This window comes from Lepisma saccharinum, chromosome 8 (assembly GCF_977018435.1).
Source record: "Lepisma saccharinum chromosome 8, izLepSacc3.1, whole genome shotgun sequence".
NCBI lineage: Eukaryota > Metazoa > Arthropoda > Insecta > Zygentoma > Lepismatidae > Lepisma > Lepisma saccharinum.
Window position 1 is genome coordinate 83525116 of NC_139236.1, and position 72089 is coordinate 83597204.

The following is a 72089-nucleotide window of genomic DNA, read 5'->3' on the forward strand; positions in this document are numbered from 1 at the left end:
AATAATCAAAGAAGAAGAAGCCTTGTTGACAGTCAGAGAAGAAGAAGCCTTTTCGATAATCAAAGAAGAAGAAGCCTTTTTGATAACCAAAGGAGAAGAAGCCTTTTCAATTATACATATATATATATATATATATATATATATATTTTCTCTGTATTTTGTATAGTTCTCAGAATATAGATCCGCATTTAACTATATCCTCTTGGCTATAAAACGCTTTCTTATTTGGAATTCTCGAACAAAGAACCTATCCCCCTGAGATTAAGATATCTGTAGCCGTGGTAAATAACATCTAAGTACGTATCCACAAAGGGCGTAGCAAGGTACACATTCAGTTCTAGCTCCCTACATAATACGCACGTTTAATGAAAATGGGAGTCGTAAAAATGTCCTGTTTTAACTCTTGCTATACTACAAGTTACGGAAATCTGAAAACTGGCTCTACGTAACGAACAAAAAGTATACGCGAAAAGAAGATTTAAAACGTGTACTTACGGATTTCAGCAAAACTCGTGTCGAAGACCATCTGCTTTATCATCGTGTTTTCACCAAACAAAAAGAAAAAACTATCACGTGTTCATCAAGCAATCAGCGCCACCTGTCCTTGTGCTCCAGTAAAGTTCTTGACCTAGAGGGAAATTTATCTGTTGTGTGCAAGAAAATATCCTTTTTGACGTTAAAATTTCCTGCTTTTTACAAGGAAGGAATACAGTAAATAAAGGAAAAATAAATGGTTCCTAATTGCAGGGTTTATTCACAACATTTGATCTAGGAGGGTGTAAGTACGATTTAAGAGAGTTTAGTACCAAGTTGGGTTTTTGTGAAGAATGTTATGGGGCGTGTCGTGAAAAATTTGATGGACGCGTTAGGTGAAGGTTGATAAATCACTTACTATGCATCTAATTTATTTCCTTTAAGTTAGAAATTTACAAAATGTGCTTTATCGTTAGACACTATTATTGAAGCTTTTAACCTGAAAGTTCTTACTGTTTTTAGTTCATTGGGCATGTCCACTATGATATGAAATGAGATGTGTCAAATATCTTGGCGATATTTGCTTTGGTCCTTCACGTTTAAAGATTGTTGGCATTCAAATCCCACGTCATGGTGGCCCAGTGTTGACCTCCGTGGTGGAGTGGTTAGAACAGCAGCTACGATGCCAAGGGTCCGGGTTCGAATCCCGGGCAAGGTATGATGTTTATGCTTGTCCTGAATGTGAACGTAGAGAGTTGAGTAAAAGTGAAATGGAAGAGAATGGCAGGGAAAATCACTGCTTAGGAGTTTTTCCTTTTTCTTGAAAAATAAAGTTGGTATGGCGCCTGAATGTTACGTGGAGACCCGGGTTCGATTATCGGCATGAGTGTTCTTAGGTGGGAATTCTCCGACCTTGTTCCTGCATAAATCGGCTTTAGGATTCTCTGAGTCTCTAAGTAAAGGATCCTGTGGCAAGAGTATCATATGGTGTTTATATAAGCTGGTTCACAATAATTCTGTTAAAAGTAAAAATCTTATTGCATTATTTGTTGCCGAGGTTTATATTATTTTCTTGTTTTGCATTCTAAAGCCCTTCAGGCATATTGTTAAATTAAACCTGACGTTAAAAATCAGTCCTTACGTGTTTCTGTTTGATTGATTAGGTTTGTATTTAATTACAGTTTAAGCGCGGAAGGACTAATCGGGACTGGAGCTACAGTTTAAAGTGGGATCCAATCATCCAAACCACTGTGTGTGTCCATCGGGTATCGAACCCGGAACCCAATGATTGAATGGGCGTTTTGTGAGTGTCCCTCCGCCAATTACATCGTGTTATCACTTATCCTCATGTTCGCAATTAGCCAAAAGTGGCAGAAAAATGACTCCTAATAACAAAAATCAATCAATATGTTTCTACATTTTCATTAGCTTCAAATAGGTTTAATTTATTCTTTGAAATACATAAACATTCTCATATTTTGTACATAATTTGTACAAAAATTTAACAAATTACAAGAATGATTATCATTTCAATATTATTAATGATTTTAGAAAGTTTAATAACGGAATATCTGAAAGTTAAGGGGAAAATTTTAGAACACCAAGCTTATGGTGCGTGACCATTCCAATAATCTCATTTTCTCCCGCCCCTTCAACTAACTCAAAGACTATCCCCCTTTTTCTACAATAAACTAAATTATGTCAATTTTCGGACGAGGGGCGCTTGACGTCCCCCCTCCCCTTTGCAACGCCCATACTTAGGTTGTTGTTAGAAGAGCCACACACAGCGGCGGCGATTGGGTTCCAAAACCGGGGGGGGGGGGGCAAGGTGCCCAAACAGAGGGCAAAGACAGTATATTTTCTTTTGTAGATAAGGTTTAGCATAGTGCAGGGGCAAAAATGGAGAAAAGTGGGGGGAAACTGGCCCCCCTCTTCCCCCTAATCGCCGCCACTGCCCACACACTGAACCTCGTCCAGTAATACATCAACCATTATAACAATTAAATAAAAATAAAATAAGAACTAACTATATTGAAATAAATAAATAGGCTTTTCTTATTTGTGAATTTATATTCAGTTTAACTCAATAATACAAGTTTATTCGACATACAATGGTAACTTTTCGTACTTTAAAAAAGTAATCATATTTTTTTATAATTTTTGTTTGTTATTTAATTGAGTATTATCTCAGGTCTGCGTAGTTTCATAATATTTGTAGCTTGTGTAACTACACAACATTCAACATATATTTTTATTAAGCGGTTTGACCTGGAAATGAACGTTAATAAACATATATAGGTATACAAGTTGCGATGTGTATACTACTACACAATTACTTACTTCGTCTCCCCCTTGCATGAATACTATCACAGGTAAAAATGTCAATTATTGGTACACTGGTACTCTGGAAAGGTACAACTAAAATTTGAATATATTTATGTCATAATATTAATTATTAACTGCTTTTCTGGAGCTAAGGAGTTGTTTTCTTATGGATAGGCCTACTTTCTACAAATTTTAGATTGAAAATTTTGCAAAATGATCAGGAAACGTTTTGATGAACAACTTCAAGGGTCTTGCATCGTATAGGAAACTACCTTTCCATCATCAGAGAAGCCAGTGGTTGCCTTTTTGTCAGTGACAACTTTACCGCCAACATTCTTGCTAGACATCTGAGACGATGAGAACACACCTTTCCAGCCAGGGCCACCAATTGGTGGAAAACCCATGCCACCAAAGAACCCTGGAAAGAACCCTCCACCAAACCCTGGTGCACCACCGGCACCAAACAAACCACCTGAACGCTGAGGACCAGAGGCTTCGGGATTTCCGGCTGAAGTACCTTGCATCGCTGGGGCCGACGCTTCTGGAGGATTGAGTGGTTCCGGCCCCGGAGCTACGATGATCCCTCCTCCTGCCGCCCCTTTGGGGTACGCCCCTGGAAAGGCTGGGCCGAAGAATCCTCCGTAACCTCCAAAGGGTGTAAAACTGTAAACGATACAGGTAAAGAACCATATTAGACACTGTCCGAAATGGAGGCCAATTTGTGAGAGGACGGAAGGAAACAATTTCTACAGGTGGACCCCTAAATGATTTCATGACTTCATCACTTGGATGATCCTAATAGTGGTACTATAATTTTAACAGTAACATGTAGTTAATTTTCCAATTATGAATGAACTTATCTCTGGAACAGCTATTTGTTCTTGTTAATAAATTAACGTATTTTTCTATTAAATTTTCTTAATTTGTCGTGAATGAACTTTTGAATTTGGTCAAAAATTGATATTGCACTTAGAAAAATGCCTACATTTAGTGTCCTTAGTTTTTAAACATAATAAATTTAATTTTACCTTACGTAAAATAAGCAGAACATTTTAGAGATTCTGAATTCTTAAAAATAATTTAGTAGTTTCCTGTGCGAATATATAACAAAAAAAAATTGCATGGAGATAGTCATTAGCTGATTTCATGTTTATAATTAAGCAGTGGGAGGTCCTGTGTTCGAATCTTCTGTAAACAATGTGTAATATTTTGTAATTGGGTTATTTTATGTTGCTGGCAAGGCTTCGAGTTGTAGAAATCGAAAACAGGAATAGAACACTCAACATGTTTGGTCACAAGACTGGTGGATGTTTCTCTGCTCTATCTCTCCATCCAATATAAATTTTATTTTGATCATCCTAATTAACATTTAACTTCATAAGCTAGTTAACCGACGTCAATACGAAATACGAATCAGCAATTCTCATTAGTTACGCCGTACAAAGTTGACTAGAAATGACGATTTTAACACCGTCAATTTCCGATGTCGTCCAAATACTGTCAAAAAATGACCATGGTCATTTTTAAAGCATTAGCAACCAATAAATAGTTACTCTAATTAATGTAATTCTAATGATTCAGTTTTTAAAAATATATTTATGGTGCACCCAATTGTAATTTTTAATCATTATCTATCTTTAATCATGATAAATATTAATATTTAAATTTTAAAGAGACTGTTGCGTTCCATTTTTGTAAATTAACAGGCAGACTGCTTCACGATAGAATATTGTAAATTTTAGTGTTCTGGAATATTATCAATTCTTTTAGCCTAAATTATTCGTCATCAATGTATTCACAGATGGGTAAATTGAAAATAAACAGAACCACTCATACGAAACGAACACAGGATAGGTTCATTACAACACAACCCGGAGTTGGGGATAGTACAACTTTTGAACCGGAAGTGGTACACATATAATCCTTATACCAAATTGAAGCCTTGTTCATGCACATATTTTTAAACCGGGGAACAATGATTGGATTTCATTAGTTTCAACGCAGTGTTGCAAGATGTAACGGGAAGTGTAATTGAAACTTTTTACAAAGCATGAACAATGGCACGTAACACACATGTACGGAAATGCCGTCGGTAATTTTCAGTTTGGTTAGGTGGATTAACTCGGCATCTATGGCAGTGAAAAAAGAAATGTTCATTTCTACCTATAGCCAATCGGATGAGGCGTCTTTAAGGGGAAACTAGGAAAATCGTTGTTTTTAGAAATTAAGACTGTGCATTGGCAACACTGCTGGTGTTTCAGTGCCACAAAAGATGTGTTTGTATACATCATGCAATTACTGAACAAATAAAAAAGAAACTTGAAATTTTCATGAAAATAGTGTTACTTACAGCACCTGGCAACCACGCGATGCATCAGGAATGGAACACGATGGGCTTTTCCTGTTTCTTTCCAAGCGGGGGAAAATGTAATCTCATCGCATGGTTGCCAGATGCATGTAAGTAACACTATTTTCATTAAAATTTCCAAGGCTTCAATTTGGTATAAGGATTATATGTGTACCACTTCCGGTTCAAAAGTTGTACTATACCCAACTCCGGGTTGCGTTGTAAATGGAACAGCCGGTATCATGGTATCGTCAGATTTTCATTACATTACCAGAGACCTCTGTGCGATTAACCTTTAGAAGTAGGTAACCGAAGTACACTTCGCAACATCTTATTTGACCGCCCTGAAAAATTTCAAAGTCCGGAATTCGTAAATTTGGCAGCATAGCGCTTCAGAGCCAACTAAGAGTAGCCAACTTTGCAACATTTCTTCTTCCTGAATGAAAACGCTCGTGATTTTTTTTTTCATTCTTTCACATTCCATAAAGTAAAGATACCCTAAAGCAGTAATAAAATATATGAGTAGACTAAAAAATGTTAAGTAGAAATACGAATGTTGAAAATATTTCAAGATTCTTCGTTCTGAATTTGAAAATAGGAAAATGTATGTGCATTGTGAAACACTGAACAGGTTCTCATCCACCTGGAAAGAATTGCGGTCACATTTGAATGCAAGAAGGCAAATTTATGATGATTTTATGCGAAATGTTTAGTAAAGATACCTTGCACAACACCAAACGATTCTGCAAAGTGTGTCTTTTCCTTGGTTCTTGGCGAAAAATGGTTCGAAACTCCGGCACAATGTTGCTTCAACTGAGATTAACGTGTTTTACTGAGCTTTCTATTAGTAATCTCCTGGAGTAGTTGGTTAGATGACAACACTCTCGTTTTTTTTCTGTTTTCGTCAAGATCGAAACATCGTAGGTTCAAATCCCACCCTTTCCTTACTATTTTTTCCTTTTTATTTACCCAGTACGAAGTGTTCTAATAACGTAATATAATATTATATGATATTACTGTAAAATATTTATGCGATGCATGCTCAGTGGCGTTTGTTTTTCAAAACTGATGGGGCAAGGTGGGGGGAGGGAGGAGGGCAAGGACAGTTTCTTTCCATTTGTAGATAATGTTTAGCATAGTGCTGGGTCATCTGCCCCTCACACTCCATAATCGCCGCCACTGTGCATGCCTGAACTAATGCTTCTACTAATGTTTTTAATCTTTCAGTGATTGGCAGGATTTTAGGAAATACTTTTCTTTTCATTCAGCTGTTATAAGTTAACACATATTAAGAACTTACATGTCAACTTTCTGCATCCGGAAATGCTGGACATAAATCGCATAAATATCAACGGAAATATCCAAGAAACGTAGATAAGCATTCTCGTCCAAAGCCGTTTACTTCAGAAAAAGATTTTGCAAAGAAGTAGGTTTGAACCCATGACCTTCCATTCCATAAGCAAATCTACACCAGACGGTTCACGTTATTTTATGCACTCGGTTCGGATCCCACTTTAAACTGTAGTTCCAGTCCCGATTAGCCTTACTATGCATAAAGTTGACTTAAAACACCAAATGAACCAATTAATCTCCTTTAAAAGTGGGCCTTCTATGATACTGTAGTCGGCCAGCATCCGAAAATACAGTTCTGCTTCGCGTATACCAGAGTGTAATTGCATTTAATATTGTGACTAATTTTACTTTAAAACTACAGATTAAAGCGATAATAGTGTCCAGAAAAAGAACCTCAAAGTAGATCTTCACACAAAGTATTTTAATCCATTGCCAAACATTTCAGATAAGAATAATATTAAGCTTTTCCATTGACCGTATTTTCGATTCATGGTGAATTTGCTAAAAGGACCATGTCAAGAAATCTAAATATGTAAGTTTTACTAGTAAATGCATTTAAAATGCACGAAACAACAGGGGAGGAGAAAAATAAACCTCAAAAATAAGTAAAAATGCAACAAAAACTTAAAAATACTGACAAATAAACTAAAAGCCAAAAAGACAGAAAAATGCAAAAAAAATGTAAAATAGAAAGTGCTTTCCGGCTCTAACTGAAGGGACATGATATCAGGTTTAGCATTGTTTTTAAGGGTCAGAAAAAAGTTGATTTTTCATCAACTTCCGGACCCTAATTAGTAATTATGACCATTGAAAAAGTTGGAGGTAGGTTACTTAAAATTTTCTTGCTGAGGGATCGTATCGTCCCATATATCCACTTCATAATAAAGAAAAACATCAAGTTCATATTTCGAAAATGACTTGGAGTTTTCCACCACGAAAATATGTTTTTCATAGTTTGAAGTTCGTTAGTATTATCTTTCAAGGTTTCCATTTTTTTTTAAATTTCACACATATTTTATATTTCATACGTTCCTCTCTCTTTCCATACAGTCTTTGGAAAAAAGCTGAAGTTTCTTGTCAAACGGGGTCTGGTTCAAATGACTCTTTTCGCTCTCCTGTTCCTACTTTAAACAAACAACAAAATACTTCGTAACTAAACGATTGCTTGTTCAAAACACGGAATTTTTACACAATTTACAAAATATGACAAAATGTCAATAGACATGTTCATCATCTTTCCCTTTCAGCGTTTCTCGATTTTATCTGAATTCGTTTCCTCATGAAAATTGCCATGAGGAAATTATAGATATGACATTATGTGTGAATTGGTTTCTTCAAACTGGTAGCAAATTTTAACATGAGCTACCTGGAGAAGAGGTAGCGTGCTTGATTCTTACGAGGGAGGTCGTAGGTTCGATTCTCCACTTAGGCAGGATTTTTTTTCAGGAGTATATCGTTGGGTGTAAAGTTTATCCACCGTGCTAAGAAGTTAACATTGGTCTCTGTATTTCACGAGAGGAAAGGAAATAGTAAGAAAAAGTTATTTCGATGATAGAAGGAAGTCACATGCCACGTGGAATGCGCAGAATCAAGTTACATAGAGCTAAGTCTGTAATGGTGGTTTCGAATATTGCAAAGTTAGTGCGGAAAGTTTGTTATATCTGATACTCGTACTTTCTGTTCAAAGAAGACAAACATTTTAGATACAAAGCAGTGATGAATTAACGATCAGTATGAGGTTTTGAATTTTTTGGTTGTCACCTTACTATATAAATACTTATTAGTAGTTTCTTATCGAATCGGCCTTCGTCGCAATAACCATTTACTTATGTTAATTGGTGATTTACTATTATTTTTAGACGCATGGTAAGATGGTGGTGAGGGGATTGACAACAGTCATTACGAAGAAACTGGCATAAAATTACCAATCTTAGCAATTTGAACTCATTAAATGCTCTCCTTCGTTACAGTACTGCACTACATCACTACTTAACATAACTGTGTATCTTTTTTTAGTATATCAAATCAAATAATCAATATTTTAGGTGTCAGTAAAGAACAAACAATACATAACTTAAATAACATTACATTTTGCATCCTGAATACATATATGTGATTTGTGAATTAGTCATGATGTGTGTGTTAACACAATATATGAACAATAACTAAAAAGAAAAGTTTTAACTTTAAATACTGGAAATCTCCAACTTCTAAGTGGAAATATGCGCAGAAGGGACGTCCCTCAAGTGTGCATCGGATTCATTTTTTAAATATTCTAATATCAACAGTATCTGTTCAGCAAACAAAAAAAGAGAGGAGAGGGTGGGATTTGAACCCGCGATCTTTCACGCTTGATGAAAAATAAGGATAGCAGCGCCTAACCAACTGCTCTACGTTAATTTCATGACGTTGTACCCTTAAAAATATGTTGACGTTTATGAAGACTCCCACCTTCCTGTGTTTCTAGCACATTTTCTCGACAAGTCGTGTAAAATATATGTTTTTGAGAACTGTTCCATATTATGCAAGGTATTGTAAATAAAATATCGCATAAATTCCTCGCAAATTTGCTTCTTTGTGCACAAACTTGATGGCAATTTCCTCCAGGTGGAGAAAAACTCTGTTCAGTGTTTCAAACCCTCCAAATTTCAAGTCGAGCAAACAGAATCGTAAATATCCTTCAAGGTTTTTTTCCAATTTATTATTTCTGTTTGATTGTGTATTATAATAGCGGTTTATAGTTTCTAAGTTCATGGAAAGTGTTAAATTGAAAGCCTATCACCGCAGCGTTTTTCGTCTAGTGGAAGGACCTACTCAAAGTTGGCTACTCTCACCTGGAGCTGAAGTGCAATGTTGCTAAGTTTACGATTTCGGGACTTAGAATTCTTTCGGGGCGATCAAATAAGATGTTGCGAAGTGTACAAATGCAATCAAGTTTTTCATTCTTTATATTCCTAAGGTGTTGCTATACACACACACTGCCAACAATACTAAAATTGTTACAAGGGGTTGATGTAATACAATATTTATTGTAATTGTTTTATACACATTTGATACATCCAGAAAGTTCTTTTTAATCCTAAGAATAACATCAAGTCATGTAAAATTAAATCATCATTTACATAAAATTATATTAGTAAATTCACCTATATGCAAATGTAGTTCATTGCGTAATATTTCAATGTACACTTTATACAAACCAAAAGGAAACCAGTCTTGAAGCTTTTCTGGCTACGAATGAATTTACTCTCTCGGGTTATTGACAAGGTGAGTTCTGCAGACGTTTCCAAACTTTCGAGAGCTAACGTCACTAATCTTCACTGCTACCCTGAAGATGAGAGTGCCATCAGCTCTCGAAAGTTCGGAAACCTTTCCACAACTCACCTGGTTGATAGCACGAGAAATTCTGTTCATCAAAGGGTAACCTTTTACAAAAGTCTAATACCTCTACCAACTTCTTTATTCTCTTTAATATCTACACTGGATACAGGAATTCCGTTTATAATTTTAATTTTTTTCCATGGTAGTAATGTAGACATATGAAATTATATTTATTCAATAAAGTGTAATTTGATATAACATTATGGTTATCATGTAAAAGAGGTACCGGTACGTATAATTCTACATAATGAAGAACAAAAAAATTATGGAACAATTGGTATAGAGCGGGTTTAACACCTATAAAACCAATAAGGAAAGAAAAAAATGTTTATGTTGAAAAACTTTAGAAAATTGAATTATTAATGATATCGAATGGAAATTCGATATGTAGGTACTTAAATATTTTAGGGTGTAAAATAATCGTTTGTAAAAATAAATGATTCTAAAGAATGCTCTTAATGTTCTAATTAGAAATTTCTCAAAGCTTTGTTTCTTCTGATTTTATGTTTATATAGTGATTTGCATTGATACGTACATTTATAGTTTCAATCCCATTTTGTTGTTTTTTTAATCAACTGGAAAGATAATTTTTATTAGACAATTACAAATTTGTTTTGTTTTGGTTTTATAGCAGTGCAATCGGCTCAACACATCAAGAAAATGTTTTCTTTGCACGAAATTATGCAGTTCGTTTATTGTTCAGCTGATAAAAAATTAATGTTCTTCACTTAGCAATCGAGAGGTTTGTTATCAGTATATTTTATTTTTATAACCATATCATTCCATAACTTTGAACAGACGAATGCCTATTTATTGTTACGCTCTCGCAAACAGCACTATTTTAAAAACAAACTCGTGTGCTACTTTGAACATTTTTTCACATGTTTGTTAATACTTGCATACAGTCGAATTTATTCGATTTAATCTCCAAATAGTGTGTTTTTAACCCCTTGCTTCTGACAAATTCGTTTTCTTAGATTTGTGAATAAATATTTTCGGATTGGAAATGAGAATAGTCTGAAAACAGGATCTTTTTGAATCAATCAGGTTTCTCCTTCCTGTCAACAGGACATGTAGTGGTATCTCGAAGAACTCAAAGATGAGAAAGGCAACAACAGTTTACTTCCTTTTGGTAGACAAGATTAGCATTGGGAAACCATAGTACGGGGAAACATTTTTTTGGGGGGGGGTTAACTGCCCCTGCTTTCAATTTATTTTGATGTGGCACCATAACTGACTAATCGAAATGAGAACGAACGAGGATGCTGAAAATGTGAAGAGAGAAAAAGTAGCAAAAAAAAAAGGACTAAGAACAAAACTTTGCTCACTGCTTGTAGCAATAAAGTGAACAATGCAATATTCAAACAATGGAATAGCTCTGACATGGTATTGTTGGAAACAAAAGTAGTTTTACTTTGGCGAAGACAAATGCCTTTCTTATATAAAGTATTTCCATGGAATTCAAAATTGGTTTTGAAACATCAGTTCAGAAACTTCAGACTTCAACGAGATTACGTAAACTTTCCATAACATAATATGTTTGTGTGTGTGTATATGCAAGTGTACTAAAATATTTAAGAATATTTTTCGTACACTTCGGTAGTTTCCTTTATTCCTGTATTATTTTTTAGCGTCAACTTGATTGCTGAAAAAGAATCCGTTTGGGTTCCTCATCTAAACTGCTAACCGGCAGTCACCAATCTAAGAATTAGGAGGACCTATTTACGAAATATATTGTAGTGTACAGTTTATGCAGATATTCTCGTTATTTAATTTCTTCCAGTGTTCTTTTGCAACGAAAGAACCCTCCCACACATTTAAATCTATGTTACTCGTTTAAAACATTTCTCTATTTATACTCTCTCCCCGGAATCTGTAGAGCAAGGCCACGCATAGCGGCAGAGAAGGGGAGGAAATCGAGTGGGCAGAGCGAAGCAGTACGCGCTGCTGAGAAGGCTGGTAACTGCAGTCGCGCAAGGTGAGATGACAAAGTGTTCGTGAGAGAGAGAGAGAGAGAGAGGGAAAAAAAAAACTAACATGGCTCTCCTTCCACCTAGGCCCAAATATAGGGCAAGTGGGAGTGATATACTTTTTTTAACCTGTCGATACGTAACGGTACGCCGTACTGGAAGCTTTTTATAAGAGAATAAAGGTGAGCGGCTCTGGAGTAAAACTTGACCCACACTCCGTTCAAAATTTAGCTAACATCTGATTCAGTAGCTGCAGTCTCCAATTGCTGTACGATAGTGACTGAAGTTCCTTCAGTTATCAAGTTTTACTCCCGAACCGCTTAACTAATAACATTTTATTTTAACAATAGAAACTGTGTGCAAGAAAATGGATGCACTATCATTTATGAACACACCACAATATTTTGAGTAGTTTTTATGATGAACATCATCATGGACGTCCGCAGGATTTTTTCCAGGGAGGGGCAAGAAATGTATTTTTTTTTCAGGGGGTGGCAAACAAGACACATTTTCCAAAATAATAGTGTTGTTCCCTCAGAAAACATTGCTTAAATTTGAATTTATCATATTCATGCAATAATTAACACATATTATTGTGGCTGAAATGGAATTATAGGTCAAAATTATATAATTTTTGGTTGACTTTCATTTTCCAGGGGGGGCCACAGCCCCCCTTGCCCCCCCCCTTCCGGACGACCATGAACATCATAACAAACCAACTTGAACAGTACCGGAACCTTTCTTCGAAGAAAATGAAAGCACTGGATATATCTATACAGGGCCGAATAAACACGAAATTGGGCCTCATGCTGTCACGTCAAAACCTAACAATGCAATACCGTCGATTTTTTGTGTACAACTAACTTCCAAGGTGAAAAATTTACTACGTCGCACTTACCGAACAATAATAAAGTGGCAACAATCGCCAAGATATTGTAAAAATCGCAGCTAAATTACTAAGTAAACTGTTTAACGTAAACTTGATGGCATTAACTTGAAATCTTCGGTGAACAATAAACACAACGACGTTATAGTTACGTCACAGCGCAAAGAAAAATAGTAACTGTATAATAACTAACGCTGTGTCTAGGCGTCCGAAATTAGGGCTCCAAATTTCATTCTAAGATTTATTTTCAGGTTAATATAGCAAGAGAAAACTGTTCAGCTTTCGGTAAATTCTCGTCTGTTTTCATCTGGGCCTATTTCAGGAATGGGCCTAATGCTGCAGCATCAACAGCACCCACCTTAATCCGGCACTGTCCAATACCTCCAATGCTACCCTAACACTCTTCCCCTCCAAATTTCTTAACACATGCCTGAAATTTTCACAAAAAATAATTTATGGTCATATTGAATCCAAATTTACCATTATATCGTATATATTAAATATGAATTCACACCACCAGATGAAAAATTATGGGAAAACGCCTTGCAGGGGAAGCTTGGGTCGACTACAGCTCCGGGCCCCCATCTACAAAGGGGCCTATACTAGGGAACAAATTTCCTTCAAAAGGGCCGCAAATAGAAAAAAATATTTCAAACGTGATAAATATATATATATATATATATATATATATATATATATATATATATATATATATATATATATATATATAACAATCTGACATAACTGGGATACACATTTCATTCCAAGGGACAATATAAGATCCATAAATACTATCAATATATTACGGGTATTGCAGCCAATGGTATAATTTCACCTACCTGACTCTCTCAACTTCCCCAATTGTGAGCCAGCTGGAAATAGCGATTTGTCTACTTGAAGAAGTCTAAACTTACCTTCCAGGTTTCTTGGGAATTCTCTTGTTCAAAATATTACCATTTCCTGGCCGAGGGCCCCGTCTCGACTGCCTATTAACCAAATACAGTGTTAAAAGAATTCGATATGGTTACAGAATAGAATAGAAAAAAATCTTATTATCTAGTATAGAGCGAGCTTCAGCCTTAGGCTGCTCTATAACCTAACTCTGGAAAATAAAAAGAACAATACATGCATTTGTAATACTAAAATAAATTACTTAATGTGAACAAATTGAACATAAAAAATAAAATAAAATAGAGAATAGAATGAGCGACACAAATCCATACCCATCCCAAATCGACTAAAATAACTTATAATTTGAAATATACGTGGTGTCAGGTTAAGTGTTAGCAAAATACAGTGTGACTAGCTATTTTTTTTTGTTGCTTAGACGAATGAGGTAACGCTCAGTTGTAGCTTTTGCAATGAAAAAATAATGGAACAAGTTCTTTAAAGTTCTTGGCTGATGTAGCAGATGAAACGTCATCGGACAGACCATTTCAAACCCTAGTAATAAACATCCTCAATCATTCATCTAGTGCTAACAGTTTGTGTGACTCATGATAATTATTAGGTAATATTTTATTCTGAATTCTCGAACAAATTACCATAGGATAATGAAATGTGTTTCAGAATCTACCACAGAAACAATAAAATGGATCCTACTTTTACAATAACAATATAACATTATTATGGTTTTTGATAAGTTAAACATGTGCTATTTAATTATAAATTGTAAATAACTACACCCGAGTTTATTTTCTTCTCTTCCAGTAACATCTAAAGAAAATTACTACATTTTAAAAACCTGGATATTACTAACACAAAACAGAAGTTTCGAGTTCGAATTCCGGTTTGGTCATGGTTGTTCTCCATTATCGTTACTTCATCAGTTTCGTCTGATCATCACACATCCTCATCGTTGCAATTAGCCAAAAGGGGCAGAAAAGCGACACTAAATATAAAAAAAATATAAAATACGAAAAAATACTAATGCAATACAGCTGGCAAAATTTTGATTTTTAAATCTTCCGTAAAACAGACAATCTTGAGATTATAGGTAAATTGATAAATTATTTACTTGATATCAGAAAACACGAAATTGTTGCGATAGCTGGATACGAAATGCACATGTTAATTGAAAGAGAAAGCAATTAGACTATCTTGATTACTCTCACAGATTAAATTATTTTTTCGATTATTCAATTAAACTTGTATAAAGGCTTACATGTTTACATATTACAGTAAAAGTTAATAACATCATCTTATAGTTGTTACAATAAAGCAAAATTTTCAAAAAACGATATCTGAAACAGATTTAGAGGCAAAACTATGATTTTTCGATAAAATCTAGAACTCAATATATAGTCTGTTGCTGTAGCTTGAGTTTGAAAAACCGTGATTATTCGAAAAGAAGTATTTCGAAGAATTAAGTAAATTTACTAATTTACTCATCTAGTAAGCGTTCAGTTTTCCTGCAAAGTGACATTATCGAATTAGGTACATATTTAATACAAATACTCATATTTTGTAATAAAAAAACATTTTATTTACAAATTCTTAAATATGAAGTATAAAAATTTTATTAGTAATTATTATGAACTTAAAAAATTATGGTAGAATTTAATTTTGCAATTTACAAAGCTGAATGTGTGGAATAATTATTCTGACATAAAAATGAAAGTGCATGCGTTACATACCTGTGCAACCCATATTGGTTCTGGAAGTGCAAAACCCTTCAAGCTCTGTAAATGTGTGATTTGTGCGTAACAGCGGTGCTGAATTTAATAAAATAATTATTGACAATTTATTTTTCCCAACATACAATTGGTAGGCATTCTTAACAAATGATGGAGGAATTCAGTCAGATAAGTATTTTGTTGAATATCAATCACACTTTGCTTGAAAATGTTAATCGAGGCAAAAAAAAGAAAAGTATATTTTCACATAGGAAAAACTCAGCATACTTTGTCCTAAAGTTATACATGAAAATGTGAAGGTGACCTAACAATGTTGTAACCCCGCACAATCCGGACATTGGAGGTTAAAGGCAGACGGAGTGTGGTGCTGGTAACACCACTTCCAGGCCTGATATATGTGCACCTTACTTCTACAACCCCTGTGGGCCTTCATGACAAAGGACAGCTTTGTTTCTAGTGAACATGGATTATTTGAACACAAACTTGATGGAACATGACCATAGTTAAAAATTCATAAAAAAATACACTTCTACCAATTAATTGTTTTTATTTAAAGTACGTTATACAAAGATATTTTAGAAAATATTATTTCAAATGACACTTTCCTAAAATATAAAATAATTTAAATATTAAATATGAACAATTAATTTTCTTGCGAATATGTGAAGATTTTTTGATTGCAAATATGAAAATAAAACAATCCTTTTTGAAACACGTATCAGAGATATGACGTAATTACCAAAAGTAAGGTATGTAGTATTGTTTATATATTTTCTAAGAAATGGAAGTGCATTTAAATTATTGGATCATTGTGATTTTATTTGTACATTTTGAGTTATTTTGCTCTAATGAACGAAAGTAGTTTAACGAAAACTTTATCAGATAATGAAAAAGTACAAAGACAAATTTATCTCGAACGATCAACGAGTGCTAATACGTTGCTACAGAAACGACAAATTTTAACGTATCAATTTAAATATGCACAGATTCCAGTTTCGATATGTATTGAAGCACATTGTTACGTACAGATATACCTTCCTAGCCGAAGAAAGATGTCCAAATATGTCGAGCTACTCTGTTTAAAGAGTAATCTGTACATTTTTATGTATTTTTAAGACATTTAACAACCATTTAATGCTCTGTATTCTAATCCATTAAAAATTTTAAAAAAGGAATTATTATTTTTTATAAAACTTTTGAATGTGTTACTTCACATTCAGTCATTCGATTCCAAAAGTAATTTACATTATTTACTCAAAATCTTTGATTACTGCCTAGAAAATTTGATTCCGATTTTAATGCAATGAATTCTGCAGTATCCCTTATCCATCCTTCTATGCTGTTGGTAAAGCTATTGACTGGGCTGTTCTGCAAGCAAGGTCTGAAAATTGTATTGTTATGCGTTCTGTGGGGCCTCTAGAAACTGATGATACAGAAACCCCGCCCTTCTGTGTCCCACGTGACCCAAGAACACCAAACCTGGCCTGCCTAACCTCGTCAGGTAAGCATACACTAGCTTGTGAGTAGGTTAGCTCGGTGCGAGGGCCCAGACTAAGCATAAAATCAATTTTATGACACTTCTTAGAGAATTGCCCAGTCGATAGCCTTACCGTCTCAACTGTGGTGTTTAGGGATCGTGGTAGGTGTAGAACTTGACTTTTCCATTGTCGTTAACGCCCACAGTTGCAGACTTATGGCTGGTGGTCTTTCCGTTTACGTTGGAGCTTGAAGAAGAGGACGACGCAAAGACTCCATGGAATCCATTTCCTCCACCGCCTCCAGAGCCTCCAAATCGAGTAGCAATTCCAGAGCCTCCAAATCCCGTTCCAGTCGAAGCTCCTGCTGATGCGAAATTCTGGTTAGGAAAATTAAATCTCCCATATCCATTTCCATAGCTGAAATAATTAGAAAATATAATTAGGATTACAATATGACTGCTTAATTAGCAAGAATGTGAATGTAAGTATGTACAGGAGTGTCAGTTTGTGTTTATATCTTGGTTATTTGACGCCACTTTCTATCACTTTACGTTAAGAGTGAATGGATGAAAATAGGCAAAAGAACAAACACACAACGAAATGTCATTACCTTACCCAGGATTCGAACCTAAAACTCTTGGGTTTTGTAGCATACTGCGCTAACCACAATACCACAAAGTGGACACCTTAAAATATACTATGCCAGGATTCTTCTTGGACTAGAAATAAACATGGCAAAACATTGTCGATTTTAAAAAGATTATTACACAAATAATAACCGTCTGTATTTTTTATCGTTACGATGAATACCAATTCTATTCTTACAACTTGAACATTACATTGTATGTTTTGTTAATTTATTATTCTAAAGTAAAATAACATGAAGTACGTTCATTCTGCGTGTTCGTACTATGTTAATTACAATAAACATAAAAGTTAACAGATATTGTTATTGAATTCTATGAATCTAATTATTTTTAATGTTGTGCAATAGGCATATTTACAGCAATTTAAACAATGCACGTTACATCATGCGTGCAAGGAATTAAAAATGTCAGTTCTGATCCTTGGTGATCGGTCAGGGGTATTATTATAAGTAAAAGGGAGTAATTTTTAATTGCTGAAAAACAATATACATGGGTTTCCATTTTCTTCTCTTTCTTTAAAACTAAAACTATTTCCAATTCTCATATTAAAAGTATATCCTGGACAAACATGATTACATTCACAAATAGAAAAATGAATTAAGGTTTCATAAGAAAAGAGATACAAACAGAGGTATGAAGATTGGTATGCCATAAATGTACACATACAATGCAAATTCTGTACATATTTAACATTTGGAACATTAAGCAAACGAGAATACAAAACAACAAAACAATTAATACATTCTTACCTTTGTTGAAACTATGTTAATACGACATAAGTCATTCTTCCATTATACTTTTAAATTTATTTTATAACTAGGTTCAAACATGTAGTATTTGAATAGTTACTTTCTATTGAACTCGACCCTAAATATGATATGGATATATTTATATTCATTAAAATTATAATTAAATAAATGCTCCAGAATCAGAATGAACTTAGAAACGAAGTTAGATACTTTAGTATGTAGCTGTGCATTTAAAGAGTGAAATCATGTGGCACTGAAGGAATCTATCACCTATTGTAAATGTACTTTATTTGATTTCAGGTGTTCTGTGATTAACTTTAAGATCAATAATTATGTAGACACGAATGACATATTTCCTACATAATTTCTTGAATCTCGTTTTACCCTCGAGTATATAACTAAAGGAAAAATTCAAATTTCTTATGGAGGAGTTTAAACTTCATTTGCAAAGACCTTGAAAAAAGTTGTGAAAATATACTTAAAGTGCCATATTCTAGCTGTAGCCAGGAAAAAAAACACTTTGAAATGTCTTGTTTTCCATTGTACTTGTACTATTTAACTTCGACAGATTAATACCGACGATATGGGCGTGATATTAGGAGAAATTGATAAAAGAACGCACGCAAGGGAGTCTTTTGCCGGTCAGGACTCGAACCCAAAACCATGAATAGCAAGGTCGAGTGAAACGAGGCATTTGACGATGGTCCCCATGGAAGGTTATCTTAAAATTATTAAATTGAAGCAAATAAATGATTGTTGAAAATAAAAATAAAAATGTAATATTAATTTGAGAGATTTTTTTCATTATTTTTCTGCAAAACCACTTTTCAACTGACGATAAAAGTCCTTATCTGATGTTTTGAAAAGTGTCCATAATTTTCACAAGTGCAATGAACAATTTTAGACAACTTTTCTCTTCGTGGACAAGTGCATTTATTGAAAGTTGAAGTCCATATTCAAAAAACATTTTCAATTTTTAACAAATATTTGAAATTCCACAAGTACAGTTATAAGTTCCTTGCATTGAACTAAAAGTTCAAATAGTGCAAATGACTCATGTAATAAAAAGTAACTATGTTTCTCAGCTGTAAAAGAATATTGAAGAATCAGAAGAGTGCATATCGAAAGAACATCACAATATTTTGCCAGTAATAGTTATTAATTTTTGTGGGCAGTTAAACAAGGAAAACATAGTTTACAGAAGCACGATGAAAATTCTATATTACAAACATTAAGAAAATAGTTAAATATTGAAATAAATAAGGTGCATTGTAGCAGACTGTAGCAGCTCGTGAACAAATTGGTTACATCGAAGCAAACAAACTGCGGAAACACGAACTCCAAGCAAAATTATATAAATATGTACCTGTAAGAACACGAAAATCCGTTACAGTTTCTCTCCATTCTTCAAAGTCGCTTGTAGACCTCAGGCTAGACAACTGAACTTGTGGAATCCACGCAGAGCAAGGCTAGCCTTTATAGACAATAGCGAAACGAGATTAAAGTGTTGTACGTTGTAAATCTCGGTGTAACAATAGCCGTGATATCACCGACCGATGAAGGTTCTGGAACTCAAAGAAGCGTGGTAGGACGTGTCAGGTACAGACATCATTTCGCACGATTGCGACATTCTAAATGGCGTGGCGTTGTAGAAGTCATTTACGCGGCTTTGTGAAATATCATTCGAATAACAAAGGCATATTTGCAGATAGAAATAACGAAAATGTCACGACAGAGGCGTTGCGAGGAATAAATTACACGGGACAAGCTATGATTTTGACGCTCCTTTCCCTACGTTCGAGAAATTTTAATTTGCAATCATGGGCGCCCACAGATAATTTTCCAGTGGGGGCGGGTCATAACCGAAAATTACGCTTACGTAGGCTTTTGAGTGTCATGAGGAGGAATACAAGTTTTGCGGGAGAAAAGATGAGCTATGAAAGAAGCGGTAGAGAAGGAGAGAATGGAAGAGAATTAAAGCAGCCGGAAACAGTGAACAATGGAAAAGGAGAAAAGTAGAGAAGTGAAAAACAGAGAAAGAAAAATAAACAAGCGGCACAGACAGAAAGAGAGATAGAGAGATGGACAATATAATATTTTTGCAGAGACAGAAAGAGGTCGGAGAAAAATGAACAGAAATAGAGAATTGACAGAGAGAAAGAAATAAAGAAGCGACACATAGAGAGAGGGGGAAGAGCCAAGAGAAGAATGCAGCACAGGGAGAAAGAAGTAAGGAAGTGACACACAGAAGGAAGAGAAAGATACGGAAAAGAGTGGAGAAGAAAGAAACTAAATACAGAAGTGACAGACAGAGAGAGAGAGAGATAGATTGGAGGGAATAAAGACAGGAGGAAAGAAGAAAAGAAGCGACTGACAGAGAGAGAGAGAGGGGAAAGGAATGAAGGAGGAGTTAGAAGAAGACATACACTGAAGCGACAGAGATAATGAAATAATGAGAGAATTAAAGAAGCCGGTGAGAGAGAGAAAGAAAGAGAGAGGGGGAAAGAAAGAAAAAGGAGAATTTAGATAAAGAGAGAATAAAGAAAAGTGAAACCGAAAACAGGAGAGAAAACAGAGAAAGAAATAATCAAGACAAGAGGAAGTAGGCATGAACAAAGAGATACTAACTCGGAGAAAAGATTGAAAGCTAGAAAAAACACACAGGAAAAGAGAAATGGAATAGAGAATCAAATACGTAAAACGGAAAAGTAATGCATTTCTCCTCATTCCAGGCAAGAGGCAAGTGATCCATCGTCGACCTTCTGTATTGCACCCATGCTTGCAATACACCTTCCACCCTCACCCCCGATTAAGCCGCCGCCAAGTTTCATACTTATTACCAGTTGACTTGCTATTGGTAACAGTTGACCTTCCTAATAGCGTGACGGAGGAAACGCTAACGGCTCGTAATCAAGAGAGTCCGGATTCGATCCCAGGTGGAGGCACATTCTTGAAGTGACGTACTCCCACTTTAAATCACCTTCTAGCTCTCATGTGCTGTAGCTCAGGAGTTACATCTGGATTTCGACTCGACAAATAAAAGAATCTCCTCTTTCTTCAAACTTTACGATTAGTAACGCCGGCCACCGTGGCGTAGTTGTCAACGTCTGGCGCTACGAAGCCAGAGGTCTAGGATTCGAACTCTGGTCCAGGTATAGGTTGATTCCTTCATTCATCAGCTCATCATTCATCATAAATGCCACGATTAACCTAGGTGGTAAAATGACCGACATAGATTAGAATGATTGTTAAAATACATACAAGAGTTCCAAATACATGTACTTTTCTACACATAGTGGTTCGGATCCCACTTTAAACTGTAGGTCCAGTCCCGATTAACCTTACTGTGAATGAAGTGGACTTAAAACACCAAATCCATCAATCATGTATTTTTCTAGAACCCAAATTAGTATTTTGATATACCGTATTTGCCGTCGTATAAGACGCACTTTTCCCCTTTAAAAATAGGTTTGAAAAACAGGTTGCGTCTTATACGCCGCTACTCAGTTTTTTATTACCTTCATTTCTGAAAATTTTACTCTGTTCCGAGTTAGACGATTTCATTCTTGCTTCCTTGCTGTGTGTGACGAAGAAAATAAAAACGTATTCTTTCCTACTTAGATTAGGTATGTTATTGGTTGAAAATATACATAGGTACATACATATTACTTTAGGTTTCAAGTGCTGTAAATTAATTATAAATTCAATGATAAAGCTTTTTCCTGAAAAATGTGTTCCAAAAAGGGAAATGCGTCTTATACACCGGCAAATACGGTAATTCTTAGTCTCTGAATCTACTTACTTACAAATATCTACTTGTTATAACATAAATTTACGAAAATTTATTAAGTACATAGGCACCTGCTTCGGGGTGGAGGTACGAAGCACTTTTTGACTGCCTACAAATTTGTTAAGGAGGACATTTTGCCACTCCGGCCGGCCCTCAATGATAGCTTAGGAGCTAGGGCTGGCGCCTTGTTCCGGTTCGATTCTCGACGAAGGCACATTGTAAAACAACTCTGATCCCGCTTATAACATCAAGCGATACTTACACAGCTTCTGCTACTTTGAAACTTCAGTTAATCGGTTTACATTAGAGAAAAGCGAGTTTCAGTCTTAACCGGTTAACCTACAGAGTATTCTATTTATCAGAAGTAGAAGAGAAGGAACGCAAAGTTTTTTTAATTTTTTTAATTTGTATATATAGGGTGAGGCAGTCAAACGGGAAGATTTAAAAAAAATCACAAAAATAGATAGAGCAAATATTAGTTATTTTTTGAACATGAATGTACTGTATACGAGTTAAAATTACTAGTGTACCTGAAAAATGTTCATTTTTTGAATATGGTGTCAGTAAGATGGCGTCCTTGGTGTTGCACACATTGCTGTAAAGGCGTATTACAAAAACTCGGATAGTTTTGTTGGAGATCAACACGCTTTCCGTCGAGAGTTTCAGTTACCCCCGCGTGCTCCTTGCTTCCAGCAAGATGGTGCAACTAGCCATACTGCCAGAGTGTGCTTAGACTCGCATTTCATGGTCGTCTCATCAGCAGATTCGGCAATATTCCGTGGCCTGTCCGTTCACCCGACTTGCTGGCTCCTGATTTTTTCCTTTGGGGTTACCTCAAATCCCAAGTATTCAAGGAAAACCCTCCAAGAACCAGGGATGATTTGAAGGAGCGAATTCGGCAAGAGATCCACAACATTCCGTTGAATATGCTACGCAACGTCATGGGCGGATTTACTCTGAGACTCCGACAATCTGTGCAAAACCAAGGACGCCATCTTACCGACACCATATTCAAAAAAATGAACATTTTTCAGGTACACTAGTAATTTCAACTCATGTAGAGTACATTCATGTTCAAAAAATAACTAATAATTGCTCTCTCTATTTTTTGTGGATTTTTTTAAATCTTCCCGTTTGACTGCCTCACCCTATATATAAAATGGGTAAGTGGTGAAAAATACTGTTGTAACTATAGAGCCCGGTACTTGTACGAGTTGTAAGTGGATTATCATTAGAGGACAGGATTTTTCTGTAGTTTGTTCCCTTAGTCTCTCTTGACGTGGAGAGGTGATTCTCCGCATGCAAACACTTCCTGACCGATAAACGATTAAGCTTTGAGTTCACCAACATAGAAAGGTACAACATAGATCAGTTCAACTCATTCCTTTTACGAGTTTCAGAAACCCATGTCAGAATCAGTGAACAGAAAAGACTCAAGGATTCTCTACTGGTGAATGTATATGTAGGCAAATTATATCTTCATTTCTCACAATACTTTCTGTGTAATGTTAAAATGAAAGATTACATGTTACACATGAATCTAATTTAAGGTTTTCTTAATTATTTTGCACCTAAACGGTCAAAAGTTAGCACCTAAAGATCCGGGATCTAGTTTTAACGAACATTTGTTTTTCAGATTGAAGAAATAACTTGTTTAATTGTTAGTAATCGTCCTGTAGTAGCGTTCAGCAAGTAGCGTCTCAAAAAACATTACATTTTATATCTCACTGTGCGTGTCTCTCTCTCGCTTCAGTTTGATTCGGACTGGTTTCAACTTATTTCTTCTAATCATAAGGTGCAAAGTTATTGGGCAAAGTAGTGCATATTTATATAAGTTAAAAAAGCAAATAATGTTATTGAATAATAATTAGATTAATTTGTATGTCCACCCGTCACTTTGGCCCTACTTGCCAGGTTTACAAAGATATTGTGGCGTAACTACTGCTCTCTGTCTCTTTCGACCATTCTGCCTGTTTCTCTATCTATCTGCTTCTGTCTCTGCGTCCCAATCTCCTCTGTCTCTCTATCTCCGTCCCTACTATTCCTCTTTGTTTCTCTTTTTGACAGACACTTTCTCTATCCGTGCCCTAGTCACTCTCTGTCCCCATCTTTCTGTCATTACTAGTTTCTATGTGTGTCTTTCTTTTTGACTGTTTCTTTCCGTGTTCCTCTCTCTCATCTAACTAACTAACTAACTAACTCTCTAGCCTTCCTAAACCCGAAGGTTAATGGCTGCAGCAACACAGCCCTTCCATCTGTCCCTATCCTGAGCAAGATCTATATACTCTTTTCCATCTCTACCGATTTTCTTTAGGTCCATCTCAACGTTGTCCCTCCATCTTCGTCTTGGGCCTCCTACAGGTCTCTTACCATCAGGTTTCCCAACAAGAATCCTGTGAACTCCTCTTTCCTCTCCCATTCGTGCCACATGGCCTGCCCACCTAAGTCTTCTTGATTTAATTATTCTAATAACATCTGGACATGAACACAAATTATGTAGTTCTAAAGTATGTAACCTTCTCCACTCACCTGTCTCCTCATCCCTTTTAGGTCCAAAGATTTTCCTAAGGATCTTATTTTCAAATACTCTGAATTTATGTTCCTCTTTCAATGTAAGGGACCAAGTTTCACACCCATATAATACTACAGGCAAAATTACTGTTTTGTATATTTTAACTTTTAGTTTCTTACGTATTATACGAGAAGACAAAAGTTTATGAAGAGAAAAGTAGCATGCATTTCCTGAATTAAACCTACTTTTTATTTCCTCTTTAATATACTTTTCATTTGTTAGTATTACTCCTAAGTATTTGAATTTGGAAACTGGTTCAAACGAGTTGATATCAATAATTAGATTTTGATTATTACCTAACACTTGGTTTCGGCCTGTAAGCATATATTTAGTTTTCTCTTTGTTAACTTCCAAACCTATCTCTTTAGCTGCTTTAGCATTATTCTTAATTGTATTTATATCATCCCCTAATAAGTCTACATCATCTCTCTCATCATTATTCTAATTTGCAATCGCGCTCTCTCTCTTCTATTGATTCTCTCGATACCTCCTAAGAAGTGTACTGGCGCTTGACACAACATTTAAATAATTCTTGTTCTGAATTCCTTATAGCAGCGCTTCCCAAACTTCGTGAGCCCGTGACCCGGTAAATTCGTTTATAAAAGTTGATGCCCCGATCCCAAAAAGTTTACTCGTAAGTAGCTTTCTATTTTATTTTTAACTTTATACGTTAATTAACATGTGCCCTTGAAATTTAATATTAATAAATAAATTATGGCATAATCATAGAGAGTCTACGCTTGTTGACAAATATAAAATTTGTTTTGAATTAGTTGACAACTACTGTAGTCCAGTAAAAGTAGGCAAAATGTCATCAAAGAATGGAAAAAATTCCAACAGAGAGAAAAATTGGTAGATATCACCAGTATGGTATTTCAAACAACATACTAAAAGTCCCCGACAATCCGAGTTGTGCTCTGTCCGCCATATTGGAAAATGGCGGGTGAACGGTGACGTTTGATCATAATTGCTTTAACTAAAAATGGTGAAGGTTGAGCCGAAAATGTGTTCAGACATAAATTAAAGAAAATAAAATTTCCAATAACTGTAAGAAGATAAATTTTTGTGATTTAACCAACCTATCTAATAATGTTAAAAATAAATTTAACCAATATAATCCAATAATGTAAAAAATAAATTTAACTCTGTGGAAACTTTTCCCATTATTTTGTAATCAAATTTTCCTGGTGTTGATTGAAGTTTTACACTTTTATTTCGCGACTTGTAACGAATAATATATATATTACTGACCAAGCTTCTTCCAATCCGCTTCCCCTCATCATGTATCCTATCGCTCCCATGTACGACATAAGCATGTGGAATCCACCTAGACGAAGGACAACTGACGACATATCTCCGTTGTCTAGAGAAGCCGCAACAATTTCAGAGGCTTTCAGATATAGAGGTTGGTCGAAAGCAACAAGACATGTCTTTTGACTATGTTTCATGCATTCTTCAACTGCGAACATAAGGGATGAGTATATGGCATCTGGACTTGTCGGCAGCAGTTTTATAAATGGTAATATACTTATTTCAGAAATGTGATATTCCTTGCTACCTTCAGTGGCAAGCTCCATATAAATACTCCAACTTGGACTTGGTGACAAGGTAAGGTGATTTCCACACATCCATACAAAATAATGAAGTGATGCGACATGCACTGATGGTCCTACCTGTTTGTTGTATTCAATTTCTTTAATCTTGATTTTCGGCAGGCCACGGACAGCAGGCACAACGTACGTGCGTAATGGAACATTACCAAATTTGGCAAGGTAACATTCTGGTGGTTGCTTCTTCAATCGAGCAATTTATTTTCTGGGATGAACAGATGTTGCAGGAGTAGTGCACATAATGCTCCCCGTATTGTGGAAAGTTCCTAGTCTGTCCAAGGTCCGAACGTTGACGTCTGCATTATCAAAAACAAACTGATTCAATAATTCCTTGTCAACAACAATTTCCTCATCACTTAACATTGCAGAACTAAGATACAATATGGCTTCATTGTAGGATGCACATAAACTCATGCTTGATAACATATCAATAATATTTCTTGAACCAAAATATCTATGTGGATGAACTGCAAGTCCAATCTGAATCATTGAATTGAATGACCGTGGTCTTACTGCTGATATAATAGCATGCTCAATACACACACATTTTCTTTTGATGGAGTCTTCATTTCCTTTTATTCGTTTCATAATCACACCCTCTGTAAAGACCCTTAATGTCTCTGGAACCATATCATCAGCTGTTTTCAAGCATTAATGTGGATTTGGATACATATCTTTAGCATATGTTTCAGATCGTATATCTTCCCGAATTATTGCGGCAGCAGTTCTAACAATTCTAAGTCTTTCGTTCTTTGGATCTTCTTCTTTCTCTGTGTACCAACTTTTGGATAATATTTTATATCCTGTATCACGGAAACATACTGTAGTGGTTTGCCCTTTACGTGTTTTATTATCATGTCTTCTCCATAGTGATCACATAGGCGTTTCTTAAGAGTTGTTTCTGAGACACCAGTATCTTGTGGAAGATATTCCTTCATCTTCGTCATAAGTTGATTCATCGAGTACTGACACTCGTCGTTATCATTATCAAGGTAGCAGCATAACTGCAGAAATTCTATAGAAATACACTCATCTTCAGGCCAACCACGTTTTCCCGATGTAGGTGAGGATGTGTAAAATTTAGTAAAACAAGGATGGTGATACCTAGCCTCAACTGCAACTAGATCAATAACGGTACGAATTCGATCAAGCACTGTCCTTCCTCAATCATCATTTCTCTTGATGGCAGCAGCTTCAATGATTTGATCCTTGAATGTTAAGGATCGAACTTCAAATATTTTAACTCGTCTGTTCACATTTTTTTTCGTTTCTGCTTGAAAATCACAAACTTCACTGCAAAACAAGCAATCACATTTGAAGTCAAATATATGTACTGCTGATCAAAGGAGTATTGAATTTTGTGGTGAACGATTATTTGCAGCAGTAATACTACTCTCACGAGTATAGTCTTTACGGCACTTAATATGTAACCTCACATTCGTCTCATTTTCCAATTTCTCAAATATTCCATCTTTTCGACGTAAACTGCTGCTCTTTATAGCATTTAAGCCTTTTATCACAACCACAGTGTCACCTTCACTCAACGTTTGTTCACAAATAATACAATATTGGGTTATATCCATTGTTGCCTTGCCAAAAAGGTTATTCAGTTTGTTTTCTGATGATCAGATCAATTACATCGAAGTTCCACAACGGGCAGCACCCTTAAAGAAATTACATATATTATTAACAGTGAAATGGTAGGTTAAATCACAAAAAAAATATCTTCTTACAGTTATTGGAAATTTTATTTTCTTTAATTTATGTCTGAACACATTTTCGGCTCAGCCTTCACCATTTTTAGTTAATAAAGAAATTATGATCAAACGTCACCGTCCATCCGCCATTTTCCAATATGGCGGACAGAGCACAACTCGGATTGTCGGGGACTTTTAGTATGTTGTTTGAAATACCATACTCGTGATATCTACCAATTTTTATCTCTGTTTGAATTTTTTCCATTCTTTTTTCTAATTTGCCTGGACTACTGGATGTAATGGAATCTCTTAGTTCCCTCTGGACAATATCATAAAATTAGTTTGATAGGTGCTGATTTCCAGTGGCATGTTCAATTTCGGACACCGGACAATTTAAATTAATCAGAATATTTCCACTTCAATATATTTGTTAGTGAAAATTGCTGCGGAACTAAATTGACCGTGGTACGCGTCCGTCAACTTTCAAATTTGGAGGCTGTAAGCAAGGCGCATCTCCGTTAGATCCTTTCATCCATCACCATCACTGTCGCCAAAGCATTCTCAGTTATCGCAGTGCAACCGAAACCAAAGGCCATATTTCCGGGTGGCTGCCAGTTCGGGCTGCAAGTCGCAAACTTCAGGAGAACCTGTCGTGGCCCGATATAAAGTAAAACCTCGTTAATCCGGACTAATGGGGGGGATACGTTGACCGGATTAACTGAAATAACCTAAAAGAACAGTAGAAAGTGCATTAAAACTCCGTTTATAGCAACAAAACACGTGTATTATGGTGTATTTAAAGGGCATAGGCCTAAATACACTATACAGTACAGTACAAAGTCTGCGGGAAACAGAATTCCATCAGTGGTTGACTGCCTTTTCTTTGGGAAGTTCTCTTGTTGACTTCTAGCCACATTTAAAACCTTGCATTCAACTCTTTTTTTCTCTCTTTTGCCTGCCCGGATTAAGCGAAGTCAGGCTTATCGGGGTCCGGATTAACGGCATTTTACTGTAATTGGAGCCAGGGCCCGCTAGCAGGCAGGGACCCGGCGGTTGAGAAGCACTGCCTTACAGGGTGGAGAGTTGTTTTCATGTTATCAAGATAAATAATATGAAGGGTACAGGGGAAAAAAGATGAATGTCACAAAATCACAAAAATTGATATTTTGCTTCCTTGATATTAAAGGCAGTCCACACTAACGGTTAAAATGTCAAAACAGGCTAAAAGTGCTGAGAGAGACATATTTAATGAAGGTTTAAAAAAACGTGTGCAGGGGGAAAACGATAGATGTCCTAGGCTTACAGGGCAAAAATGATGATTGTCCATCCATTGTGTAGGAATAGATCGTCGCGTACGATACGGACTCATTGCGCAATATAACAACAACAGCCTTTACTTCACAGACGCATTGTCGTCTCAGTTCTGACATTGTCAGTTTGAATACAGGTTTTGTTGGTTTCACAGTGTTCGCCATGAGTGACCCAGAAGTGGATGATAACTTTGGGAGAACAAAGGGTGAGTGATGTTAGAAAGAAAATGCTGTGCAGTACTCATGAAACAGGGACAGACTGCAAGTGCTCTCATTTGAAAAGCTTTGCGGTGATACCTCCTACAGAAAGAAATAACATAATTGTGCAATTTAATAGAATGGACAATTATAATTCACAAAACTGTTATTTAGGGGGTTTAATTACTGTTAACGATGTTTCACGAAGAAGGCCAAGACAAAATCAGGATGACGCCAATTTACATACACATTCATACAGTTACAAAGTCCGTGTACTTAGAGATGGAGTAATGGCTGAGTTACCTGTTTGTTACAAGGCATCCGTGAGCTTCAGATTGTACTCACTCAACCAACTCAACTTGTACTACACAGGAACACACATAACGGCGCTTGGTCTTCAAGTGTGACAACACTTGCAAAATGCAAGAGAAACATCCAGCCTTATTTAGAAGAAGCTGAATTTGTGTATCCATCAAGAAAATATGATATGGCACTTCCAATTTCTCTTGAAAAATATAAAGACTTGCAAGACTTGAAGAAATTCTGTGGACAATATGCGAGAAGGTTCTATGAAGAACTTCCTCATAGTGACAAATGAGTGACTTTATGAATTTGCATTTTGTTCGTGTATTTCACAAAGCATTCATATTCTTTATTGAGGTATTTACAATTCAAATGGACATTCATCTTTTTTTGCTTTTTTTTCTGTGCGAATAATGGACATTCATCATTTTTCACCTGCAAAATGTGCATTAAGTAAGAATTTTGCCAAAAATGTCTTCTTCGTCTTTACATTATTAGACACACTGTTATATCATTAGTTAAAAAATATAATGCTTCAGATTATGTAAAAATTTCATACAGTGCTAAGCCATATTGTAGATGTAAGAGCGTTTCAAACATTAAAATTCATTTAACTCCATTCAAGTTTCTTGTGACATTCATCTTTTTTCCCCTGTACCCTTCATATCATTTGTGCACATCAAGCAAGGAGGAGCAGGATTCTATTCTCCCATAGGACGTTGAAGTCTCTGCACGTTTGCAATTCAAAACTAGGGAAGTGTTAGGTTCTTGTCCATTTTCACCGATCTGCATTCAAGTGTATCTGAACTGTTGGAGTGTGCTAATTGTGTAAACCATGTGTAACAATTGAATCACTTCGCGCGACCATATAACAGCACGTGTCAACCACAACAAATCTGTTGTTTGCGTTCCAACTGTACAAGCAATGAATCCCAACGATTTCTTTTGAGAACATCTTGATACCGCTCTTAGCAATGGAGATATAGCATATTAATGTTTAGTGTAAAAACATACATTGTACTAATTGTTTACACAACAAAATTGCTACTTATGGCATAGATAAGATTTTAGAAGCAGATCTGCTTTATAAACATATTATTATTTTCATTGACACATGTATAACATTCAATTTATAATGCTGCAAAAGAAGTAACATTAGCTGAAACAGAATTTTACACATATCGTCTACTTGTTACAAGATGCAGTAATTAATGTTCATTGTAACAACATTGCCACAATAAGGGTGATAAGATAAAAGCTTAGAAAGCTAATAGCAACAATGTACCAAATCGTCATTACCATAACCAGTGCACTACATTACATAAATACTTCTCTTTCTGCATTCTATGCAATATGCTACAGTGATATCAACAGAACCAATAACATTTTAAAAATGTTGAAATCTCATTTTTAGTTTCCGTTCATTTATTTTCGTTGTAAACCAGTAGCGTGACAGGAATTTGTTTAAGGATTTGACTAAGAGGGACTACAGCTTCTCTTGTTATACAGTGTTATATTTTATTATCTTTTCACGTATCTGGCTTTCATTTGTATAGGAAATCCTGGCTAAACTTCTCACCTGGGTACGTCACTGGTCAAATTACATTAATGAAGAGAACTGCATAAGAAAAATGAAGCGAAGGAAGGGCTGACTAGTTGTTTCTATGGACCAAGTACGGGGTGTCTCACTCGCTCTCGGCCCCAGATTTTTGCTTATATAAATCAAACTAATTGTTGTAATTTAATAACATTTGCTAAGGACATACCTTGGTGTGTGAGAGGCGTGGTGAAATCATGAAAACGAGCGCCGCAGTCGTTCTAGGCGAGAAATTGATGCTGTGCCTCCCGATATGTTGGCGGCAGTCTTCCGTAACATGGAGAGACGTGTGCAGGCATGCCTTGATGCTCATGGCGATCACTTCCAATATTTTCTTTGATGTCACCACGCTTCACACACGCCAAGGTATGTCCATAGTAAATTGTATTGCATTACAACCATTACTTTGATTCCTATATGCGAAAATCTGGGACCGAGAGCGATTGAAACACCCTGTATTTAAGCCCTGGTAGAGCTTACATTTTCGGCTTTTTATCATTTTCTTTTACTCCACTTCACTTGGTATTAGCTCATTTCTTGGGAAAGAGTTATCACATTTACCTGAGTTCTATGACGTAATGACTGGTTTGGTTCTTGCTTCTCTTCTCCTCTCTTGTCTCCTCTCTCTCTCTCTCACACACACACCCATTCACTCATACACTATCTCTCTCTCTCTCTCTCTCTCTCTCTCTCTCTCTCTCTCTCTCTCTCTCTCTCTTACTCTCTTTTTCTCCATTTTCCTGTTCTTTATCTCTCTTTCTCTTTATCAATTGTTCATTCTATCCTTTCTTCATTCTTTCCCTTTTTCCATGTCCATGTCTCTCTGTTTACATTCGCTCACTCTCTTTCGTCTCACTCTTCCCTTTCTCCCCCTCTCTCTTTTTCTAGATCCCACCTTCTCTCACTCTCTCTCCTCCATCTCTTTCTTTCCATTTCTTTGCCCATTTGTCTCCCCTGTCTCTCTCTCTTTCTCTCTCTCTCTCTCTCTCTCTCTCTCCCCGAGTTCCTCTCCAGCATAAACAATTGTCTTAAAATGCTTATTGGAGCCATTTTAAGATTTATCATGCATGCTGCTTGAGTAGGCCCGTTGCTGAGACAATTTCACATCATCACCCATCCGGTGGCAACTCATCACTGAGTTTAATTCTATGTGCAGATTGCTACCCTTAGCCCTGGCACCACTTTATGTGTATGTTCGGAAACCTGCAGAACAGGCACTCTTTTAAATCGCAGTTGTGAGAGAAAGTGAGGAAAGATTAACATAAAATAAAGAACACTGGATAATGTCCATCGATAATTGTAAGCTATGCATTAACATCAGTATGTAGACAACAATTCTAATTGAAACATTTATGCATGTATTACGTACGCATAATCCTCGTAATATGACGTACAATCTAGACGCTAGAACTTGAACATGAGATTTGCTTTCAACGTTGAAAAAAAACTGCCATTCACTGTGTAAAGCAGCTGGTTTCATTACCACCATGTGTTAAAGTCAATATATTGCGGCCTTACCGTGAAAAATAATCACGTGACTGGTTTAGAAATGAAACAGTTATACTAATAAAACGTTAATGCTGCTCCGCATGTAGCTGGAATAAGTGTAAAGCCCAACACCAGCTTCAGAAGTGCGCCCAAAGACAATCTGTGAGTCTATGTGCACAGTTAAACGAAAATAGATAGGAAGGGGTGTTCAGTGTAACGTCAAAGCAAGGATGCGCAAAGAATGCGCGCAACATCACCCTGCGCATGCGCAGAGCTAAAAACTTCGAGTCGGTGGAGCCTTATCGGAACATACTTTGTGGGTATGCGCAGTGGCATGCGCAGGTGGACGAAAGGTTGTGTATGGGCGAATTCTTTACTACAACATTAAGATATTCGACTCGCGTTAAATGTACCCATAAAAAAAAAGAGACCACAAATGATGTGCAAATAATCCAGCTGTACCTTGCACTATACAATATGATTACCCTTCACTCAGCGTTGCCAACCTTTGAGACCCAAACTTTGGACCGTACGATAAATGCAATTCTGGAGATATTTTGAGATACATCGAAAATAATTAGGAATGATGTGACACTATTGTCATAAGAAATTCCGACTATTTTTAAATAAATGCCAATAATAAAGTGTTTGGAACACAAGAAAGCATGAAACAGAACTGAGTGGTAACACTCTTAAGAAAGAAACAATTGTCGGCCTGCATACAAACATAAACTAAAATAATCAGCTTAAGAAGAGAAAGCCTTCAAAATATATTGAAACGTGCTTCTCAATTTAAAGTTATTTGTTTTCCGACCGTAATTTGATAATGTAGTTCGCCAGGCTATTTATATATACCATTAGGGTTTGAACTCTATTGCTATACCTTTCAATTATCCAACATACGTATGTAGATATAGATATGTGTTTGTATGTACTGAAGGTACACATATATAAAAATCACTAAAAGAGTCCTTATAACTGTACGGTCCAGGAGGCAAAAAAAACCAGTCAATTTGACATGTGTGTACCGTTTTGACACGTTGAGAGGTTGGCAACACTGCCTGCACCGTAAAAGCAGTCGTGTGTAACTTAAGCAAAAGCATTACTGGGTTTAAAAATATTCAGTACTTACTGCGGTATCGGATAATTAGCAGCCTGTGAAGCAAAGTTCATAATATTACTGAGGAATCCAGACAGTCCTGGTCCGTAAGGTGCATATGGCGTCATGCGGGCATCGTAGGGCCACGATCCGCCACCCATTCCAAAGAACGGGGTGCCTATGAATCCTCCGGTTCCGACGAATCCTCCCGGTGTGGAGCTGGTGTAGACAAAGCCATTGTCGTCCCCAATGAGTCCTCCTCCTGCGAAACTCCCTCCGAAAGGTGGCATCACGTTCCTTCTGCCTCTGGTAGCACCATATCTTTGCGACTCTGCTTCAGGGGATGGTTGATCCCCAGCATCGCGTAGTGTTTCGCCTGAAAGTTATTAATAATAATTAACTTGGAGCACAGCGTAAGCAGTGATGTGCGTCTACGCGTAAACAACGATAGTCTACATTCTACACGTAGACTATTTTATACACGTAGATTACGTAATCTATGTAAACAACATGACGAAAGGTGATAACTTAGCAAAGGGCGGCGTGGAATTAAAAGAAAATTATACTACGTATCAGTTGCTGATATGTAAGGATAACTTTTCATACTATTTCTTCCTAATTCGAACAATTTCTCACCTAGGAAGAAACATAATATAGGAAATATTCTAGTGTTTTATGGGGAAAAGACCACTCTTGGCTCACGACTGCCATCTGTTGCTTTTTGCATACTATTTATCTTCTTCCATAATTGATGATGGAAGAGAAGATAAATTTTTGTTGTAAATAGGATTCTTTTCAGTTCGTTAGGAACCAATATAGTTGAAAATGTCACTTTCCTTTCATGAAACCCTTGAAAATTAATTTTAATGCACTTTAGATTGTCTACGTAGTCTATGTAAACTACAACCCAATGTAATCTACGCGTAGATTACGTGTAGACAACGCATGTAGACGTAAACTTATAGTCTACGGCACATCACTGAGCGTAAGAGTCCAAATTGCTATATGAACCCAGAGTAAAACGAGAAAAGAATTGGACCACACACATGGCGGCTAACTTGAAAGTCCACCATCTTGGATTATTCTTTTTAAAATCTAAAGATGGTCATGTGATATATCAAAATGAGCTACAAGTTTACCAGAAACACAATGGTTAGCTTAGTTTCAGCCTCACTTTAACTTTTATTCTGCTGAACACCAATTTGTTCATTACTGATGGTTTAACTGCGAGTTGCGACAAGAAATGAAGTACAAGATAAAACGCACATATATCCTATGCACACTGGAACATGTAGTGAAGGCGTATTTGGGAATGTCGAGGTAGGAATTTACATAGTCAAAATGTCGTCAATTTGTTGAGATGATGTGATCAGTACCATGCTCCAAGCGTATTTAATCCCTCAGGATAGATCACAGGCATCCATTTATTAGAGGCTGGGTGAAAATCATTCTTTTTTTCATGTAGGGACATTGCAGAGGAAAATCCTACCTAAACAGAGGACAATATTTCCCCAAGAAATAATGCAAGTTCTTCCTTTAGAAACAGACATGTGAAACAGAACAGTGCATGAAAATAGCTTTGGACAATTTGCCTTCAATTACCTATGTATATATCCAGTCATCAACACTGAAATAAAAATGTTGTTTGATGTAAGTACTTAAAATCATAATCAACCTAAGAATTTCTATATATTTTCTGTATGTCGTAATGAAATGAAACATGATCCAAACGATCGAAAATCATCAAGCATTTGCTTTTACAATGGAACATGGAAACAAATACAATTGGCATCAGTCGTTGTTGAGGCATGTAGTGTCTCCAGATAATCACTGTTATTTTGTGTCACCGTTCCAAGTACATACAACCATGCGTTTGCTATCACGATTAGTAACAGAAACGAGCAGATATCAACTTTATTGTTTGTGAGATATTATCAAATGCATTGTGATTATTAAGAGAACAATGAAATATGACGTTGAATTGCTACTCGTTCTACAGGAAATGACGTGGTACTAATGGCTAACGTTCACAGCAGATAAAAGGAAAAATGTAGGTTCTGGGACAAGACAAGTCTACGAATGAGAGTACTGCCTCTTCTGTGGAGGAAGCATTTTCCCAGCAATTGTTTGATTGATTGATTGATTTAGTTTATTTTACTTCGGGCTTTGTGCCTCTTGGCAAATTTGCGAAGATGGGGATGAGTGACCAAATGATGAAATTGTTGCCACTCTCGGCGTACGCAGGGTGGGGGAGAAAAATAAAAATTTTCAAAAGAAAGCAATGAAGAACTCGGGGAAAAACCAGTTGTAAATGCAACCCCCCCCCCTCTTTAAAATGACCCCCGATTACAATTTTCGTCTTTGAATAACAAATCAACTTTTAAAAAGAAGACTAAAAATGGTAATTACAGAATACTTTATTGTGTATCTCGCCCCCCCCCCCCCCCACCGCCCCCGCTTAGAACACAGCTTGTAATATCCGCATTCACAATTCCAGCCCCTTTCGAAAAGAAATCCGGCATACGTCACTGATTGCTACACAACTAAACCAACATTAAGACATGTGAAGTAGAACGATAATTGCCACAACAAATTCCCCACGAACTATGCAGCTAGTAAATTTTTCAGTACGTGAAATACTGCATGTCTCTACCAGTCCTCTGAATAATTTATAAAAAAGTAATTTTCATTTGTCACATTTACTTTTCTCGAACAATTATGTTAGGAGAAATGGCTTTGAAAATAACCACACACAATGAAAAGGGGTGTGACATTTGAATATGATCAAAATACGTATTATAAATAACTAACTATCTAATATAACCTGGAATAACAGTTATAACCAGTGATTATTTTCAGGGGTAGGCAACGGTACGCTGTTCTATTATTTTTTTATAGGTGAGAATAATACTAGTAACATTTTATTTTGATGCACGATCATTTATGAACGTACCTCAATGTTTTGAGTAGTTCTTGTGATGAAAAATATGAAAAACCTACACGATAACAAACGAAAAGTACCGGAAACTTTCTTACCAGAAAAAAGAAGCACTGGCTGTAACTAAATTATTAAAACAGCTATAACATGTTACACCTCTTCATAATTGAGTAGTTTGACATTTAAAATGTTAGGGTTTTGGGTGTGGAAATTCAAAAAAATCTAGGAAAATTTTGTTTTAAATGCACAATTATATAAAAACAGATTAATGGCTACCGTAATTTGGGTGGGCGGGGGTAACTAAGGTCGAAACTATTTATTTTCGATGTTTCAACACTGCATATTGCTTGACTGAATTGAATTGTAAGTGAAATTGTAGATTGCAGCACCAGTTATAGAGATATGTCTTTCTGCGTGGTACTCGATACTTCAAGTTTGACAGATTTTATGGATTGTAAGTTTTAAGTCATTATTTATGATCCAAAATTAGCTCATGGACGTAATACATTCACATCCGGAGAGTAATGAAATAGGACCGAAATAACTACTTGTCGTGGTAACATTGCTCCAAATTTTGAATAATTCATTTGAGAATTTTAAAACTGCACGAACCTTAAATAAGGTTCTGTAAATAAATTTCTCTAATACTGAATACGAGAAAGAACAATGATCCAATAATAATCTCGTAGTTTCTTTAGTTTGTGCTAAAAAAAATTGATGCAAGTGGGACAAGTTACGGTAATATATTTGTTACAAGATCAGATAACTTTTCTCGAAAACTGAAAAATCCTTACAACAAGCAAGCAGTGGAATGAATGTTTTATCTGCACACCCCTGATTCCCAAATTCTCTCTATGCCCAATAAAATTTTTCACAAAGGCCTAATTTATAGTCACTGTGGCTTTCAATTTACCCTTCTCCAGATAGAAAAAGTGCCTCCCCCATGGCGCAGTGGTAGCGTTGTCACCTTGTAATCAAGAGGTCCCGGGTTCGATACCCGCTTGAGCCACATAGTGGTTCGGATCCCACTTTAAACTGTAGGTCCAGTACCGATTAGCCTTACTGTGCATAAAGTGGACTTAAAACACCAAATCAATCAATCCAGATAGAAAATTCGGGATAAATCCGTAGATGGAACAATGAACTCGGGAAAGAGAGGAGTGTTGATTGATGTGGTTTACTTTACTTCGCTTTTCTGCTACCGTTAGCTAATCGCGAAGATGAGGATGAATGATGATATTGATGAAAGGACACTCACAAAGAACACCTATTCCCAGGAGTGCTATCCACTCTGCCACGGAGGTAGGTATTTGGAGGAGGAAATGGACCAGTAGTTTATTATTTTAACCCTTATAATTATTGTTATTAATAGTAATAATTAGGACTAGGATTTTGATGACCTTAAAATTGCCAAAAAATGACCTTTAAAGAATGCATTTATGACCTAACACATGCAAGAAAAATGACCTAAAAATTTTGAAGAATTTGTAGAACAAATTTATAAACTACCAAGAGAAATTCAAATTACAAATCAACGTTACAGTATCTATCACATGTTCATTGCGTATGTCTACAAGTAAGAAAGTTCACTTTTTATCATCTTTTACACTTTAAGTACTGAGTTGCAGTACACAACGAAAATCATATGCAAATTTTTAAAAGTGAATGATTGTCGGTTGTAGGACAAGAGATCCTTATACATGGAAAAACTTCCACGGAGTGGTCAGCAAAGTGCGCTACGACGCCTTGGGTCGCGTGTTTGAATTCCGACCTGGACATGGGGTGTTGTTTTTGAGTGTCCCTTCATCAATTTCATCACATCATGTTCATCGGCGCAATTAGACCAAAGTGGAAGAAATGCAACGTTTAACAAATACTATTACGAACGTCTGTGTCCAATAATGGATAGCATATCCTGCCCCAACCTCCAAAAAGTTACATTCGCATGATACTGAGCAGTGGCGGCGATTGGGTTCCAAAACCGGGGGGGGGGGGGGGCAAGGTGCCAGAACTGGGTGGGGGAGACAGTATATTTCCCTATGTAAATAAGGTTTAGCATAGTGCAGGGGCAAAAGTGGCGAGAAGTGTGTGTGTGTGGGGGGGGGGGGGCAACCGTCTCCCTAATCGCCGTCACTAGTACTGAGATATGAGGCTCTTAAATATCGGGATACATTAATATCGGAACGTGGAGGAGGAATGTGAGTTGCAAAACGTCACCATCACAGTTTTACTGGAATACTTTTATACATTATTTACATATTACATACTTCAGCAGATTCGCAGGCAAGTTATTTACGAGCATACTTTTGACTGAATTGTCGTGCACAAACGAATGTGTTGCGTTTCATTTTGAAGAGTGCAAGGTCTGTGTGTGTAAATTAGATTCGGAATTATTTGCATCGCGGTTGTTTTTTTTTAGGCTACACACACAAAATACAAAGGAATAAATATCACCTGTCTCGTGACAGAGTGGTTAAGAGTGGTTACCCAAAATGATGAAAAGAAGACGTCTTCATAGTGATTCATTATTTGTGTGATTTCAAATAAAGTAAAATAATATATATATATTTTTCCACTGCATTAATGGACCTGGTGGCATTTTAACTGTTCACACCCAATAAGCCCGTCCATACTGGTACTGGAACTGCAACGATATGTGATTGATACACGACTGACACTAAAGTCCGCGCGTTTATTATGTCCCCATCGGCAACCCTTTTATAAAACTTAACACTGACAACAATAGCAAACAATAGCCAAGCCGCTCCCGATAAGCACGTGCACTCAGACGTTGTTGCCACATTTTCTTTACATTTCTTGTAGTTGCAAGGCGCCTCTCATTATTTTTGCTCCATAACCACGTGCGGGGTTGATTCTTTTTAACTAGTTGTGTTGTGTTATGGTGCTGTTTTGTTGCTTTGTTATAGTGTTGTGCTTTTAGTTTTTCCTTAGACTTTGCATAATGCAAGTTATCACTCACGGCTGCTAGTGAAAATCCTAAGTATGAAGACAAAACTGCAGGATATTATTTCCTTCATGGAGAGCAGAGGTGCCCACCCCCCTCAAAGCCAATGGCGCATTCGCCCCAAAAATCATGTCATGCGTCCCCCCAGATTATATCATGTGCCCCCCCCCCCACCAAAACATCATTCGCGCCCTAAAACCATATCGTAATCCCCACAAAGTTTTTAATTACGACAGTGTGTCTACCGAAAGTAACTTGTTTCTTAGCTTTACAGAACACTATACTTGATATGTCCTTATTCCCTAAACAGGGGTGCCCATCACTTACGACCACCCCTAAAATCGTTCATAAACCCCCGAAAATAGTTTGGATGAATGTGTAATAGTTGATGTCTATTTGAATGAAATACCATGTTACATTGTCCATAATTTTTGATTGTTCGAAAAAACTTAAAGCTAGCACATTGATTGGTTAAATGTAGTAAATTAAAATATGTAAATATGCATATAAATAGTATTTTTGAGTTTGTTAATAAAACTCAATTTGAGTATTTAACACAAATTGTTACACAACTTAAGATAAAGATAGAATAATTCAACCTTGGCAAACCAAATAATATGCTCCAGCCGTATGGGAGATTCAATTTGTTTCACGAGACATTACAGAACCCTAGCTAGAAATTCTTAACCTCAGGGCGATAATATAACAGGGTTCCTCTTTCAAAGAACTCACCCCCAGTTTTCCTCGGGTAAATATAATTATTTTAGTAACAAACCATAATGCATAACAATAATTACTTGGATTTTATCTTCAGTGGAAATTTAAAATTTCCCTGTGACAAGTTAGAAATACGGATTCGATTTATTTTTGTCCCAAATGATGCACCTGCTTTACATTAAGCAGTATACCAACACTAAGCATTATATTTTAAGAAGTGATGTTATTAATGAATATCGAGAATATCGCTTGTGTCTTGTAATGCAGCTATAGTATGAAACTTCACATTCACCTCAGTAAAGCGCCAAACACGCATTCTCGCAACACATGTTTGCGTGTGAAGCAAGCAAGAAAATGTTTACACCCATTTCTTTGCAGGCTTTCAAGAATATTAATTTAATGGGGTGTCAATACTTCCTTAAGATCCCGAGATATTTTGTCTTTTCCAGCTTCTCCTTTGGCACGTTTGGGGTCGAAAACGTGTACTACATACAATATCGCAAAATACAGTCTCCAAAATTTAATGTTCGAACTCTCTCCCCACTACAGAAATCTCTCGACAATCTAAGGTTTAACACTTTATCAAGAGCTTCCTATTTCCTCCTTTAAATTTAATACAATACACCAAAATTTCCATGCTAGTTTTAGACAGCATTGCTTCCTCCAAAAAAATTAATTCTCAGTCTCCACACCAGAATTTCCGCAACAGTCTAAGACAATAGTAATACACAAGAATTGGAAACCCCCTCAATTTAATGTTCAATCCCCCTCTAACTAAAATACCAGCCATAATGTAAGACCTAGAGTTGGATACTGCCCCCCCCCCCCCACGTTTAATTCAGAATCCCCCCAGAACCCCGGTGCCAATTAAGGCCTAATATGTAAGAGTTGGATATTTCTCCCCCCCCCCCCTTTCGATAATACCCTTAAACACTTCCTTTTTAATCTTTATCTGTATTTATTTTCTCTTTCCATATTCTTTAATTTTGTTTCTCTTTCTTTTTTTTTCCTTACAATTTCCTTCTTTTCCTCTTTATCTTTTCAATTTGGCAACATCGCTTTCCTACTCCAGTTTGTTGCTTCTACTTCAAAAGAAAACCGCCAACTTGGGTGTTTCTTTTAACAAAGAGTACCGCTCCCTTTGTTAACCGCTGGGGATATAATGAACGCGCGGACTTTTTTTACCACTGATTTGGGAACTAATAACCTGCAAATGTGTTAAACCGCGACAATTGGACCACAAACACTCCTTAAGCAGTATTATTGCCTCTCTGTGATGGGCGACAGTCGGCTGCCTTTGTTGTACATTTAAAAACGATGCCGGCTTTCGCAACAATAACAAGAATAAGAAGTTCATATATTGTCACGAGACAATAAGCCCCGCGGCTTTTTCCTTTGTTATAAACTTGTCACACACCAAAGCATGCTAATTTTAACAAAAGAAAGCAATATACATCGCATTAGCAGCAAAAATAACAGCTTCCGTCATACAATTTCTACAAGAACACGTGCCGGAGCCGAGAGTTGAAATTCTCATGCATCCACATAAGTTATTTCGTTTGAGCAATTCTAAAGTGATGAAATATGAACAATAGTACTGGAGGCATATGGAATTTAACGTTTACTAACCAAACACATACCCTTTCACATACACACACACATATACGCACACACGCACCAGTAAAAAACTTAAAATAAAAATATGGTGCTTCCAATCCAACGAAACTCACAGCCACTTTGCCTTTCTTCTGCCGTGATATAATTAGTGCTTCATTAATACAGTTAGCAACACTAGTTACTAGCTAGCCAATGAACATGCACTGCATAAAAGAAACAACCACTACGTCATGCTATATTGCCACATTACCGTCCCTGTCGAACGATGTGAACCGCGACCTGGAGCGCTATTCAATTGTTTTCAATGATGTTTGCGCGAGTGTGTCCAGTAATGGAATGACAATTAGCAACAATGGCGAAGGTTGGCGAGCAGGGTAGAACACGTGATGCTGAGAGAGAGAGGGAGACGAAACGAAAATAGGGGTCTGCGCAACGGCAAAGATAATGTGTGTTGCACTCTATCAGAGAAGAGTGTGTGTGAGGCGGGGAAGGGGCAGCCCATCAGCATTTTATGCGTGTCATTCGATATTTTCTTCATGATTTGTGATATTTACATCCTACAAGTTTTGAAATCAGGAAACAAAGAAAATTTATTAAGAAGTAACACAGCAAGTTATATTTAAAGATTCATAGTTTGCAGTTCTGTTAAAAAAAAATTGTATATTTAAGAATATTGCAGTTATGATTACAATTAATAAAGTGTGCAGTATGTTCTCAGTAGAAAAAAAATGATTTTAAATTATTCAAGTCTGCTTGAAGAGATAACATCGTTATAAACTATGTACTTATTACACATTATTCTAAGTAACATTTACAATTTTTTTTAAAAAAAACCGACTGATATATAAGAAAGAAAATATGTTTTTTTGAAGAAAGTTTTGAATGGCACCTTCTGTGACTGGACCTACAGTTTAAAGTGGAATCCAAACCGCTCTGTGCCTTCACCGGATATGAACCTGGAACCCTCTGATTACAAGGCGATAGCGTAACCACCACTCCATCGAGGAGACATAGCAGTCTACGGAACATCACCGTCTAGAGTTAAGTCACGCTAGGAACCGGTGCCCATTCACAGCTCAGAATGGTTATTTTGACAAAATCATCAGATTTTGGCAGGGTCACTGCCAAAGAGGAGGTCTTCACGCCGGATCCTAGACCGTCCCAGCTATAATAGGTTCCCGTCAGTTGCTCAAGACAGCCCTGCGATGCGATCTCGTTTCTCGCTGTCGTCATGATCCGTTGAACTGCGTGGGAACTGGGAAATCCCGAAGATTGTTTAACATCGCATCTGCCACGAAGAACCAACCAAGGCTATTTCCTGGTTCTCCGATATGAGGATGTCACGTCTGGCGCATTGCATCGCATCGTCCGGGAAGAGAAATCGCTGACTAATTAATATCAACTCGCTTCTCCAATTAGAAGCCGCTTACATGTTTCCTCCGAGTCATGTTTGTCCTTCTGCAAATAACCTATATGCATACAAGGAGCAACTGAGTTGCGTTCAAATAGCTGGAAGACATGCGGAGAAACTACTGGAATCTACTCTCAGCCAAAAATAACGCGTTACTTTGTCATACAATATGGATTTCTTCAGTTCCCTCTGGCAACCATAAACCCGAAGGTTTACTTTGAGCAGGTAAAACAGCGGAAGCGAAAAAACTCACTGACGGAGACAATTCCAACGAGGTAAAACAGCGACAGCGAAAACCAAGGGTGGCTCGTTATCTTCAGTTCATAGAGCAATGGCATGGTAAGCCAGAGACCAGGCTTCGAATCCTGGACAAGCCTGGATTTTCCGCTTGGATTTCAGTACAAACACACACAGTACATCTCCCGTGTGCGACAAATCGTCGAGTCATGTAATGATTTTACAGTAACATTTGCATTGCATTGTGCTTTTGGTATTATAACGTCGCTTTTCTGCCACTTTTGGCTAATTACAATGATGAGAATGAGAAGGGACACACAGAACACCCATACCTACACCAGGACTCGAACCTCCGTGTTGGAGTGGTTAGCATAGCACGCTACAACGCCAGGGGTTGCTGGTGTGAGATCCCAGGCTGGGTCATGTATGTCCTTTGTGTCTCGTCAATTTCATCACATCATCACTCATCCTCATCTTCGCCATTAGCCAAAAGTGGCAGAAAAGCGAGGTAAAATAACCTAATTGAATCAAACAATCGAACCTGGGAACAGTAACTATACTTTTAATATTATTAGCACATACATTAAATGGCGTTCTTAGAAACAGTTCTGAAGTCTAGAAGAATAGTGGAAATTTTTGAAGACAAAGAAAATTTCGTAGAAATTGAATTTTACCTTATCTACGGGAATTTTTGTAGGTGCCATTGTTACACAGAGGTGCGTGCCTCAAAGCCAAGACCTGTGCTTATTAAATACAGGTTTATATCTCAGTAAATGCGGCATGTATGTCAACACAGAGAAGTGCAAATTGTTCAACGGCTTGCGGTTTATGGCTCTGTGGAGAGATTACATTGTTCCTTGTCGCCTGTATGGACATTTCAAAATCGACATGACTAAATCCCAACCTTCAACATGGCGATTGGGTGAAAAGCATGGCGCATAATGCCATTTATGAGCTCTTAACCCCGCACCTGGCTGAACGCCATTGTGAACATTTTTAGAGGCATTTGCACTTTCTCAAATGTTTCGGGTTTGCTGTCATCGCTGAGACAAGAGACCACCACGCTCGTTTGGCAGATATGAGAACTATAATCAATTGTACCATTGCGACAAGTATGATTGAATTCTGCATGCTTTATGCAGTTTGTTCTGACGACTGAAACCAATGTTTGGTCATTTGGTTCCTCGTCTCTCGTTGCTTGAACAGGAGAAGAGGGAATGGACATAGCGTCGTTGCGCACACACATTTATTTGTTCCTTTTTCCCGCTCGTCTCATTTACTTATTTCATCCCCCCAAAAACACATACTTTTACTCACTCTAACGTCTCTACTTCAATAACTTTCTCTTTCCTTTCTTCTATCTCTATTCTTTCTTTCTCTCTTTAAATTTCTTTCTCTTATTTTTATCTCGTTTCCACTTTTCCCATTTTTACCTCACCTTCTTGCCCCTTAATCGATTGAATTTCGTTTCTTTCTCTTCAAATTTCTCTCTAGTTTCTTCTTTCTTCATATTTTTCCTTTCTCTTTCATCTCTTCCTTTATCGAGCTTTGTTTCTTTCTCTATTAAATCTCTCTGTCCCTCTTTAAATTTATCTATTTTATCCCCTTTCCTCTTTTCATCTCGCTCTCGTCTCTTCCTCTATCGAGTTTTTGTTTCTTTCTCTTTAAATCTCTCTCCCTCCCTCTCTCTCTCTCACACACACAGCCATTTTTATCTGTCCCCTTCTCTTACTATGATGTATTCTACTTCTCTCTCTGTCTCCATTTCGCTCCACTTAAACAATTTATAATTTACAATGACCCCGAAACATAGCTCCACACGTATATCCAGGGGTAGAAAATAATAAACATGCCCTTGTAAATGTTTGCACTGTTGCTAGCCGAATTTTGAAATCTTCAGCAATGCACAGCAGGGGTGCCCATCCCCACCCCCGCAAGGCCGAGGACGCATCCCCCCAAAATCGTTCCTCAAACACCAGACAGTTTACCACTTGTCGAGATGCCAACAATTGAAAGGAGCATGAAATTCCAAACCTTTCATTGCAGTTCAAATTAAGAAACTAAAAAAGAAAAACCACGGCTCACTTGGATGTTTGCTAACATAAAACGTGCAAAACTGCTTAGGCTCACTGCCATTGTTAGTGAACTGATCCCTGAACCTTATTCTTCACACTTTGTCTGCTTGACTAACCTTGTATTAATGCGAACAGCACGCCTCCCCTTTCAAACCGAGTCTAAAGGCATAAGAGGTGATGGTTTCATTGCAACCCAATTACCGCGATCACCCACAGGTAGGAAGATAAACTAGTAACCATAACTAAAAATCAATAACAAGTCAATCAAACAAAACGATCCCTCCCCCCTCTCATTTTTGTGTGAATATAAGAATTGGTAACTAAACTATTAAATTTTGTCCCTCCCAAAAATTCACATGAAACAGGCGCATCACGAATCCCTTCTGTGAGCACCCCCGACCTAATGTACAGTATAGTCGGCCATATATTAGAATGTACTGCGTAGTTATTCACGCTACATTCAATCAATTACTTTTAATCCCATCTTGTACTCATTAATAAATTAAATGTTTTAAGCTCTCACTTCAGAGCTTATCTTAGTTGACTTCATGGTTTTCTTGTCCTGTATTTGAAGGAAAAAAAAACAGTATCGTGAGAAAAAGGGGGCCTGGCGCCTGAATAATTTTTAATTTTTTCTACCCCAGTGCATATCTCTCTTCAGAAAACACAACCTATTGTACTTTAGTCCCATTAAAAACATTTCACAATGGAAACCTAGGGCAGGCATAGGGTCTCCAATAGCAGTGCTACCAGAGATAAAACTAAGTACACTCTGTCCCAGCTGTCTCTGGAGCAAGCGAACGAAAACAAGTCTCTGCGCAAGTAGTGACGCAAGACGGCCCCACCAATGAACACGTGAGAGGAACGGGATTTCGTGGAGGGGAGAAAGCGACTGCAATTACCAGCCATCCCAGTAGCGTCTACTGCTTTGCTCTGCCCATCGACACCCCCCCCCCCTTCTCTTCCGTTATGTGCGACCTTGCTCCAGAGATGATTGGGACAGGGTATAAAGAACGATGCAAAACATGAAAATGTACTACACACCTCTAATCCTGCATTACATTGCTTTGAACTCAGAAGCACCTGCCTTGCTTCCGTGTACGTCAGAGAACTGAGGAATTCTGCTACATCTGGCTTCTGACGCAATTTCCAAATGCGGAAACAATACGAAAATCCTGGAAATTTCCACCAGTCACACATAAACATGAATTCAATGGAATAGCCCAACACCTTTACTTTATCAGCACAGTCGTTACTCTTGGACAAACATGAAGAAATATTAAGGCCTTTTCCGGCATTCCCAGTGTGTTACCGTAAGCGCTAGGCTAAGGGAAAGACCCTATTACGAGCATTGGATGTCTGTGACAACAAGGTCACCCACAGACCTGATTTATTTGGTGACTTTTCCTGGTCATCCTGCGCGAGGTTCATCCGTGGTCATCTTCAGCGAGATGCTTGGATGCAACCTTCGACTCAGGCCACGAGCAATGTTTCATCTTTCCTGGCACCCTACTCTTACTATACAGGGTGGCCGAAAAGTCCGTACCATGGGCTGGATTACAATAATTGTTCAATGGTGGGCCACCGTTGTCAAAACACAACAGTAGGCGGTCACCATTCGCTCGCAGGATTTGGGTCACCAGTCTGGCGAAATAGCACGGTACTCAGAAGCAATTAGCTCACACAGATGCTGTTTGTCCCTGATGATTTTCACACTGTACACCTTTGATTTTAGGTAGACTCACACAGCAAAATCCATTGGATTCAAATCCGGGGATCGGGGAGTCCATTCCACAGATCCCCTACATCCAATCCACTGATGGAGGTTCTCATCCAGCCACATTTATCTTCATACGCCTATGGTGCGGGACTTTTAGTCCACCTTGTAGTTTGCGCTGATCTTCCCGGTCGGGGTTAACCTGACGGGTAATGAGAGCGACGTGACATGTCGTCAGCGATAGCCACTTCAATGATTTTTAAGTGTTTAAAAACTTTTTTAAAAATCACTTTTTCTACCATATTACACATTTCTCTCTTTTCATTTTTATATTTTTCCTCTCATGTGCCACCTTCTATGTTTCCTATTCTTTTCTTCACTTCTCTATTCTCTCTCATTTTTACGTCTCTCTCTCTGTTCTTTCTTCTCTCTGTATTTCTCTTTAATTTTCCTCTCCCTCTCCTTTATCTCTTTATAGTTACATAAGGTAACCGGGATTGGGCCTACAGTTGAAATAGAAATCCGAACTACCATGAAATATATATATATCCACCGGATTCCCTTCGCTGCAAGAAATTCAATTTTGAGGAACACTTGTTCATTTTTATCTGGCTTTGAGGAAATTTATTGCAGTTGGAAACACTAACATTTTCATTTAACCAAAAGTAAATAGAAAATCCTGCGTAAGACAAATAAAATAACACCCTATAGATTCTGCAAATTGGTTTCAAAGCAGTGTTCGAAACAAGAGGACACAAGTCGCAAAGCGTGACTGAAAACTTTATTTCGACCATCTTAATATTCTAAATCACTATTTTTAGCAAGTATACGGTTCGGTTCTCTTTGGTCTCTCTGCTACTGCTCCTCCGAGTCATTCAGTTCTTCGGGAAAAGGGAGAAGAGAGAGATGGGACAAGGAAGAGAGTGCAGAGAGAGAAATAAGAAAATAGAGAGATGGTAAGGGACGGAATAAGAAACGGCGAAAGAGTGAAAATGGAAGACGAGAGAGAAGACAGTAGGAACAGCGGCGGCGCCAGGATTAATCATCAAGGGATGCTGAGGGGGTGCGGAATTAAATTTAGGGGTGCGATGTTTACAATATAGAAATCAAACATCCCTGCAAGGGCGCCCGCAGGATTTTTTCTCCGACGATGTGGGGGGTGTGGGGGGAAAGGGGGGTGAGATGTCATATCTTTCCAGGAACTTATATTTTACGTTCATTATTGTTGCTGTTGTTATACAAATCATAAAATTGAAATTCCATTGAAAATACTTTGGCGTTGGTCCCAAGTTCAGGCTTGAGCCCACTATTATTTACGGTAAATAGAAACTGGATTCACCTCATATCCTTTCCACAAACATCTAACATTTTGTCCATGAACAGTTCTTTGTCCTTTTTGTATGTTTTCACGATGCACAGACATCAGAGACTACTGCTGCGTGTTCAATTTGTGTGCGTTGGGTAAAAAAAATATTGCTATCCAAGCTGAAATTCTACTACTTGCAAATAAACTAACACGTACAAAAAATTAGAAAATCATGTAGTCAGTTTCATGTAATTATCAGACTGCTTCCCTAACGTAGAAGGGTACATAAATAAAACAACAACGGAAAAAAACCCATCTCGATACAACTCGCGTTAAATAATTTCCCGGGCACAACCGGATGATGTAAAATTTTTGTTGCAGTTCGATTTTGAGAATAGAGGAAGAACAAGTAGGCGAAAAATAAAACCGTGTTTCATCAACAATGCTAAAAAAAAAGTAAATGACACAACTGACACTGAGCTATAAGCAATTATCGAAAACGCCAACGGAATAAACAAAAGTATAAACAACAGCCGCTGATATTTGTATAGACCGCCGCCACTACAGGAAAGTAAATGCGACTTCTCTTTCAGGAGCAATGGATTGTCTGTTGTCAAAATTATTGGGGGGGCTCTGATCACTGAAATAAATTAATGAATGACTCGCTCTCTTCCTTTTTTAAGTTTTGGCCTCAGTGTTCGGAATCTCGTAAAAGCCCATGAATTCCTCAAAAATATCAAAATTTTTATTCACAGTTCGAATGCAGAATATTAATTGTCCATGGATGGATATGTCACAAGTTTCGTCAACCATAATAGCAAAATATTGCCGAGTTTTAATATCTGCTACCACGGAGCGCAAAACAGATCTCCCTAATATACTGTATCAATGATTTCGTTCTGAATGTCATGTGAGAGTCATTTTAGCCCGAACGTCCCATCCACTCCCCTAGTTCATGCACATCTTCTTTTGAAACTCTTTTTAGTAAAAATGTTAACAATACTCATAATTACATACTTAGTATATAGTAATAAGTCTTGTGTTTTGCTGTTTCTGGTCATAGCCCTCCCAAAGTTGATGGTTTAGTGGTCTCAGCCCCCCAAAGTTGACGGTGTAGAACATTTCAAATGTGTATTTAAAGTTAAGTTCATGTGGAACAATTCAGAGTAAACTTTACAAGAGAAGCAAAATAATACATTAGATCCTCTTAAGCAAAATTATTTGGGGGCTCTGCCCCCACATCGTAAACATTGGGGAGCCTCGAGCCCCCCCCCCCAAGCCCCATGGAGTCGGCGCCTACGCCTGTTGACTACAATAATAGCGGCATGCCTTTAATACCAATCATTTTACGCTCGAAGTGATGGTATTGTCTTAATAGCATAATATTTCATTAGATTGAAAATAAGTTTTGATCAGGGGGTGCGGAAGAAAACTAAGGGGTGCGAAAGCACCACTTCGCACCCCCTTGGCGCCGCCCCTGAGTAGGAAATAGAGAAAAAAGATTGCGTGAGAGATATAAGGAAAGTTCCAGCCTAAAAGTACTAAATGATCTGGCTAGCGAGTCTTAGAAGGAAGATAGAGAGAGGTGTGAACGAGAGAGTAAAACAAGAAAGACAAAAAGAAGGAAACAAGCAAAAAATAGATAAAAACAAAGAAAATGGTAGAGAGAGAGAGAAGAAAAGACAGGACAAAAATACGTAGAGAGAATAAGAAAGACATACAAGTAGAGAGAGAGAGAGAGAGAAAGAAAGCTAGAACGAAAAGGAGAGAGATTTGAGGAAAGATCGAGCTAAGAGAGGAAATATAGTATAGAAATAACGAGAAAGGGCGGAAGAGAAGTGGAGGGAAAGATAGAATGAAAAAAAGATAAAAAAGAAACAGAAGAAAGGAGGGGAAAACCAGGAAAAGAGAGAAAAAGAGAAAACGAAGGAACAAACAGATGGAAAAGGGGGAATGAGAGAGAGAGATATGACCCAACCTTCAACTCCCACACACAAAGCAAATCTTTAATCACCATCAATACCATTCGCGGAACAATAGTTAACCTTGTCTCGTAACAATTAACAATACTCGGTGCATACCTAAGCAGTGTGTTTACAAAACACCCTTTCGGGAACAATGGTGCAATGCACGCAGCTGCCTCGCTAATGGAATGTGTTGGGGACATAAATCTCTTATACGGTGTACGAAACTAACAATTCTGAAAAAGTATTTTAAGTTCTTTTGCAATATGAAATCAGGTTTATTTCCTCTGTTTTTGGTCAAAATACAATTTTCTTAGTAACGCAATGAAAAATCATCTGCTCAACACGAACACTATGAGATTTTAGCACAATTATTATTTGAAGAACTATATTAACAATATTTTCGTGGATACGTAAGCCTATTTTTCATGGCAGATAGGTATGCCACAGCGAAAGAAACCCATAGGAAGATTCATGTGAATGGCCTGGAAATAATTCTAAACGAACATAATTTTTTTGGAATTTACAATATCAAAGTGGTTTCTCCAAAGCAGACGACTATTCTAAAAGCTTGGTTGTTCGCAGGTCAAAGGACCAATGGAGCCTTATGAAAAGGATGAATTCTTGGTGACCCACTATTGTTTTTTTTTTTTCTGTCTACGCCTATGATGTTTTATCATGCATACAACACGTTCATACAATTTAAGTAGTACTTAATACATATATTAACTAACATAACATGAAAATGAACAATGGCAAGCGTCGATAAGATCGTATTATAAGATTATATCGTAACATAATCAATATAACCAGAGAAAAACTGGGAAAGAGAAATCAATTACATTACTGCAAAATGTTCTTGCGAGAAGATAAAACCACTGGGTCCATGGTGTGGTATTTAATTTATTAAATGTTAACAATGTAGAGCAGTTGCGTTGATAGAGACTTTTTGGTGGGGGCTCAAGTGTGGATGAAAAAGTTTGAGGTAGGCTCTGGGGTCCCGGGTTCGAATCCCGGCCTGGGCATAGATGTCTGCGAGTGTCCATTCATCAATTTCATCACATCATCACTCATCCCCATCTTCGCAAATTAGCCAAAAGTGGCACAAAAGGCGAAGTAGGATAAAGCAAATCAATCAAACTCTCTGTCTATCACTCTACTTTAGCCGACTTCCTTGGCGGGGTGGTCAGCACAGCTAGCTATGGTGCAAGGGGCTCCGGGATGGAATCCCAGCCTGGGCATGGTTGTTCTTTGCGAGTGTCCCTTAATGAATTTCATCCTCATTGACGCGATTTGCCAAAAGTGTCAGAAAAGCGACGTAAAATGAAATAATTCGATTATTTTTCTATCTTCCCCTGTTTTACTTAATTTCTTTCTTTTCTATGTTTCTGCATATGTTTCTCTTCTTTTCTTCCTCTGTTTTCTTATCTTCTATCTTCCTCCATTCCTTTGTCTCCATTTATTTATCTCTACCTCTAGCGATGATCCTACCCAGAATTGACTACAGTATATAGTTTTATTATTTATTGTGTAGTCCTGATAGAAGACACTCTTGTTCCTCCTCCACAGCGGTAACATCGCCGCCTTGTAAGCAAGATATCCCAGGTTCGATACCTAGTGGAGGCATATAGCTGTTCGGATCCCACTTTAAACTGTAGGTCCAGTCCCGTAGCGCATTCAAAACCAAAACTCAAAATCTTGAGCAGCTGAAGAAAGCTGACGTCACAGGAAGAGATGTCGTCGGAACTAATGTAAAATTCCACGCCCACTTTTGGTGCGTCGAGGTCAAAGTCAACACTGTTTCAGGTTCCACTTCACTTCCTACTAACACAATAGGACTCACGATGGAAGGCGTATTCGCTTCGTTCATGTGTCTGGTAGAAGAAGGTACATCTATTACTTGACTTGACATATAAACCAAAAAGTGAAGGCGCGATTTTACATTCTCCGATGTCACTCACTGTGACGAAAGCTTCCCCGAGTTGCTCATAGAGTCCCTGAATGTAACTACCGAGAAATTTATGGCACTATGTCCCTACAAAAACGAAATTATTAATTTAACTCAAGGTAGGATCAATTCGGGCCCATACTCTATCTCTTTCTTCCTTCTCTATATTTCCATCTTCCCCCTTTCTTTCTCTCTCTCTCTCTCTCTGTTTATCTCTTTACTTCCTGTGTTGCTTTATTTCTTTCTGTCTTTCTCAACTTCTCCATCTCTTACTCTCCACCCCCTCTCTCTCTCTCTCTTTGTGTATGCGTGGGTACTGTGATTCTTGTTCTAGAGTAATGATTCTGAAAATTTTGCTGCCCAGATGCAGATTTATCCTCACCTTCGAATGACTTGTGAGGGTGAGGACGTGTGAGGACTTCAAATACCTTTTCTCGAGTAGGCCTCATCTCCAATAAGGTATCAACTTGGGGCAAGCCCGGCTACCCCTTGAGTTTGTGAAATATATGAAAAATGCTGTGGGGAAATTTTTTTATCACAGTCAAAGATCTGGGACAATACTATTACTACTACTACTACTAATAATAATAATTTGAATTATTATTTCCATGCAGCACGGAGAAAAGCACATCATTCCACACACGCGTCTTTCAGAGTGAATGGCTTGAAAATTAATACGAATTCTTGATAGTAAAATAAGAGGGCAACTATGATTTAAAAGAGAGAAAAGTTGTTTTGTATCTCAGTTGCAACAATGTTCAATACACTGGCGTACGCAGGATTTTATTTTTCGGGAAGGGCTCGAATAGTAAATATGGAAAGGACATGGCTTCGTTTTGGAGGGCAGGACGCATAATAAAATATTTCGTATTTTTTGAGCTTGTCAGTCTATTTAAATTATAGTCAAAGACAAAAATGGTAATCTGGACTCACTTTAAGAGGTTTCGCATTTACACATTTTGATTTTTTAAAGTTCTTAACGGATTTTAATTTGAAAATTTTGATTTTCTCAAAATTTCGGTACGGGCTGTAACCATATCAGCCACCCCTCTACGTACGCCAGGGTTCAATGAAAATGTACATTTTTTGTGTGAACAATGAGAATTGACTAAAGAAAGTTCTTGCTTCGTTGTAAGCGGCTAATGTATAGACATTGCTAGGCGGACAAGAATACAGTCACCAGTCCGCCTTCCCATTGTTTACCGCAGCACTTTTGAATGTCTCTTTAAAATGTCTCACCTTGTTGACAAGACAATTATTCGAACGACAATAAGCTTAACTATTGTAAAATGTTTTGTTGGTAAGAACAGAGAGACAATCCAGATTGAATTATCGGGAACATTTATGCGGGGAAGAAGCCGGAAAAATTCCAGCTAATTCCAAGAATCGAACCCGGATCTCCGGCGTGGTTGTCAGACGCTCTACCGACCAGACCATCGCAGCTCCTTGGATGAGTTCCATACCTTGATTATGTCAATTTATTTTAATATATTTTCTTGCTTTTATGGATTTTCTTCACACTTAAAATGTCTCACCTCGTTGACTACATAATTATTTCGTAACAAATATACAAAAAAAAAAAAAAATGCTCCCAGAATTTGATAAAAATCGAATGACTAGAAAGTAATTTCGTTCTATTGCTTTCATAACAGCTAATTAATTAATTATGAGTATTATTATTTAATTAAAGTATAAAAAAAACAATGGTAATGTAAATTTGGAGAAAGTTTTAGAAATAACCCCTCCCCTTTGATAAAATCCTGCGTACGCTACTGCCGGCTACTACCACTTTTTGGAAGTAACTAGTTACAAGTAGCAGTTACTTTTTAGGAAATGTAACTAACTAGTTACTTTTAAAAGTAAGTAACTGTAACAGAGTTACTTTTTCCAATGGAAGTAACGCTTCAACACTTACTTTTACAGTTACTTTCAAACTCTTAAATTGGTATGAAAATTATTAGCGATTTGAGCAGGAACTCAGTATCTGCCGCGAAAGAAACGTCCATCCTTTGTTACATTAATTCTTGCAAATAACAGATGAAGAGGAAATGAGAAAGTTGTACTAAATTTGTCTCCTGTCGGTGGGCAGGTACTTGGTACTTTGTAGGCTCCAGGTGCCAGGTATTTCAGGGTGACAGTTTTATGACATGTTCCATCTTTCGTTTGGTAGCCCTCCATTCCAAACCGATATGCATACCTCGGAAGAGGGACGGATTTCCCAGAAGCAAGAAGATAAGATTAGGAGAAGTAGTGCATTCCTTGTGCATGCCACAGTTTTCTTTCTCTTTGCTAGAATACCGGATTAAAATGAAAAGGGACACACTGCAATATTTCAGTGTTTTTACGAAAGAACTAGATGGTACTACTGGTACTATGAACGAAACTGAAAAAGGCGAGAGCGAGGAAGTGCTCATATGAATAGAAAACAATGTAATTGTTTCTACGTGATTTAATTTAACTCAGTTCCTGATAATTTAAAAATGGAAGTAAAAATCTTTCCGGTTAGAATTTGCTTATTTACGATTATTCAACACCTCTGGAAATTTTGGAAAAATAATAGAATTTGGTTTAAGATGAAAATGAGTACCCAATTTGCTGAAATGACAGACGAGATAGATCTTTACTTTGGATGCAATAATATTAATAAACACCATTGTTATTGACACAACAGTGAATTACAATACTCATGTGGCAAACCAAGGAATCAGGCCGAACATAGCCATCATTCTCGTTTATGTAATCGTCTCAGAGAAAACTGAAGGGGTAAGTTTAAAATGCCATTCTCACCTTCATTGATAAAGCGCAATTATAGGCTACTAGATTTATCATTTTCTGGTTCATAAGTACTTGAAATATTACAACAAATATATTTCTCTCTGTCACCCTCTTTATGCGCAACAAATCTCCCGATTTATATAATTTATTTGGAAGAAAATATCCAGCAAAAAGTAACTCAGTTAGTTACTTTTTAAAATGAGTAACTGTAACTCAGTTACCCTTTCAAAAGTAACTTTCCGAACACTAGCACCTATCGACCTGTTTGGTGAGAATGAGTCAAGGCAAGGACTTTAAATACCTTTTGCCTGCTCTCCCCAAAATAGGCAATAGTTAGGCTGGAGAGTTCATGAGAACTAACCGATCTGAAACCAGATGTATACCCGCTTTTAGGACGTGTGAGGACCATGGACGTCCTCAGGATTTTTTCCAGGGAGTGTCAAGCAAGGTAATTTTTTCCAGGAGGGGGAAAATGAGACATATTTCCCCCCATAACAGTGATAGTTTCCAGAGTAACGCGGTTGCTCTGTCCATTGTCAAGTAAACTACGAAAGCCTACCGCCATGGCAAGAAGAGCTCATTTCGTCAGCTTAATTCGTTGGAGGTGCGTAGATCACATTTCTTGCCGTACGCGGCCATTGAGTTGAACGCGCAATACACAGAGCATTCCCCGACATTCGCTACGAGAGACGGCAGCAAGCTGCCCGGCATCAGCGCTAGTCTTTCCCGGTGAACGGCTCGGCGACAGTCGCTACAGTCGGCTATTAAGATTACAGTTTTCATATTGTGTACTAACCTTGACTACAGAAGGTGTTGAAAATGATGTCCCTCTGCTGCAACACATTCCTGGCATCTCCGAAGGAAATTGGCATTTACACGTGCAAGTTCGTCTACTGTAATTCTCCCGATTTCTCGTACAATACTCTCTTTTAACTCACGGATGGTGTGCGGATTGTCTTTGCATACTTTATTTTTAAGATTTCCCCATTTTTCTTTCCACTTTTATTCAGAACTGACCCTGTTACTCTAAACCTTTTTACGAGGTTTAATATAAGCGACTGTCGCGGACCCGTTCACGGGCAAAGACAAGCGCTGATGCCGGGCCGCTTGCCGAGTCTCGTAGCGAATGTCAGGGAATGCTCTGTATATTTCGTCAAGTTTTCTCGGCGTTACTAGCTCAATAGCTCTTTTGGGGGAGGGGTTCCTTAGAATGTAAATATACTGTTTCTAAATTACGTCTAAATGATATCATAAGATTTAATGTCCGAGGTATTTAAAACTCGCAGGCAATAATAGAGTTTATTGGCAACATACAAATTTACATATCTAAAAAAACCTAACCCCTCACGGATATTAAACAAATACGGCCAGAGGAGCATTTGGGGGGGGGGGGCAAGATCGGCATAAACAATGCTTTATATATGTAAATATACATAAAATGTGACCTTCTACCTGAATATGGGGGCAGAAAGTGCCTTGTCCCCCCTCCAAAAAAATAATAATTAGCGCCTATGAATTTGGGATGGCTAGATCCGGATCCTTGGGATCCAAATCCTAAAATTTTTCGGATCCGTTTGGCCATCCCACATGAGCGCTTCTTTGGAAAGTAAGAATGTGTTTATAACAATATATATATATATAGTGTGTGTGCGCGCGCTTGCGCGATTTGTAAATAATACACTTACGTTAGTCTTACACTTTGTAATTATATAACACTGCATATATTATAGTGTTTTATTTTAATTTTTAAAACTGTAACTGTAGAACAATTGTATAATTTTTGTATAAACATTTCTATCTTGTTAAATGTGTTAGAGGTTTCATTCTGGAATGGAATGTCTCACATTTATGTGTGTTTCCATTTCCAATGCATTCGAATGAATACATATTCGTTTCAATGGCATTTACGAAATCACCTCTGACATTTTATGTTAAATAAGTAAGATTATTTTTGTGCACGAGTGTGTTAGCCGATGCGTAGCAAAGTATTTTAGGAACAACACTTGAAAAAAAAATCTTGTAGGACTAACTAATGAAAAATTTCTTTGTAACCGAAGATCATAATACCTTTTAAGGTGTGGTAATATTATAATGTGATTGAGATACGAAACTCTCGGATCCGGATCCGTTTGGCCATCCCTACTATGAATACGGCACTGAGTGGGCGTCATCCAAAAGCAAAAAGAAATCGCACACTGCAGACAGGAATTTGCCATTCACTGCATCAGCAATTCCGGTTGTGCGATGTCAGCTGAAAAAAGCGATTGTTGCTCTACTCGTAAACGGCAATTTTCACGCACTGACACGCTCCATAGCACGCACAATGATTCCCAAATGAGCGTAACGATGCACACGTGACAACCGAACAACGCCTGATAAAACGTAGGCTTAAAAAAGAAAGAAGACAGAACATTAAAGGCTTACCTGGTTGGACTTGGGCGAACGCTGTTTCTCCACAGATGACAGCTGACACCAGTAAAATCGCGGTCAATGTCCCGCGACCCATGTTTCACCAAAGAATGCTTCTTTTCCTCGTGTCTCGGCCTCCAACCTTCAAATCGTTCTGAGCCCAAGCGAGGGGATCTGCTGGTGGTTGTGGGGCTGACGTATGGAGCGGCGACCAACACAGTGTACCTGTTCACAGCACGAGCATTTCCGATTGCACCCGAATGTTCAACAGCCACACACTTTTTCCTCGAGGAAACGGATCTAAATGCTACGCCGTGTAAAAATAACAATCCTTGCTGCAGCGTAGATGTAGCCAAGGACATTGATTGATCCGCACCCGCAAAATTTTCGCAACACAAAATTTCTCGGACGCCAGACTAAATGCAGTTTTAAGCAAAATTTGATCTGTACTTTCCCCCGGTTCTATTAAGTCGCTTTTCTACTTATTGGATTAATCAGGACGATGAGGATGAATGATTTTCCCGCTATTTCCTACGTCTTGGTTTTGATTGATTCATTGATTTGGTTTATTATACTACGCTTCTTCTGACACTTTTGGCCAATCGCGAAGATGAGGATGGAGTGAGGATATTGATGAACGGCCACTCAGAAAGAAAACTCATGCCCGGCCGGGATTCGAACCCGAGACCCCTGACCTCGTAGCGCGCTGTTATAACAACTCCGCCACGGAGGTCGGCTCTACCAATTGGATTAATCGCAACGATGATGACTATGATTATATCGATTGTTTTACGTCGTTTTTCTTCCCTTTGGATTAATCGCCACGATGAGGAGGACCATCACAAACAGTAGCGTACGCAGGATTTCATCTAGGGGGGTGTTATTTCTAAAACTTTTTCCAAATTCACATTACCGTTGTTTTATTATAATAATAATAATAAATAATAATAATCACAATTAATAATACTTATAATTAATTAATTACCTGAATTAATACTAATAATACTACAAATACCACTACTACTACTATTAAGTAGTAGAGATCTACATAAATATAGTATTTATGAAAACAATAGAACGAAATTACTTTCTAGTCATTCGATTTTTATCAAATCCTGGGAGCATTGTTTTGTTTCCTTGTTACGAAATAATTGTCTGATCAACGAGGTGAGACATTTCAAGGGTGTAGAAGATTCATAAATACAAGAAAATATATTAAAATAAATTGAAATAATCAAAGTATGGAACTCGTCCAAAGAGCTTTTGTGATCTGGCCGGTAGAGCGCCTGAAAAGTGACAATCACGCGGGAGATCCGGATTCGATTCCGGAAATTGGTTGGAATTTTTCCGGCTTTTTCCCCGCATAAATGTCCCCGATAATTCACATCTGGATTGTCTCCCTGTTCTTACCAATAAAACATTTTACAATAGTTAAGCTTATTGTCGTTTGAATAATTGTCTAGTCAACAAGGTGAGACATTTTAAAGAGAGAGATTCAAAAGTGTTGCGGTAAAAAATACAATGGGAAGGCGGACTGGTGACTGATTCTTGTCCGCCTAGCCTTTGTCTATACATTAGCCTCTTACAACGTACCAATAACTTTATTTAGTTAATTCTCATTGTTCACACACAAAAAAAGTACATGTTCGTTGAACACTGGCGTACCTAGAGGGATGGTCGATGGTGTTCCAGCCCCTACCGAAATTTTGATAAAATCAGAATTTTCAAATAAAAATCCGTTAAGAACTTTAAAAAATCAAAATGTGTAAATGCGAAACCTCTTTTAAAGTGAATCCCGATTACCATTTTTGTCTTTGAATACAATTTTAATAGACTGAAAAGCTCCAAAATACGAAATATTTTATTATGCATCCTGCCCTCCAAATCGAAGCCATTTGCTATCCACATTTACTATTCCAGCCCATCCCGAAAAAGAAAGCCTGCGTACGCCAGTGTGTTGAACATGGTTGCAACTGAGATAGAAAGCAATTTTTTTCTCTTTTAAATCATAGTTACCCTAACCTAACCTCATAAACTCGTGGTTATTTTCAAGGCATCACTCTGAAAGACGCGTGTGTTTGGAATGCTGTGCTTTTCTCCATGATGCATGGAAATAATAATTCAAATTATTATTATTATTATTATTATTAGTAGTAGTAGTAGTAGTAGAAGAAGAAGAAGTAGAAGTAGTAATAGTAATATTATTGTCCAAGATCTTTGACTGTGAAAAATTGGCCATTTAATTTTTTCCACAGAATTTTTCTTAATATTTCACAAGCTCAAGGGGGGGGGGGTTAAACCCTGAAACCCCCCTTGCGTACGCCACTGATCACAAACATCGACAGGACACAACAGAAGTCTCACAGAGGATCATACTGGCCTGTGTCCATGCACCAGAGACTCGTTAGTCTGCAAGAACGCAGTGGTGTGGAAGAGAGGATGATATTTTAGTGGTTTCCAAAAAGGCCATCCCTTACACCCCACGATGGATGATGAACTGATGAAATAGGCGAGGGGACAAAGAAAACCAGAGTGACTGGTTGAGGGGGTTGAGGGGGAATAACCCTCCTGGATACTGCTACACTCCCTCTAGTCACACTCGTTTGGCCCTTTGGAGGGATAATACATATGCACGTATAATAGCATTATTTTTCGAAAGAAGTTGCTGGAATATTTAATGAGTTATAGAAAGTAAAAGAAATGATAATAATATGTATAAGAAAGTAATTTATTTAAAAAGTCGGTAGGATGTGTGACTACCGAACAGGGGTAGTCACAGACTAAATTCCTCCCTATTTTTTAAAACTTTTTCTTGACCGAAGCGTGTGAAAGTTAATAACAAAATAGAACAACTATGCATTCCAATGCACTAGCGGTTTGAAATGTAAAATAATAATAATAATAAAAAGTTGTGCTTTATATTCACACATCTGGATCGAGTAGAATAGCCTCCCCAAGGATATAATAATAATACTAATACATTTGGAAAAAAATATGTTTATTTTTATTAGTTTATAACAGTTATACCAAGAGCTGGTATTTTATAATAATAACCATAGGAAATATAATTATTATAATTTCTATTATTTCTACTATTCAAGTTTTTATTAATGGCCTGACCTCCCGCCCCCGTACAAAATTTACTGGTAACGCCAATAGGTATAGAACTGTTTTATGAAACCTGAGAGTGAAAGCTTAGAAATGGATCATAAGAATGGAGTAAATTGGTCAAATCGGTAGTGTATTCAGGGGCGTTCCCAGAGGGTGAGTTCCAGCCACACACAGGGCTCAAGAAAGAATGGGGACAAATAAAGAAAGTGACAGAACGAGAGAGAGGAACGGATGAAGGATAAAGAAAAGGAAAAAGTGAGAAAAAGAGGAAGAGCGAACAGGGAACATAAAAAGGGAGAGATGGGTGGAGAAACTGTGGAAGAATCAAGAGAGAGAAAGAAGATAACAGATTGATTTATTTACTTTATTTTACTTCGCTTTTCTGCCACTTTTGGCTAATTGCGAAGATGGGGGTGAGTGATGGTATGATGGAATTGATGAATGGACGCTCACAAACACCAGTGCCCAGGCCGGGATTCGAACCCGGGACTCAGCCGATGTTCTAACCACTCCTCAAGAGGACCGGCAAGAAGAGAAAAATAGAGAAAAGAGGAATAAAGAGATAAACGAAACAGGGAACGTTAGGAAGAAAAAAGTAGTAGGAGAAACATGTGAAAATTGGAGAGCGAAAGAAGCGAAAAAAGCAGAAGAATAGACAAAGAGGTAGAGGACAGGTAAATGGGAGAAAGAGATAGGTAGAGGAATTGTAGAAGAGAGAGAGAGAGAAAGAGATAGGTAGAGGAATCGTAGATGAAATAGGAAGAGAAAGAGATATTAGGTAGAGGAATCGTAGAAGAAAGACGGAAAGAAATAGGTAGAGGAATCGTAGAAGAAAGAGGAAAAGAAAGAAATAGGTAGAGGAATCGTAGATGAAATAGGGAAAGAAAGAGATAGGTAGAGGAATCGTAGATGAAATAGGGAGAGAAAGAGATAGGTAAAGGAATCGTAGATGAAATAGGGAGAGAAAGAGATAGGTAAAGGAATCGTAGATGAAATAGGGAGAGAAAGAGATAGGTAAAGGAATCGTAGATGAAATAGGGAGAGAAAGAGATATTAGGTAGATGAATCATAGAAGAAAGAGGGAAAGAAAGAAATAGGTAGAGGAATCGTAGATTAAAGAGGGAAAGAAAGAAAGGAATAGGAAAATGAGGAAAAAAGAGAAAGAAGGAAATATAAAACAGGGAACGAGAGAGAGAGAGAGAGAGAGAGAGAGAGAGAGATTGAGAGAGAGAGAGAGAATGAATGTTGGGAATCATGACCACCGAAGAGAGCCCACTCGAATGTAATTTTCTGACTATGCAATTGACTCTATCGCCCGCTATAATATCTTCCTTTCTTCTTCATTCGCTGCTTTAGACTTGTGTTAATATTCATGTCAACTGTCTGAGCTCTGACTGAGAAAGAAGTAAACATGATGTTGGTAATCTCTTGAATATTAAACGCGGACACACTCGACCTACAGTACAGCTTTGAGACGAAACAGAAATTTTCATGTTGAACCGACCTCATGTTGGTACAGTGGAATCCATGAGTATTACCGTGCAAATTGTCCATCAACATGTTCGTGCACTTTATTTGACCCAGTAAGAGCTTCAAGAATTAAAAGAAAACTCAAAACAAGCTGTTGACCAGCATACATAAAAATCCATCGCTTAAAAACACATAGGATGTACAAAAAAATTAATGAAAATAGTCATGGACAATTTGCACGGTAATACTCATGAATCCCACTGTACATGTCATACTTATCTACTAGTGCAGAAAAACTCAGGATATATGGAAGGAAAGTGTCTTACAATGCCTGAACAAGTCGGATACAGATAAGTAACCATGACTAAGAACCAGAGGTAAAATTTCCTCCATGCACGTTGGCCAAATGTGAACCTGCACAATTTGCAATTATATTTGTGACTTCGCGGAAATTTATTCTGACTTTGCCTGTGACACATGTAGCCCCAGCAAAAGTCATGCACAAGATATTAACAACTGCCCTGGAACGCAGTTTCGTCATTTGGTTATTTTAAGGTCTGAGGTAGACCGTGGGTATTGTGTTCTTTACGAGGAAAAAAGGCTGGACTAACGGTCACACCACCCGCAATAAACCGCATACAGGTTTCTTTTATGATTGCGGAAACTTTCGTTTTCGTTCACTGCATATGATTGGTTCTTATGACTCATACATTCCTTTGCCCACACAGGAGAAATCTTTAAAAGACAAATAAGATTGAATAATGTCCAACTGAATATAAATTGGATATCCAATTGATGATATTAATTTCTAGATCTACATTTTATATGCTTTGGATGTCAAATCAGGGTGTTTTTAATTTTGAATACTAATTTAATTGTAGAATATTTACTTACTATAGCAATGATTTCTATTTTTATATCTTGGTTATTATACGTCACACCGTCTTACGTTCATAAATTGAGAACTCAACAACAATTAATATTGTTTCAATGCCCTCTCTATCTTTATAAAGTTTTATTCTCATCCTGCGAGCCAACCTCCGTGGCAGAGTGGTTATCATAGCGCTATGAAGCCAGGGGTCTTGGGTTCGAATCCCGGCCTTGGCATGGGTGTTCATTGTGAGTGTCTCGTCATAATTCTCATATCATATCATCACTCATCCTCAACTTCGCGATTACTCAAAAGTTGCAGCCAATCCCAACTTTACTTCTACCACTCCTCAGGGGCGTATATATTAAGCTAGCTCGACTATCTGTGAAGCCCAAACCTAGAGACAAAAAAATACAAAAGACAAATCGATTAGGAAATGTGCATAAAATTGTTCATTTTATTAAGAAAATAGTGCTTCAGGATTTGACAACCTAACTTCTTATGAGTTGGCAACGTGGCTTCATTGTAGCTTTGTGGCAGGTAACACACGGTTATACGGAAGGCTTGTCATCTCCTTCCCCTGAAAGCCCAACAGTGTATCCAGTTCCCATAGTTTGTTGCCAGATTGAGCACAAAGGGACCTCAAGTAAAAACCAACATATACTTTGTCTATTTGAACCGACATAGTCCAGATTTTCAACTGCTACTCCCACACGTTTTTGCACTTTGGTTTTCTTTTCAAGCAATATATATATATATATATATATATATATATATATATATATATATATATATATATATATATATACACACACACACACACAGGGTGTCATTTTAATGGCGCCCACGGACCACGGAAACGTATAGAGGACATCAAAACAAACAACTTTTCTCAGTAACATTCTTCTCGTTGGTGTGTCGTGCCGGCGCTACAGTCGTTCAAAAAAGCCCGTTTTGCCGCCTGAATGCTGGCAACCACACACAACATTTGATTGCATTGGTGACGTCATATCCCGTCGTGAAGCGATCCGTTCCAGGGTTGCCAGGAACACACATACTCTGTGAAAAATGACATAGCTACAATCAGCCACATTATGTACCGTAACACAAAACGAGAAAACATGTTCTGTAACCTAACAGGAAGTATACAAACGATACGAAAAATAGTAGAAAGAAAATAGAATTCAAGTGGAAGTGGTCATATCGAATTTTGTCTCAGCTTACATGTCAAATATTTGCAAATCTACTTACCAAGTTGGCATCTACAATTTACTCTATCCACTTCATTCTTCTGATACTAGTTGTCTGTGACACACTGAACGGATGACAAAATAGAAATGAAAGAACTCAAAATTCCAAAGGTAAGCAACAGATAATATAATGTATATTCAGAGCATTATGAGGCAAGTGGCAAAAATGATTGAAAATACAGGGATATAACTAGTAGTAATACAAGCTCTGAGACGACTATGTGTTTATCTATGCACCGGATACACATGTAATAGTTTGCAAATGTGAACAGGGCAGTATATTCGTTACTGATTCATCATTACGTTGTTACTGTGGTTGTACGTGTTTTTAGCCGTAATGTAACAACGTGAACCTCGGATAATTCCGTTATCAGCACAAAAGTACCGCATGGCATCTGGACACAAATCTGTAGGTATCAACCTTGCAACAAGATTTGCAAATATTTGACATGTAGTTGGGCGTAAGCAGCCACGTGTAAGCTGTAAGTCCAATAAAATTTATTGTTGATATTTTAGATGTAGGCTGACACAAAATCCGACATTGACATTTCATTTTGAATAAGTTTTTACCATTTCTCATATAGTTGGTTCACTTCCCCCTTCCCCTGAGATGACTGCTGATCTTCTGGCTGCTAGGCTATGATGTTCGGTCTTCTGGACGCGTTTCTCGCTTTGTTTTAAAGCTAATAAAGCGGTTGGAAGTTTGTCATTTCACAAAATTTGTGTTCCTTGCAACCCTGCCGTGCGCTGTTTCGCCGCAGGATATGACGTCACAGGTACTATAAAATGTTGTGTTGGGTTGCCAGCATTCAGGCGGCAAAACGGTATTTTTTGAACAGCTGTAGTGTCGAATCGATGCACCAACGAGAAAAATGTTACTGGGAAAAGTTGTTTGTTTTGATGTCCTCTATACGAATCTGTGGTCCGTGGGCGCCATTAAAATGACACCCTGTATATATATATATATATATATATATATATAAAAATAAATATCAATCACATATATCACACCATTATTTATTTTAAGCTTTCAAATGAACTCAGAAGATGTTCTCTAGATTCACGCGTTTCGAAACTTTTCTTTGTGTGTTTCTTGAAGATAATATAGGTGGAAAAAAGTTTTATATTACTAAAATTTTTGATTTGATTTTGCTATTGAGCGTCGCTTTTCTGCCACTTTTAGCAAATCGCCACTATGAGGATGAGTGGCGATATGATGAAATTGATGAGGAGACACTCACAGAGAACACCCATGCTAAGGCCGGGATTCAAACCCGGGACCCCTGGCGTCGTAGCGAGCTATAACAACAACTTTGCCACGGAGGTCGGTATTACTAAAATCTACCAACTATATATTTGCACTTGCCAAACAAACTTTCATGGTACAATGGCTTTAGGGTGAACTGTACCTCACTGTTCCTGGGAATTATGATGATTTGTTCATTCCATTTTCGCATAAGTACATAGAGCCTGTCATGGAAGAAATTAGGTGGTCATTCAACCTCAGAAACAGAATCAAGCTCACCTAGTGTTCTTATTCCTTGCACCGAGAAGGAGCTCACCTGCTATTAAGAGCGAGTGCTTGATGAAAAGATAATTTTCCATGAACTGATAAGATCAGTTCCCGGCATTCTCTCGTGCCCCGAAGGACTTTTCTTTGTTGGTGGCAATTCCTCGGAGGAAGTCGGCGAGTCAGCCTTTCAGAGGTGAGAAGTACGTAACAGCCTTTTGTCTGACACATAAGCGCTACTTGCAATGATGTGTGAGAGCCTCATTGCGTGCATTGTGTATGATATGTTATTATAAAGATGGCAACGAACTTAGAAGAACCAGTTCTGTATTTGTCATGTTTCTTGTATGCTGTAGGCGATGATTTAGAAGGGTGTTCGGATTCTGAAAGCGTGTTAGATCGTCGTGTTGGTTCGCATGGTACGCTGCCCTTGAGGCAAAGGAATCGGATGATGGTCCTGACATCAAAGGAGATTGCAAAGAAAATAACAAGTTAAAAGTAAATACTTGCCCACCCTCCCGCGTTGTAGAATCCATGAACACGTCAGGATTGATGTGGAAATTGCATGGGTATGCCAGCCCTTAGGCTATTTGAATCGTCATGCCGTGCAGAGAAAGGTTCCATATGGAAACAAACGCTAAAGGTAATACCATTCCCTATGGAATAAATGAACATTGAGGGTGTAGAGATAGGGCTTCACACATTCTAGATATCACTTTTGTCGGGGGGGGGGGGTGATCAGAACCGCGCTCCGGCGACCTTAATATTCTCCAAGGGGGAATAATAAGTTAAACTTTGCTAGAAGTCCCAGAGTTATTTTATGCAGGGATAACAACGCTACTATAATATGTGCGGACTCTACGACACCAGGGGTCCCGGGTTCAATTCCCGGCCTGGATATTTGTGACTGTCATCAATTTCATCATATCATCACTCATCCCCATCTTCGCAATTAGTCAAAAGTGGCACAAAAGCGAAGCAAAATAAATCAAATAAAAAAAAACAATTAATATGTGCGGCCTAAGATAAATAATCATTGTGTTTATGACAAGAACTGAGGTTGAAACTATAAACGAAAGAAGAATTAACATTAACTATTATCTTAACTATTTGTAGACGCCATAGTCTGGTTATCCTACGATGAGGAACACCCAAGAATGTACTGTATGTGAGGATACGAGGTTGGTATTTGAAAGAGTGAATAGATCCTTTACAATTCGAAAAATTTCAAATGGTTGACGCTTTCGGAAGGAGGACGTTCCCGATGGAGTAGTGTTGATGCCAGTAGCGTACGCAGGATTTTATCAAGGGGGGGGGGGGTTATTTCTAAAAGTTTCTCCAAATTCATACTACCATTGTTTTATTATACTTTAATTAAATAATAATACTCATAATTAATTAATAATACTTATAATTAATTAATTAGCTAAATTACTACTACTACTAATAATATTATTAAGTATTAGAGATCTACATAAATATAGTATTTATGAAAGCATTAGAACGAAATTACTTTCTAGTCAATCGATTTTTATCAAATTCTGGGAGCATTTTTTTTGTTTCTTTGTTACGAAATAATTATCTGGTCAACGATGTGACACATTTTAAGTTTGAAGAAAATCCATAAAAACAAGAAAATATATTAAAATAAATTGAAATAATCAAAGTATGGAACTCATCCAAGGAGCTGTGGTGGTCTGGTTGGTAGAGCGTCTGACAACCACGCGGGAGATCCGGGTTCGATTCCCGGAATTGGTTTTGAATTTTTCCGGCTTCTTCCCCGCATAAATGTCCCCGATAATTCACATCTGGATTGTCTCGCTGTTCTTACCAACAAAACATTTTGCAATAGTTAAGCTTATTGTCGTTTGAATAATTGTCTACTTAACAAGGTTAGACATTTTAAAGAGACACATTCAAACGTCCTGCGGTAAACAATGGTGACTGTATTCTTGTCCACCTAGCCTTTGTCTATACATTAGCCGATTACAATGAACCAAGAACTTTATTTAGTTAATTCTCATTGTTCACACAAATACATGTTCATTGAACACTGGCATACGTAGAGGGGTGGCCGATGGCGTTCCAGCCCCTACCGAAATTTTGAGAAAATCAAAAATTTCAAATAAAAATCCGTGAAGAACTTTAAAAAATCAAAATGTGTAAATGCGAAACCTCTTTTAAAGTGAATCCCGATTACCATTTTTATCTTTGAATACAATTTTAATAGACTGAAAAGCTCCAAAAATACGAAATATTTTATTATGCATCCTGCCCTCCAAAACGAAGTCATGTACTATCCACATTTACTATTCCAGTCCCTCCCGAAAAAAAAAATTCTGCGTACGGCAGTGTATTGAACATTGTTGCAACTGAGATACAAAACATTTTTTTTCTTTTTTAAAGCATAGTTGCCCTCATATTTTATTTTCAAGAATTCGTGTTTATTTTCAAGGCATTCACTCCGAAAGACGCGTGTGTTTGCTGTGCTTTTCTCCATGCTGCATGGAAATAATCATTCAAATTATTGTTATTATTATTAGTAGTAGTAGTAGTAGTAGTAGTAGTAATAGTGTTGTCGTAGATCTTTGACTGTGATAAATTGGCCATTTTGAATTTTTCCACAGCATTTCTCATAATATTTCACAAGCTCAAGGGGGGGGGGGTTTAAACCCCGTAACCCCCCCCTTGCGTACGCCACTGGTTGATGCCGTCGCCTTGTAACCAAAGGGTCCAGGGTTTGATCTCCGGCGGAGGTGCCTTGCAAAGTTGTTCGGACCCCATTTTAAACTGTAGGTCCAGTCCCAATTAGCCTATCTTCATAAGTGGACAAAAATTCCTATCGGTAGGGGCTTAACTTGTTATATTCTCTCTCAGCAGTATAACCTGAAAACTGTATTATTTCCAGGCTAACGAGGCCATTACGCTTGACCCACAGCCAGAATATCATCTGTGAATTTTGTAGTCTGTATCCTGTTTACTTGTGTTAATAAGTATTCCTTAATTCCAGGGTTGTTAAAGGTCCAGGAACTTTAAATAAATTCAATTCCGGTCCAGGAGAGAAAATCACCAAACGTAAATAGGTTCTGGACCGTAAAGGACCTTTTTGTGTTTAAAGTATTTCAATTCGGTCTTGGAATCTCTTTTCCGGATGAATTTAAATTCGGTCCAGGAATATTTTCTCCAGATGGACTTAAATACTGTCCAGGAACCTTTTTGCAATGAAACAATACGCAACTTGTACTGAATTTAAATTGTGCAAGAAAAAAGGTTTCGGTCCTGCAGCGAACCAACGGAACCCATTACAATTTATGGGTCCTGGACCTTTCACAACCCTGCAAAATCAATTTAATCATCAATCATCTTCATAGTCGCGATTAGGCCAAAGTGACAGAAAACAGATGTAAAATAGCACTAATACAACATTTACACTTCAGTTAGTTTCCTCGATAGCGTGATGGTAACGCAGTCGCGTTCTAATCTAAGGAGTCCCATGTTTGATACCCAGTGGAGGAGGCAGGCAGTGGTTCTGATAAAGGGAAAGAGCAACTTTGAACTTGGAGACAAATTATATGTGGCATCTATGGTAAAGATTCCTCATACCATCAGTTATCGAACAGTACCCAACAGTGCCAGACGCTTTACTGTCTGCAGAACAAGCATACATTAATTGGCTGTCACTCACATAGGAAGTTCCATTGGCTCTGGCACGAACCCTATGCCCGCAGACAATGAAATAATTACGACTGCAATGCATGATTGACTGCAGTTCGGGTATGCTATTATTGCATGCTGCATTGCCTCAAAATTCGCTATAATCTGCACCGCACGCCGAATGCAAGTTCATGACATGACATCTCTCATGAAAGATGGAGGTCTCTCAAGCAGTGTTGCCACAACATGAGAACAAACTTTCATTTCTCGTGAAATTTTCCCTTCATCTTAGAAAACGTGATTGATTTGCTTTATTTTACTTCGCTTCTTTTGTCAATTCTGGCTAATTTCAGAAGATGGGGAGTGATGATATGATGAAATTGATGAACGGACACTCAAACATCCATGCCCGAGCCAGGATTCGAAGCTGGGACCCCTGGCGTCGTAGCGCGATGTGCTAACCACTCCGTCACTGGGACCGGCTATAGAAACCTTGAAATGCACATTGACTAAAGATTCGTATTTGCATTCTTATTTAGCGTCGCTTTTCTGTAACGTTTTGGCTAATCGCGACGATTAGTGATGATAGCTGAATGGGTGATCACAAAGAACACTCGTTGATTTGATCGATTGTTTATTTGACGTCGCATTTCTGCCACTTTTGGTTAAATCGCGACGATGGGATTGAATGGTTATGAAATTAAATGGATGAATGGACAATCACAAACATACATGGGGAGGAAGATTATACTGGCTGTGGTTAGTCCATACGTAGCAAAATAGAATGCTGCAGAGAGAGGATTTCGCTCCAGCGCCAAATAGTTCGCACGAACGACGCTAGATAGCGTACGAAATCGAGAGCTTCTTCGCTCGAAGGTGTAAAGCGGAAAGAGAAATGTCATTCATTGGACGAGATGATAGCGAGGAACACTGATAAGGGTGAGGAGAGTGGTGACATCCTTAAATTTTTAAAAACAGTCCCATATGTTTCGTAATTTGACCATGTAAAGTAATAATTGTATTATTAATACTGAAGCTCTTTTCAGTTAAGAACTGTGCAGCGCGTAGTCGCATAAAAAACAGTTGACATTTTTATTATAAAATTGCACTCAACACTTCCAGGTAAATATACTATTACTGGTATCCAGGTAAGAAGTGTTCGCAATTAGGACTGTTCGCAAATAGGACGACACCGAACGGAAGGGTATTGATTGTTTGTTTCAGTTTGTTCTTTAAGTCCACTGTGTGCACAGAAAGAGTAATCTGGACTGAACGCAGAGTTTAGAAGTGGGATCCGAACCACTGTGCAATGTGCCTCCACCAGGTATCGAACACAGGACCCCTTGATTACAGGCGATGACCTTACCACTACATCATCAGGAAGGTTCATATTGATTGTTCTAAAGCCAGTGGATTATGATATTTTATAAGTAAGAAAAGACAGAAAGGAATTTGAATCTCTAATAGGCGTGTTAGGCGAATTCACTGGAATTTATATTGTCCACAAAAGTTACCTCCTCACCTCAAAGTTTATCTGAATTTTCCTCTCGCGAGTGAAATTTTCGATAGTCTGGCAACACTGCTCTAAAGCCTGCGGATAGGAAAAAGGCGTTTGTTCCACACGCGCGAAAGATGATCTGGCCTTGAACTTAAACTACTTTCACTTTCTGCTCTTGATTCCCGGAACACACAAAGGGCTTCATTAATATTCCTTGCATTCATTTGTGTGCCTTCGAATTTAAGAGGCGGTAATATGTTTAGATTCTTCTTAACGGTCCGTTTTGTATTTTGGCATCTTTTCCTGGTTTCAACTTTCTTTTTTTTATGGGGGGGGGGCAAGCAGGGGCGTAGTTACTGGGAGGGAAAAAGGCTAGAGCACAGCCGGGTTCAGGATTATTTTAAGCAGAGCAAGAAATAAACAAATGTGAGAAAGAAGGATAGGTATAGAAAGAATGAGACAGAAACGGTACAAAGTTTTCGAACAAGTAAAGAGAAAGAAAGAAAGACAGAGAAATAGAAGAAGAAAGATGAAAAGAGATAAATAAACAGAGCAATGGCGCCGAGACAAAGAAAGCAAAACAAAGGAAGACCAAGGGAAAGAGATAGGTAATGAAAGTATTAAGAAGAGCATAAATGGAGGAAGGAAGAAAAAGAAACAAGAATGAGAGAGAGAGAGAAAGAAAGGAAGAACGAAAGCAAAAGGTAAAACATAGATGAATATAAAATGATAGGGA

The 72089-nt window shown here is 37.6% G+C and overlaps 2 protein-coding genes across 3 annotated transcripts; both read right to left on the minus strand.

Moving 5' to 3' along the window:
- Nucleotides 1–2524: 2524 nt before the first annotated feature.
- Nucleotides 2525–58244, minus strand: LOC145991228 (uncharacterized). 2 transcript variants are annotated; one of them, XM_083127187.1, is made up of 4 exons: nt 58005–58244; nt 33944–34286; nt 13651–13722; nt 2525–3462 (listed from the first exon to the last, which is right to left on the minus strand). In XM_083127187.1, the coding sequence occupies exons 1-4, from the start codon at nt 58084–58086 to the stop codon at nt 3042–3044; spliced, it is 918 nt and encodes a 305-aa protein (XP_082983313.1). In that variant the 5' UTR covers nt 58087–58244; the 3' UTR covers nt 2525–3041. The 2 variants fall into 2 exon arrangements, with proteins under 2 accessions (XP_082983313.1, XP_082983314.1); XM_083127188.1 differs by lacking the exon at nt 13651–13722 and having other exon boundaries at nt 58005–58237.
- On the minus strand, nt 15915–19771 carry LOC145991229 (uncharacterized). Its single transcript, XM_083127189.1, has 2 exons — nt 19613–19771; nt 15915–17267 (listed from the first exon to the last, which is right to left on the minus strand). The coding sequence occupies exons 1-2, from the start codon at nt 19648–19650 to the stop codon at nt 17000–17002; spliced, it is 306 nt and encodes a 101-aa protein (XP_082983315.1). The 5' UTR covers nt 19651–19771; the 3' UTR covers nt 15915–16999.
- Nucleotides 58245–72089: the final 13845 nt, after the last annotated feature.

Coding starts and splice junctions, on each gene's coding strand:
- LOC145991229 (XM_083127189.1), bottom strand. CDS start 19,650: ATGGAGAGAAACTGTAACGGATTTTCGTGTTCTTACAG. Junction 17,268..19,612: donor GGATTTTCGTGTTCTTACAG/GTACATATTTAT, acceptor TAATTATTTCAG/CTATGGAAATGGATATGGGA.
- LOC145991228 (XM_083127187.1), bottom strand. CDS start 58,086: ATGGGTCGCGGGACATTGACCGCGATTTTACTGGTGTCAGCTGTCATC. Junction 34,287..58,004: donor GTTCGCCCAAGTCCAACCAG/GTAAGCCTTTAA, acceptor AATAACTTTCAG/GCGAAACACTACGCGATGCT. Junction 13,723..33,943: donor GCTAATTATCCGATACCGCA/GTAAGTACTGAA, acceptor TTTGGTTAATAG/GCAGTCGAGACGGGGCCCTC.